The sequence below is a fragment of the Dipodomys ordii genome, unplaced genomic scaffold (assembly GCF_000151885.1).
Source record: "Dipodomys ordii isolate 6190 unplaced genomic scaffold, Dord_2.0 Scaffold205, whole genome shotgun sequence".
Lineage (NCBI taxonomy): Eukaryota > Metazoa > Chordata > Mammalia > Rodentia > Heteromyidae > Dipodomys > Dipodomys ordii.
Window position 1 is genome coordinate 719,879 of NW_012267421.1, and position 70,667 is coordinate 790,545.

General features: G+C 49.2%; 1 protein-coding gene across 4 annotated transcripts; it reads left to right on the forward strand.

Annotated features, from left to right (window-relative positions):
• Nucleotides 1-6,375: 6,375 nt before the first annotated feature.
• On the forward strand, nucleotides 6,376-41,254 carry Adcyap1r1 (adenylate cyclase activating polypeptide 1 (pituitary) receptor type I). Of its 4 annotated transcripts, none has more exons than XM_013035138.1 (16): nucleotides 6,376-6,426; nucleotides 7,694-7,799; nucleotides 18,413-18,520; nucleotides 20,502-20,561; nucleotides 22,085-22,087; nucleotides 23,755-23,864; nucleotides 24,393-24,490; nucleotides 24,910-25,042; nucleotides 25,911-26,064; nucleotides 26,391-26,451; nucleotides 26,968-27,037; nucleotides 30,064-30,155; nucleotides 35,213-35,296; nucleotides 38,159-38,288; nucleotides 39,601-39,642; nucleotides 41,066-41,254. In XM_013035138.1, exons 1-16 carry the CDS (start codon nucleotides 6,376-6,378, stop codon nucleotides 41,252-41,254), a joined length of 1,491 nt encoding a protein of 496 aa, XP_012890592.1. The 4 variants fall into 4 exon arrangements, with proteins under 4 accessions (XP_012890592.1, XP_012890593.1, XP_012890594.1 ...); XM_013035139.1 differs by having other exon boundaries at nucleotides 35,216-35,296; XM_013035140.1 differs by lacking the exon at nucleotides 35,213-35,296.
• The last annotated feature ends 29,413 nt before the right edge of the window (nucleotides 41,255-70,667 follow it).

Below are 70,667 nucleotides of genomic sequence, written 5' to 3' on the forward strand. Positions count from 1 at the left end.
GTGTGTGTGTGTGTGTGTGTGTGTGTGTGTGTGTTTACTCAGGAGACTCCTCTCTGAGTTTGGTACTGGAAAGGGGCAGGCTGTTAGAACCCCCAGCCTCAGGCTTACTCTTCTCAGTGACCTTGGACAGGGCAGGCAGAAGTCCCAGTGCAGACACAAGCTGAAATTGAACATAGGAATTAGAGACAGGATGATCTGCCATCCAGTACATCAACAAGTGTGTGTGGTGTGGTGGGCCTTCCCTCTTCCACCCTCAGCCACATCTCTCTGGTTGGGGAGTGTCTGGGGCAATACCGTAGGGTTCTGCCCTCTATGCAGCGAGGCGGGGGATTTCCAGGGGAGCTGAGGGGAGCTGGAAGGGCTGTACTCTGGGGACTAGTTGAGGCTAGAGGCCCTGCTGTGTTAAGGTTCAGGGTGGCGAGGGCTGATTGAAGAAGCATTTTGGGATCCATCCTTCTTCCTAGGCCCCTGTCTCTGCCATGTTCCTTCTTTAAGTGTATGTTGAATACCTGGATATGTATAAATCAGTACCTCTGGTGAGATGCTAGGAAAGACAAGACACAAGGCCACATGGGGGCTTTCCTTTGTCTCTAAATGGCTGGTTTCTGAGGGACAAGCATTTCATTGAGTGGGACTGGCATTGATGAAGTGGAGGACACCTTGTGCTGTCTGTCAGACGACAAAAGCTGCGTATGCCAAGTGCACCCTATGAGCTCAGATCAGTGCCAGGATGGCCTTGTTCACCTGAGAGAGGTTCATTGGGGAGCTGCTGGGGGCCATCTGGTGACAGAGCTTGTGCATCTTAGGGAAGGAGCTAAGTAGGGGTACGACCTATATAGGGGAAGATTAGGGTTTTCCTTCCTGGGAGGGCAAGAGGCTTCAAGAAACCACAGCCCTTCCTGAACTAGAGAATCTGCAGCCGCTGGGGCTGATGCATTGGGCCTGGTGGTCCAGCCACCTGGTAACGAGGCTGTAAAATCCTCAGTGGTGTTTGTGCTGAGCTCTGGATGCCGTCAGAGGCACAGTGACAGCCTCCCCCACAGTGACACAGAGAGGGAGTGACACACAGCTGGGAAGCATGCAGGCTTCCGGTGACACCTGCTGAGGAGCTAGGACACAATGGAGATGTATACCAGAAAGATAAGCACCTCTTACCCAAATCTGGGCACAACTAGGGACTTAAGGATAAGCTTGAAGTCAGCAAAACCCTTCCTTAACAAAGGTGCAGATATATGGGGTTGAATGGGAGTGAGTGTGTGTGTGTGTGTGTGTGTGTGCACAGGCGCATGTACAGGCATGGGCATGCATTTGAGTGTGCATGTGCACACTGTATGAGCCTAGAACAAGGATCGGCAGCCTTTTTCTGCAAATCCAGTCAATTTTTTTAGCCTCTGTGGCCATTAGACTGCTTGACAGTGATTTTCTTCTGCGGCTGTCACTCAGAAGCAACCACAGATGCCCATAGAGAGGTACAGGCAGACTTTACTTATGGATGCTGGATATTTGAATTCAAGGTGATTTGCATATACCTGAAATAAAGGGTTAAAATAGTTATTCTCCACCATTTAGAAACAGACAAGCCATTCTTGGCTGCTGTACTAAAATAGGGAGTTAACTGGAAAAGCTTGACAACTCCTGGTCTATAAGGTTAAGAAAAAGGCTAGGAAGTAGGAGGCTTGGTGCTGGGGGCTGCAGGTTCCTGAGGATAGCCTGGATGCTTCCTTCCCCACTGGAGCTTAGGTCTCCTGTCTGGTGTGTTTGTCCCAGAGGGGCCTAGCATTCTGTCCAGGCCAGTTTCCATTGTGTGTCTGGGCCAAGGGCTCCTACTTGGCTTTTCCTTCTGCTTCTTTCCCAAAGGAGGTTTTAGAACTTTCCCACCTTTCCATGAGGCAATGCATATCCTTTATCCTTCTCAAAGTGCTTGAGGAAGGGTAAGAAGAAGTGGGGTGGGTCCTGCCCTGGTTCAATTAGTAAAAGCCTCAGGTGGGAACAGAGGAGATGATGACCTTTTCCTGCATGTTCTCTCTGCCATTGCTTGGGTCTACTCAGAGAGAGATGGTGGGAAGCAGCCAGTAGACCCCAGCAGAGGGGCTGGGATAAGCACTCAGGGCCAGGAGAGAGAGAGAAGGGCTATCCTTGCCCCTAGTGGAGGTTTTCCCAGGTCAGAGGGACCTGTGCAGCCCAGAGCCACTCCAGGGGAGGGATGCAGAGAAATCCCAAGGTCTCATGGAGGCGCTGGTGGGTCCTGGCTACGGGGGGCCTCTCTGGACAGGGCAGTGGCCATGGGGTACGCACTCTCTGGGAAGGGCTGGAGGGTCTGCAGTTTTTCCCTCCTCCAACATGGGGCTGGTGAGTCACCGCTGGCTCCATCCGCTGACTGCTGACTGAGGATGCACCCGTCACTGCTCACTGTTGGTGGGGGCACCCCTGCCTGCCAGGATCATAGGACCATCTCCTGCCCTATCCTGAGCTGGGTTGCCCTGTTGGAGAGGAGGGTATGCCATTGTTCTGCCTGCCAAACTCTCCTCCATTTCAGGCATCTGTTACATACCCCATTCCTGCCAGGGCCTATGCTGTGACCTGCTCCACTCTGATCTCAGTTTCCCCACCTGTCCCATTGGAGGTGGTCTTTAAAGTTGATTTCAGGATATAGATGTCTGCATCTATACAGGCACAGGATGGAGTAGGAGGGCCACAGCAGGCCTGGGGATAGGGGTGTGATGAGACATCCGTGGGCTCTGAGCTGGCCTTCATTTTACCCATGTCAGAGAGCAACCATCTAAGCATCACAGCCATAGGACTTGGGAACCCTGTCCAGCCCTGCTATGTGCTTGCTGTGGGGCCTTCAGGCAGTCTCTTGGCCTGTCTGTGCCTCAGTCTCTCTTATTTTAGAACAAGGACAGTGCCAGAAACTACCTTGTAGGTTTCAGGAGCTAATGTACATTTATTGCCTGGAAGAATGCCTGCATGTACTAAGAGTACTTAGTGAACACCCCATTGCGAAGAACCTGCCTGTACCGAGTATGAGCACTTAGTAAACACAGCTGGCAAGTGCCTGCCTGTACTGAGTATGGGTATTTAATAAATACACCTAATGGCAAGTGCCTGCCTATACTGAGTATGAATACTTAGTAAATACACCCTTGGGCAAGTCAAGATGCAGCAGCCCTGCCATTCTCCCCATGTGAGACAGTGAAACAGGTCTGGGCAGGAAGTGCTGAGGTTAGAGCCATAGCCCTCATTTCCTATGGCCTTGAACTCACATGTGTGAGATGGGAATTACTATCCTTCCTCATCTACAGGTAAGCCTAGAAAGGTTGAACAGCCTGCTTAGGGCCTGAGGCCAAACAATCTAGCTAAGTGGGGAGTGGTTCCCACATCTATCATGCTAAACACTCAGTGATAGAGTTCAGTTGTCCTCAAAGTCAACTACCAAGTGGAACCTGGACCCACGGGGTGGCACGTGGGGATATATGGAGCCGTCAGGTCATCCATCCAAGCCCAGTGTCTGTCCTCACGTGTGCTGTCTAACCCTAGTTGTGGTTGCCTGGCTCATCTCCTAACAGAGCTGTGGCTGTGGTCACCCAGTTCATCTCCTGATGGGGCTCTGGCTACGATTACCCGGTTTATCTCCTGGTAGGGCCCTGGCAATGGTTGCCCGGCTCATCTCCTGGTGGGAAACCTGGCACCTTGGGAGACGACGGAGGAGGAGACAGCCAGGACGGAGTTGAGCAGCTGGCAAGTGGGCACAGACCCAGGGCACACATCTCTGAAAGCTGACCTTGGCAAGAGGAGACAGGCCTGTGCCTTGAAGAGCCTGGACGAGTGTGTTTGGGCAGGTGGTCTGGGACAGAGTTGTCCACCAGGCACTGTGCAGGGTGGGAGGGAACAGAGCCCCCAGACATTCTTGTGGGCACAGGGAGCCAAGGTGGGGTACCCTAGAGACTGTCTCCTCTCTTTGGTGGGGGCTCTGTGCTGCTGGGTGGAGGTGGACTGCAGTGCAGGGGGCAGGCCTTGGTTCTTGGGCTAGTGCACTTCTTCTGTGCACATAGGTGGTGAGGTGGTGTGACAGGCTGGTGGAGCTCCAGTAGAGCTGTGGTGGTAGATGGTGGTGAGCATCCTGCCTGTGTGCCCATGGGTGCACGTGTGTGTTTACTACTGCACATGCTGCTGAGTGCATCTGCAGTGTGTCTCAGGGCTGTGATTTTTAAGGGTGCCTCTGCTCGCCACCTGAGGTGTGCATCATGGCCCATAGGCTGGCCAGTACATAGGGACATGCAGCTGCCCTGCATTGGCATCTGCACATATCTGCCTGTCCCTGGTGGAGTCTTGTGTCCTCATCATGGATGTTTGCAGCGAGTGTTCCTGTGTGTATGAGGGGTGTGCTCATCTATATGCTCATCTCTATGGATTTGGGTGTGTGTATGTGAGGATAAAGAGTATGTGAGAGCAAGCAAGCGAGCGAGAGAGAGAGAAAGAGAGAGAAAGAGAGAGAGAGAAACTTCAGAATGCAGCCAGCCTTCTCTCACCTGCCCCTGCTCCCCCTCCAGCCCTTCCTGCTTTCACTCTGTATTTCCCCCATGGTCCTAACAAAGCTTAATATAAAACCTTTATGACCCCAACCCTCCTGATGCTGCCTGGAGATGGAGAACTGGGGCAGATGGGCAGAGGGCTCTGCTTCCCTGAGCATGGGGATCCAGTGGGCAGCCAGGCCACAAGTGGCCAGGAGATCCAGCTAGGGATAGGCAGTGCTGGTGTCACTGGAGACCAGTAGCTCAACTTTCCTGTGTGTGACCTGATGTTGTCCAAGGGGTCCAGGAGGCACCCTGATCTCAGATGATCTCCACCTTTCCAGCAACTTTCACCCCTGGCTGCCATTCAGCCATTGCTGGGGTACAGGGACCAGGCACTGCTCCACCCCAGCCAGGCAGAGCCCAGGATGATGGAGATGGCTGAGCCCTCTGGTGCCCACCAGTGCCAAGCTGGAGGCACTTCCCATGTGCCTGACATAGCTGGGTGTTCAGAGGAATAAATCCTTCTGCCTTCCCAGCCCTCTGGCTACAGGAAACAGCCAGGTACTTGGCCACCATGCCCAGGATTCCCTGAGCACCATCCTCAGCATCTGCATAGCCCTGTACAGTCCTTCTGCCTCTGTCTTTGTTTCTTCTTTGGGTGCTTGCTTATTGGCAGCCTGGGGAGGCCAGGAGTTGGAGGGAGGCAGGCCTGTTTAGGGTGAGAGCCAGGGCCCACAGTAATATTAGGACTGCCTGCTGGGCACGTGTACAAGGCCTCCTGGTCGTTGTGCTAGAGAAGACTCTCTCCAGTTGTGTGTGGCCTCCTAAATCACACTCTGTGGGTTAGCAGTGCTCCCAATGTTAACCCTTTCTCGAGCAATTTAATAATTTAATAGCAACTTGGGCTGTTACGTTCTTATTGGTCGAACAAGCACTGTCCAGCAGTGCATGTAAGATGGCTTCTGTGCTGGCCCCTTTGTCCTAGATCTTGTTTTGTTATTTGTTTTTGTGCGGGTCCAGGCCTGGGTACTGCCACTGAGCTTTTTACTCAAAACTGGAGCTCTACCATTTGAGTCACAGCTCTGTATTGCACCTTGTTGGTGGTTAATTGGAAGTAAGACTCTCACAGACTTCCTTGTCTGGTTTTGAACCATGATGGTCAGATCATAGCCTCCTGAGTAGCTAGGATTACAGGTGTGAGCTACAGACACTAGGCTTGTGTGCTATTTTAAATGATGCTGCAGGAATAGCTTCACATCCCTCCACCCTCCACCCCCTTTCTTTAGCACTGAGATTTTAACTCAGGGTCTCATTCTTGCTAGGCAGGCACTCTATCCCTGAGCCACACCCTCAGCCTGTTTTCACTAGTCATTTTTTCAGATAAGGTCTCTCATTGTCCATCACAGACCTCACTGCTCTTACCCCCATTGCTGAGATGACAAGCAGCTGCCACCATGCCCAGTTTATATGTTGATGTGGGGTCTTGCTAAATTTTTACTGGGGCTAGACTGGTACTGTGAACCTACTGATCTCCATGTCCCCAGTAGCTTAGACGGAGGCACAGGCCACCATGCCCAGCCCTGTGCATATGCTTCTTTCTGTGTCAGTGTGAATATTTTCAGATATTGGAATGAGCTGGCTTGTCTGCTGGAGTAAGCACTCAATGCTGGCACCTGCTTGTGGGTTGGGGGAGTCAAGAACTGGGCATGCAGGTCCCAGAAGGAGACCCCTGGGGGCTGGGAGTATGTTGCAGGTGTCTGGTGCCACCCCAGGACTCAACACCTTTCCTTCCCTGCAGCCTGTGCGTGTGGGGCTGAGCTGAGGCTGCTGGGAGCCAAGTTCACTGTCCTAGCTGATCATCATGGCTGGTGTCCTGCAGGTAGTCCTGGCCACTCTTCTCCTACTGCCTGTGGTAAGAACCTACAACCTCCCTCCATAATTCTTCCGGATCCCAGAGACCCTGTATTTGTGTGCCCACAGTTATGCTCATCCCAGCACCTTCTGGGGACCCCCAGCATCTTGGAGTTAGAGATGGACCCCCACCTCTAGAGAGAGGCCCACATTTTCAAATCTATGGATGGCCACCCTTTCCATGTTGTTCAGCATGGCATGTAGAGGCCCTGGGTGGGGTGCAGAGGCTCTGTTAGCTTCCTCTTCTCAGCCATCGGCACTGCTAGCTCTGGACTCTAGAGAAGTACTCTGCTGATGGCCCTCTGGCAAGGAGCAAGTGGGAAGTGAAGGCTCCCTACTATGAGCCCCACCACCCTGCCTAGGAGTCTGGGTGCCTGTTGTGTTGCTGTCCTGTGTGACTGGCAAACTCAGAGCCTTCAGGGAGCTGCCTATACACCTGTGAGCTTCCAGGACTGGAGCAGCCTGAGAGCATGGCCCTCAGCAGCTCAGATGCCACAACCCCCTCCACACGCATGCACATTCTTGATGGAGCCATCCTGGCCCTTGATTCAAATGACAGCATCATCGAGTGCAGTGGCCATCATCGCGATGTGTGCTGTGAAGTCCCCTGTTCTGAGCTAGAGTTGTTGGGCATGAAAGAGCTATGTAACCTGGGCTGTGGTGTTTTAACTTCTCTGAGATCATTTCTCCTCCTCTGTAAATGAGAGGAGGATCCTGAATGCCTCCTCCTTCTGCAACCCCAAAGGACAGGAGAGGCATGCTCTCAGCCTAGCCCCTGCTTGCTTGCCTGATCCTGGGGGCCCCAGGCTGCCTAGAATCACACCCTGGCTCCAGTCCTCTAAGCCGTGAGGCCTGGTAAGTTCCTATCTCTGTCTGTTTCCATGTCTGTAAAATGGACAATGATACAAACTATCTCACATACACCTACACATATGCACACACATGTGCATGCTCGTGTATGTGTGTGTGCATACATACACACACACACTCATGACATTCAGAATAGTTGCCTGCCCTGCTGGAGTACTTCATGGGTGTTTGCCAAGGTTATCGATGTGGAAGAGTGGGGTCCATGCTGGCCTCACCGTGTTGGTGACCAAGAGGAACCCCATAGTAATTATGAGAGTGGATGCCCTGGCCCTAGAACAAGTTCTCTGCTCTACTTTTCCTGTTTCTTCCCAGTACCCTCTGGTTTCTGCCCTGGGTTAGGAGCCTTATGGGTGGTCACCCTGCCCACCAGTCTTACAGTCCATCTGTGTGTCCCACAGGCCACCACCATGCACTCTGACTGCATCTTCAAGAAGGAGCAAGCTGTGTGCCTGGAGAAGATCCAGAGGGCCAACCGCCTGCTGGACTTCAATGATTCCTCCCCAGGTGAGTGAGGTCGCAGAGCAGCTCACTATCCCTGCATGGAGGTGACCTTTCCCAGTATCTTCTGTACTCTGCAGCATGACAGAGGGCACTGCTCTGGGGCTGTTGCATCCTGCCTCTGGATGTGGCAGTCCTGTCTCCCCAAGGGGCTAAGACGCAGCTGGAGCCTGGCCTGGCCAGCAGCTGGCCAGGGAGCTTGCTGGGTTGCCACCTGGGCCGGTGGCAGCTGAAATGCAGCTGCTGTGGTGGCTGGGCTGTGAGAGCATTGGTCAGTGTCAGGTGGAACTGTCTCCTCCAAGTGCCGGGGCAGAGGTCAGAGCAGAGAGCAGCAGGTGTCCTGGTCACCAGGACTGTGTACCACAGGGCTCCCGGGGGGCTGAGTGCCTGTGGTGGACATGGCCACAGTCTTGGGGTGTTGTCATCCTCAGCCTCTTCCAGGGGGCCCATGGCACCCCAGACCCAGGCATTAAAGGATGCCCTTGAATGATTCCTATTGCCAAGGGAGAAGTGCTGCATCTGTGAAGCCCAGAGGCTCTAGATCACCTCTGCTTCTAACTCCCTGCTTCAGGCGGGTCCTTGGGACCCATGGAAGCAATGCATCCTCTGCTCCCATCTGAGAGGACATGGAGGCCTGGTGGCTCTGCCCCCCTCTCCTGTGTGGTCACTGGAGGGTGGGCTCTCTTCCCCGGTCAGGAGCTATATGATTTCCTTAGAGCCCTCACAGCTTTTCTGAGCACCCAGTGTCCGAAGGCTTCACTGATCTGTAGCCCAGTTAGATGTAGCAGTTTAAGTTGCCTGTCCTGTGCCTCAGTGAAGACAGCCAGGAGAGAGGTGCCCCAGTCAGGGCTGCCTTGCCAGCCTGCCCAGCAAAGGCTCAGCCCTGACCCAGCCCACCCAGCATAGGCTCAGCCCTGTGGACTCTGTATAGGTCTGTCCACCTACTAGGGAAACAGAGGCAGGGGCCCAGATGGGTGCAGATCTGGAGGAGACTCAAAGACTACCCAAAAATTATCTGGTCCAAGTGTCTTGTTTAGGAGATACAAAGTGAAGTGCTAGAGGGGAATGCCTGCTCAGATCACATGGCTGGGTCTAGATCTTAGATATCTGCCTCCAAGCTCTGTTGTTCCTGAATGTCAGGTCTCTGGGTAGAGCCACTGCTATCCTTATGTCTAGGAGGAGAAAGGTGAGGTAGGGTGGGGCAGGATGGCAGGAGCTGTGTGCCTTTTAATAGTGCCCCATCTTTTGAGCCCTGGGCTGCAGCAGGACAACAGAGACTTGCTCCATGAGTGTCCTGGCTAAAGTGGAGGATTGCAAGGCAGTGCTGGCAGGAGCCTTTTACTGGTGTGCTGGAGGGCTGGGGTGAGTCTGTTGTTAGAGGACTGGAGACATGACCTGCTAGAGAGTCAGATAATATAGAAACGGATGGAGGATCAAATGATGCAGGAGCTGCTAGAGGGTCAGGCAATGCAGGAACTGCATTGTCTTTGGGGACTTTGAGAAGAATGTACTCCAGCCACCATCCATGCTGATTAAATCAGAACCAAAGGTGGCCACAGCCACTGATGTCTGAAGACTCCAGGTGGTTCTCAGGGCTGGATGGAGTAACAGGGCCCTGTGGTAGGCCAAGGGCATAGGTAGGCATTGAGCAGCAGAGAAGAATGAAAGATGACCCAGAGAGATGACTCCAAACTAGAGGCCACATCTACAAGAGGCCTGGGGTGGGAGCTGGCCAACTCAGGACTCCGACAACCTGTGTCAGAGCCCTGGGCCAGCTCTGAGGGTGCGTATACATTCCAAGTCCACTTCTAGGGGAGCTCTGGATTCTTGTGGCCACTCATGAAGGCTAGACTTAGCTGGGGGCTGAAAGCCTGCCTGCCCTCAACCCTCCTTTGCTTACTGGATACACAGTGGCCAGGGTACCATGAGGGCCGGAAAGGGCTGGGTCTCAGAGAGATGCACTGCCCAGAGCTGCTGTGGGCAGTGGGAAGGAGACAGGGAGAAGGCACTTCCTGTTGGCTGGTATAGTGGCAGAGAACCCCACAGCATGGAGGAGGGCATGGGATGAGGGTTCCTCAGAGGTGAGGCTGGCAATAACCTTCCTCTAGTCCTGAGCACCTGGAGGAGAGAGGGAGCTTCACCTTCCAGTGACCTGCCTAAAGAGAGGGTCTCACCCCTGTGTTCTTCCCTCCCATGACCTTGAGGCCAGGCCTCAGAGCTAATATAACAGAAGCTTTACACAGTCTGCAGCGGGGGAAAGAGGAGACTAATGGCCAGGCTGGGCCACGAACTCCATGGCTCTTTCCTGCTCTAGGACCGTTGTACAAGGAGGGGGTGAGATGATCATGTGCATGGCCAATGTGGATTAGACTCGCTGAGTGCCAGGCACAGTGCTGGCAGACCACTAGAGAAACCTAGAGTTCTGTTACTCCTGTTTATTAGGAAACTGAGGCATAAGGAGGTTCTGCACCTTAACAGGTGTTATGAGCAGACATGGAACTTGAACTTGAACTCAAGGTGTCTGGGCCTCAGCCACTGTGTGTAAGCCTCAGGAGATGACACTGTGTCCTAAAGCTCTCCCTAGCTCCAGCTTGAACAGTATAAGCTAGGGTTACTGTGTTGAATGAGAAACGCATGGAGAAGTGCACAGGGTAGTGGGCAATGTTTGCTAAGTACCTAATAGAGATGCTATGCTTATGAGTATGACTGCCTCAGTTTGGAGGGCTGTGGGGTTGTCTATATTCTTCTAGGTCTGTGCTAGGAATCAGGCCAGTGCTGTTTGGAACATCTAGAAAGAATCCTGAGAGGAGAAGGATAGGTCTGAGGGCTGTACTTGTGCTTAGGAGAGTGGATGGAGATTCAGGGAAGGGAGAGGCATAGAGGGACAGGCATAGAGGTAAAGATGTGAGCAGGGAAGGGGGTGAGGAGAGCAAGGTTGTCCTAGCTAGGTCTTATGAGCTTGTTTCCTGGGCTAGCCTTGAAACGATGACCTTCTCATATGAGCCTGCTAGGATTCCAGACACGAGCCGCCACATCCAGACACACCTACTGTTCTCTCATACTACTGGTGGCAAAGTAGGATTCGTTTCTACTAGCACTCTTGATAGTGTGTTGAGTTATCACCAAGCAGTAGGAATTTCCTACTGCTGCTGTAAGGTTATCAGTGACCATGGTGCTCTTGGTCTGCTCTTAGTGTCATTATGCGGCAGATGAATGCATTGCCTGTTTATGTTTCTCCCTGTGTATCTTTTGTGGGTCTTCTTATAATCCTTGTAATCTAGTAAGGTCGTAAGGTAGGTTGGTGGAATAGGAACTATTGGTGTGTTGAGGGGGTGTGGTGGTTTGTGTGGGTTGAGGTGGGGGCTTGGAGGGGTTGCGTTCCCTCCTCCCACTGCTGGTCCTCATTGGTCCTGGGGCCCGAGATGGCAATGTGAGGGAGACAGTGGGAGTGGGAGCAGTGCGGCAAGGAAACGTTTGGCAGCCGGAGGCGTGTTCTCACCGAGTTGTTCGGTTTGCAGCATCCTTGGCTTGTGTCACGGGTGTTTCTTACACAGGAGGTCTGGGGGTGGTTTTGTCCCTCACTCTAGCCCTTATGCTGAATGGAGTTTGAGCCAACCCCAGCCTGGCTCTGTCATGTGACCCAAGGAACAGCCAAGGCCAGAGGTGGCACATGGAGGGTGAGAGCCAGTCCAGCTGGTGCCCAGGTCTGCTGCCCAGAGGGAAAGCCCTTTTCTGCTGCAGTGCCCTTGGGGCCAGAGCAGGAGGAGGGCCGTTGTGCGTGGGAACGGCTGCTCTGCTGGCTGCAATGGGCCAAGCAGTCCCCAGGCACAGTCTGCTGGGCTTGGTTCCTGGGGCCCAGCTCAGGGCCTGCCTGTCCAGAACCAGGCCAGCCAGTGCCTCCTCTTTGCAGGCCCATCGGCATCCATCAGCCTGGAAGCCTTCCAGCTGAGGGAGGGCTGGCCAGCCTGGATGCTACCCTCTAGAGGATGTGGATGAGGCCGGCTATGGCAGTATAGGACAGAAAAGATCTGCGGGTTATTAGTCTGTCCTGGGTGCCTTGCCCCAGCCCCCTCTATACTCACCTGGAGGTAGGAATGGCACTCTGGGTTCATTTTCTATCCAGCTGTAGCTTTTCTATTGCTTGGTTGTCATAGACAGGAGAACACATCCTGCTCCTAGACGGCTTATAAAAACGTAGATTGCTGGGTCCCACCTACAGGTTTCCTCATTCTTAGGCCTGGGAGACACGGAGCTCCTGCATTCTGGCAGGTTCCCAGGTGTGTTGTTGGCCTGGGGTCCAAGTTTTGAGATCGGTTCATTCCTAAAGGGAAGGGCTATGTCTTGGATTCTCTCCTACCCCTTCAACATTTACTTCATGGGTGAGTAGGGGACCTCAATTTATGAAAAGAAGAAACCTTTGGCTGTAAAGTAAGTTTCAGTAAATTGAATATTTTTCACCTTTGAATTGTATGCTCAGATGGAGGCCTTGATCTAACAATACTGGAGCATATCCACAGAAAGACAGTGGCTTTGTCTGTCATTCTGGTGTTCCTGGTCTCAGGAGTTTTGAACATTGTGTGGAACTGGACAGAATTATCACCATGACAACCTGAGATTAGCTCTCCTCATCCGGTTCCAGGCGAGAGCTAATAGCCCTGCATTCCCTCTCAGTTCGGCCTGCCTAAGTGGAATCCGTCCCTCCCACTGTCACGATTCACTGCCACCCCCTGGCTACTTTGTGTTCAAGGTCCTAGGTGGGCACAGCTCAGAGAGCATGCAGTGCTGCTGCCGTCATGGTGCCCACCTTCCTCTGCCCACAGTGAGGCCTTTGCAGGCTAAGCCAGGAAGGTTCAGGAGGGCTGGTGTAGAATTGGGGGCAGGGAGAGGTGAAGAGGGAGGTTTAGGTGAGGAGCCAGAAGTGGAGAGGGCTCTCAAGAGATCAAGACCTCTTCTGATTTTTGGCTTTCTCTGGAAGAGGAAAGGGAAGTGGGAACTTGGTGTTGGCCTCACTTGACCGTCACCCTCCTGAAACTCATTTCTGGCTGCAGTGTTGCTGGCCTGTCCTGGTTTTCCTCTTCGTCTCTTTTGTCAGCCCCGCTTCTAAATGTTGGCATTCTTTCTTCTGGAGTTAGGCCTATTTTTTGCCTTTTTTTTGTGAGCTCCACCTCTGGTTGGATGCCCAGGGACTAAACAGAGTCCCTACAGATCATGCCTACTTCCTTTCTCTAGCTTTAGCTTGAGCTCTGGGTCCTGGATTTTTGTCCAATTGCTGTTTGGGACAATTGTCTCCTCTTGGCTCTTATCACTACCTCAAATCAAATAATATGGAGACAGAACTCTTGATTTCCAACTTGTCATTGCTTCTCACTCAGCCATCCCCACTGTGATAAATAGAACATCTGTCTATCATCCATTCTTCCATCCATCCACCCATCACTCATCTATACATCTGTCCATCCACTCACCCACCCACTCACCCACACATCCACCTCTCCAACCATCCACCTATCCACCCATCCATCTACCCTTCCACCCACTCATCCACCCATCCATCCAACCTCTCACCTACCCATCCACCTATCCACCCATCCATCCACCCACTCACCTACCCATCCACCTTCCCACCTAACCATCCACCCATCCATCCACCCACCCACCCAACCACCCATTCACCCTCCTACCTACCCATCTACCCATCCATCCACCCACCCACCCACCCATCTACCCACCAACTCATCCACCCACTCACCCATCTACCCACCCATCCATTCATCCACCACCTCCACTCACCTAAGCATTCATATATCCACTCATCTACTCACCCACCCATCCACCCACTTACTTAGCACTCACTAATCCACTCACCACTCCCACAAATACTTATCCATCTACCTTTCCTACCACTATCCATCTATCCATCCAAGCTGGAAATCAGGGTGACATCTGTAAGGTACCTCTCTGTCTCTGCTGTATGAGTCAGGACAGCCTATACTATGCTCTAGGGACAAGTCAATTTTAAAATCCAAAGACTTAGGACAATGACATTTCTTGTTTGTACATGTCATAGGCCACTGCGGTCATCAGAGGAGGGAGTGGAACTTGGCTTCTCACAGCCATCCAGAGACCCAGGATGTTTCCATTTTGGAACACAACTATGTTTATATATGGCCTGTGCATGTGATTCTGAAAGAACTGTGAGGGAAGAGAGAGGAAGGCAATAGAGGTTTTGGAGACTAATTTCTTCATCTACTTGGAATATAAGTCACATTATGAGTGAGCACTAAGCATGTCTGTCACCAATCCCCATCACTGGCATCTAGACTTCCCCACACATCTCTTTCCATCTCTTCTGCCATTGATCCACATTCAACTCTTTCATCCTCTTCTGGACCACAATAGGTCTTTTCAGGTCTTCTTTTCTGCTTTCAAAATTAGACTATGTGATTCTTGAATTCCCTTTGTGGTAGGCAGAATAAGTCCCTCTCTCATACCCTGAGGCTGCTTAGAGACAGAGTCACACCTAGTTCTCCATACCTGTGAACAACATGTGACTGTACATAGCAAAAGTGACTGAATATGCCATAAGGTCAGAACCTTGAGATGGGGAGATTATCCTGACTTAATTAGGTGGACTAACCCCCTCATACATGTCCTTACATGTGAAAGAATCATGAGATCCAGACAGGGGAGAGAAGCTTGCTGATGCTGAGCTACTGGGCTTGATGGAGAATGAGGTGGCTAGTTGACTCTGGAAAGGTGCAGTGAAGGGTTTTTTCCCTCCCGGAGCTTCCAGAATGGCAGCCCTGTCAGCACCTTGATTCTAGCCCAGTGAAGACCTTCCCAGGCCCCTGGCCTCCAGAGCTGCATGACAATAACTTGCAGCATGTGGAGACACTCACTTTGTGTATAAATCTCCAGCAGCAGCAAGAACCTAGCACAGCATCCAGCAGCCTCTCAACATTTAGCATCACATCCTTCCATGTTTCTCCAGACCCTAGGCTTGGTGAGGTCCAGACTGGGTACTTTCCTTCTCTCCTGTGTGATTCTGCAGTATGGTACAGTCTGACACATTTTTCTTAGTGTTCCTTCAGTGAACAAGGGGGAGGAAAAGGAGAAGGAAAAGGGTGAGAAGAGGAGGGAAGGAAGAAAGATGTCTTGAGATTTCCCAGCCACAACAAAACAGAGCTATGTTTTGTCTGGCATGCAGAATTGTTAGGGATGTAGATGCTGTGTGCGTTCTGTTTGGAAGGCAGGAAAATGAGTTTCTTCTCCAGTTAGAGAAACCCAAGGCTGTGTTGAGAGCCCACTGTTTGTCCTCCAGAACCAGGAGGCTGTGAACTCCTCCTGGGTCAAGGGCATGTCTTAGGACTTAGGCCCTCGGTCATGGATCTTGTTCTGGGTGTTTCTGCTGTCTGGCTGCACGGACATAAGACACAGACAGAGGGGACAGGAAGAGGTGCCAGAGTTGTGGCAGCTGGATCATTAGGGTTTCCAGGCCATGGGCTGGAGATCTTGATAGATATTCTTAGCAAATCCTAGGGGGATCTTCTCTATACTCTGGTCACTCAAACTTGGGAGTACACATAGACATCTGACCCTCCTCAATGAGAATTGTGGTAGAGGAAACAAAAAGCATGTCACAGGGTGCTGGTACAGATGCTGAGGGCTGGCCCCACCCTTTCCCTCACTTCCCTCACTTGAAAATTACAGACCTTTGTATATACCCTGTATACCTGGTGCCTAGATGGTCCCTGGCATATAAAAGGCACTTGGAAAGTTATGAGCATGCAACCCCTGCCCTGTCTACACCTCTGCTTCCAGCCCAAGATCTTTCCTTCAAGTATCCTGCCTGGCCCTGGATTCCTCCTTGCCCCTTAGCTCTGCTCACTGGATCTTAAGTCATTCCTGATCTCAGCAACATCTGCTGGCCATGGCAGATGGCTGTGCCAGGGCTTAATGTTCTGTATTACAGAAACATCTGCTGGGCAGGGCTCCTGGGGTGTGGGCTCAAGGCCATGCTCCACAGCCTTCCCAGAGTAGGCACGGGCCATGGTGGCAAAGATTTGCTTTTGGGTGTATTTCAAGGACATGGTGTCACAGCCACATGTGAGTTGGTGAAACAGTGGTGAGCAGGAATCATCCTCAGTGTCCCGACCTGGCTTTGTCTGGCTCCCAGTGTCCCTGCCCTCTCCATGCGCAGTACTCAAGAGTTCCTGCAGCATTCCCAGTACTATGAGCCATCTCGCACAGGCCAGTGCTACTGGGAGTTCCCAGGCCTGAGAGATGGAGCTTTCTGTACCCAAGCTGTGGGCATCTTCTGGTCTCAGCAACACCTAACAGTCATGACCTTGACAGAGGGACTGCAACCTCAGGAGAGCCCTCTCTAGCCTGGTGTTGGCCATATGTCCTCCAGGCCTGTCAGCAGCTGGCCACCAAGATGTCATTTCCCCTTGCAAGTCTCTAGTTCCTCCTCCTGCCTGGATTGGTCTTCCCAGGGTAGTGACTCCCAGGGGTGCTTATGAAAGTGATGGAGTTAGTGCTGACGACCCAGGGAACTTGTGCTGGGCGAACCCTAGAACTTTCTATGTATGAACTCAATTCCTGGGATGGGGCCACAGGGGTCCTGTGCTTCCCTGGCATAGAGCCCACTGCAGATTGGCTCCCTGTCTTGATATCTGACTTCTCACTCTACCTCCTCTGCTGTGCCTTCCCCCTCCCCTCATTGGCATTGCTTACCTCACAAGCATGGGGTCCCCAGGGTCTCCTCCTCCTTGCTCTTCTCACTTGATCATCTTCTTCCCCTGGGTGACTTCTCTTACCACTACCCCTACAACAGAGAAGGAGAGCTTGATGGGACTGGGTGAAGGGCAGGAGCTGAGGATACCATGTTGAGAAAATGGGATGCTCAGAGCATGGGAAGCTTTTAATTATTGGTGGTGAAGTGTGTCCATGCAGATACCGACTGTAGAGCTTATGATCCGTGGTGCAGGGCTGAGAGGACACCTTACAGAGGCATGGTTGAGGTCCTGGTAGAGGGCCCCTGACTCTTAAGCTCTGGAGGGTATGGTCCATAGGGCTCTTGGAGAAGGTGCTGGAGCTGGTGGTGGGTTGGTGGGGCAGCTTCTAGCCAGGCTGAAGTGCGAGGTAAGGGTTAGGGGGGTGTTGCGCAGTCACAGACTGCTGTGTCCAGGTTGTCTTTGGTGTGAAGAGGGACATCTCTGCAGGTAGTTGATTGTGGACTGATGGGTAACAGGGACTGGGCATAGCTGAGTGCTGCTCTCGTGTCCCTGGGCAGGGTGAGCTCCTCCAGTGTTGGCCAGGATGTCACCAGCATGTGCCATCGGTTGTAGGCAGAACATGATCCAGCCAGGGCTGATTTGTTCTTAGGAGTTTGCATCAAAGAATTCACTGTTACTGTGCTGAGAATCAGTACAAGGTGAGGAAGATGATCAGACGGGAAAACAGCAGTGGTAAGAGAGAGAGGGAACAGTAAGCAGAAGGGGTCAGAGACTCCTGTACCCCAGATCTGAAAATCCAGTCCTCAAGATTTCCCACACCCCCAGATCTGAAAATCCAGTCCTCAAGACCTCTGTGCCTTCAGATCTAAAAATCCAGTCCTCAATCAAGATCAAGCTCTTCCTCTTCTTCACAGCCCACGTCCAGCTAGCCACCAAGCCTTATACCTCCCTAACGCCCTTCAGTGTGTACTTCCCTTCCTCTCCCTCAGTCTGCCCCTGTGACATTGTGCTGGCCTTCCTCATCTCTTCCCACTCCATGCCCTTCCACAGTTCCAGCCTTGGCATACAGGCTGCTGCCTGAATGGCTTTCTCCTCCTGTCAGCTCCTCTTCCAAGAGCCAGCTCTGTGCCAGCTCCTGGCTCCAGGCCTTGTGGTAGGCAGGTGGGGGTGTGGGGCACAGCCTCAGGCTGGTTCTGGGTCTCCCTGTAGGTGGGGAGGACCTATTGAGGAAGAGCTGAGGCCAGACACAGAGAGAGGGCAGGATGGGAGGCTAAAGAGGAGCAGGGGCAGGAAGATGAGGTTCCAGATATGGCCTCTCACCCTCAGAGATCTAGTACTAGCCTGGCACTTCCCTGTCTCCAGGAGTATGAGACCAGCCTGCTACCTCCTGGTCCCAGAACTGTGGGGCTGGGACCTGTGGAGGCAGAGAATCAGATGAGCTCCTGGGGTCTGTATTTCTCCTCTTCTCTGAGAAGTCTTCCAGGTCCATCTCTGAGCCTCCTTCAGATAGGAAATCTGGCTTTCCTTCAAGCTATTAACTGCCAGGACCTTGCAGCGTCTGGCTTGTGCGTGGTGCTCACAAACTGATGTGTATGTGTGCGTGTGCAAAGGGTGCATGTGTGAGTGTACATGCATGGTATGTGTAAAGCACATATATAAGCATATGTGTGTGGGGTGCATAGGATGCAGGCATGAAGCACATGTGATGCATGTAGGGTATATGGTAAGTATGTGCATGCATAGTACATGCATGAACACAAATGCAGTGTGTATGGATGCCTACATCTGTGGACATGTGTGTCACATACCAATGACTGGGCATGGCATATGTGTGTATATGGGCATATGGTATATGTGTGTACCATGATTGTCTCCCTGTAGGCTGCCCTGGCATGTGGGACAACATCACGTGTTGGAAGCCTGCCCACGTAGGAGAGATTGTCCTGGTCACCTGCCCTGATCTCTTTCGAATCTTCAACCCAGACCAAGGTAGGTAGCCGAGTGTCTCTCTGGTTGCTCTGGGCCAACCTGGACTCAGATTTGGCCCAGGCCCTAGGATGAGCTACTCACCAATCCGATCCTGGGGATCGGACCCTCCTGAGACAGATGGTCAGGAGCCCCTGCTCCAGAGGGAGTGTGCTGGAGATGGGAGGTGGAGCCCCTGCTCCAGAGCATGTGTGCTAGAGATGGGACGTAACTTAGGCTCATGTGAGCATTGCTATGATCCTCTGAGCTACACCCTCAGGCATGGAATGGGGGCCAGATCTCCTGTTCACTCTTGTACCCCAAGTCCCTGGTCTAGTCTACCAGATGGGAATGTGGCATGGTGGCTTCCTCCCAGAGGTCTCTGGATAGAATGATGTCCACATGTGGACTCTCAACCTAGGACTAGACTCATGTTGCATAGTTAGTGTTAGCTGCCATTAGAGGACACACAAATGACAGGCACACATACTCAGACATCCTCAGATGAATAAGATTGTGGACAGATAACAGGAACACATGATCAGATGTCCTCGGATACATAGGAGTGTGGCTGGCCAACATACTTGTTGGCAAACAAAGCATTTTCTTGATCACTGACGGCTGTGAGGTGTCTGTAAGGGCCCAAGATAGGAGGCACTGGTGGTTTTGTTCTCCAGGGACTCCTAGCTGTAGTTTGTGACCCTGGATGCTGGCTTGGCAACAGATTTACAACAATGACATCTTCTTGTGAGAATCCTGGTGGGGGTAGCCCTTGAGGAGCTGACTTTGAGCATGTCTGCCTTTGGGGTCTCCAGATGCTACTGAAATGATGAAGGGAGGAGGTCCAGAGAAAGATTTAGGAGCCTGTGGGGTAGGCACAGAGCTGAGCTGCATGGTGGATGCAAGATGCTCTGCCCAAAGGCAGGGATCACTGATGGTTCCAGACCCATGAGCGGGTCATCCTGTCAGAGTCTAAGAAGCACTGGGAGCAAATTCACATCGACACCTCATACTCCAGCCTCTAGGGAAAGGGACCTGAAGGAAGCATGGGGAAAGACAGTGGCAGGTGTTGGGTCACAGGCTTCTGTCTCTGTTCTTCCATCTCAAGACCTTACCCTGCTTTGCTACCCACTACTGCTACTTCTCAGACCTCCTGCCAGCCCAGAAGGTGGGTGACTTCCTAGCTCTCTCAGCCCCAGGGCATGGGGACTGAGCAATTTTGGAAGAGATTGGTAGGGAAGTGCTGGAGAGAGGCCCCATGAATGGAGGTACTGTGGCCCAGTAGCTGCCTGTCATTCAGCTCTTTCCTAAAGCAGTCTTTTACACACTAACTTAATCACTTCTGTGTGAGTTGCTTTCATTCAGCCATTTATTTAAGATTTGTTGAGCATCTACTCTTGGTCAGATTCCCTGCCAAGATTGCTTCTTTTCAACCACAGCCACCACAAAAGACAAAATGAATTCACAGTAAAGTAAGATTTCCTTTACAGGCCCTTCCTCTGCCCCTCCTTCCGCCAGTGCCAGAAATGTTATTTACACCTGTTCCTAATGGCTCATTAAGGCAGAGTCTTTAGCACCTCTGTTCACAGGCTGACTGGAGAGAGTTGCCCTCCTCCTGGAAGGGAGGGAGGGAGTGCGACTTCCCATTTGCTTTCTCAGTTCCCAGGAAGTCAGGCAGCAGTGTTGGCTCTGTGGGGTTTTGGAGATGCTGGCGAAGTGGGGACTTTCTTCCCCTTACCCCTCTTCTCCCTTTCCCTCCTCCCCATTCTCTCCCTTTCCCCCTTCTCCTTCCTCTTCCTTCTCCCTTTTCTCCCCTCTTCCCCCTCCTCCTGGAACACAGCTCTGTGCTCTGGAAGTGGAGGTAGAGGTCTGCTCTGCCTGATGGGCCCAGCAGGGCTCTCCTCAGAGTTTTGGGATGGGGAGGGGGAAGAAGTGGTAACTAAGAACAGACCCCAACTCCAACCTCTGCTCACCTCTACATTCTGTCTCTTTTTCTCTGCTGCAGTCTGGGAGACGGAAGCCTTCGGTAAGAGGAACCTTGGTGAGGACAGATTACTGTCCATTTGTCCATCCAGCAGGAGCTCAGCCTCAGGAGGCCCCAGGGGCGGGTGGAGTAGCTGGCCAGGTTCCTCAGGGGTCCTATCTGTCCCTCCTCCCTTTCTTCAAACCAACTTAATACTCCTGGCAGCGGGGCTTAGGAAGAGGGACACAGCCCTTGACTTATTCAGAGATCGAAAGTCACTGGTACAGGGTTAGAACATGTGTCTGCTTGTCTGCAGAGTGCATGTGCATGCACACATGTAGGTCTTCACTGGGCATAGACATCAATGGCTGAGAAGCTAGACTGTGTATTCAGTGAGCAAGAGAACGGAGGGACCTGGTGGCATGGTGCACAGCTGAACTCTGAAGAGGCCAGGGCATGGAGGTGGTGGAAACAAGATTTTAGGTTGAGAGGAAATGTGGGTTTGTTGCCAGAGAAGCATGGACTTGGTGTGAATGGGAATAGAGATTGGTCTTGGATAGGAAGGGGGTATCCAGAGTGACATGGACAGGGAATAAATGGGAATGGAGAGTAGAGAGAGAGAGGAGGGAATTGGGGATAGACTTTGGTATCCTGGGTTCCCTTTGATGAGGAACAGGCTTAGAGCTGAGGTAGAGTGTTGAGTGCCAAAGAAATCCCAGGCCTTGGACCCACGTTGTTCTTTGTTGTTTTCTATTCCCCCTTTCCTCCTCACCTGTGGTCTCTTCCATCCTCCTGGTAGTGGCCATGGCAGCTCTCACCAGCGTGCGATGGAGTTGCAGACCATCCTGAGCACCACACACCCTCAGCCCTAGTGAGATGGTGCTGGGAGGCCCAAATGTCAGAGGGGGAGTGGCTATTTGTGGGGGGCTTCCTTTGACCCAAGTCCAGCCTCTCCATACCAAGAGAAGGCTTAGCCCTGGCAGGTAAACAAAGAGCAAGGCAGCAAGCCCATTAACCAAGCATTATGATACATGTCCAGTCAGTGTTTTTGCAGGTGTTGGGTTTTGCTGGCTCTGACCCCTTAGTCCTCTCAGATGTGGGAGATGGTCTGGGTGGCTGGAGGCTTCCAGACTTCCCTTGTAGGCTGGGCTCTGCCTTCTGCAGCTGTGTGCTCCCTGATAGAGCTACAGGTTATGTCCATGAAAAACATACTTGAATGCACAGGTAGAACGACGTCAGAAAAGCTGAGTATTTAGGAAATCCCTTGCAGACCCCTAGTAAGGGGTCCCTGAGTTCTGTGGTCCCTGATGAATCTGAACCCCCAGAGGTAGAACACACCTGTTGCCTGTGCCACAGAGCCCCATAGGCTTGCTAGCACACAGAGGCTGGGCCTCACCGTGGGCTCTGATTCAGTGAGTCTGGGTAGGGTCTGAGTGTGCCCAGCTAGCCAGGCTCCCAGAGTGGGTGGGGGGGCCCGCTCTGGGGAGGATGCCCACTTTGGGGACCACTACCCTGAAATTCTATGCTCCTCAGAGTTGCCAGGACAAAACTGTCTCCTGAAGCCAGGGCTTCACTTGAGGGTTTTGACAGCCTGATGATTTCTGTCAGAGCAACATTCTATAGAGCAGGTCTGGGAACAAAACGTTTATACTTTCCTGAGCCCACACTGGGTTATAAAAAGAAAAAAAGAAAGGAGAAAATAAAAGAAAGGAAATGGCTTTTCTCTGTAGGACACTTAAAAAAAATGTTTTCAAAGCAGCATTTCTTTTCTCTTCCAGCTGGCTTCGTGGGTAGGGCAGAGAGGAAATGAGGGGTAGGAGGGGCGGGGAGAGGGGAGAGGGGGGAACTCAGCCGAGGTGCAGGCTCCTAGGACTTCCGGAGGACTGGGACAGAGGTTGCCAGTGGCAGCCCCCCGGGGGCAGATTCCCTGGAAAGAGGGCCAACCTGGCATGAAGCTGTGGGAGGGCAGCAGCGAGCTCCTTCCTTATTCCTGGGCCTGCTCACTGCCTCCCCAGTCTGTGCCCTGGTAGAAGCAATGGGAACCAGGCTCTCCTCTCCTGCAGAACTCTCTTGCCTGGCAGGGTCTCTCCTCTTCCTGCTTGCCCCAGGAAGTCTGTTTGCGACTCTCTTGGATGAGGACATCTGGCCTTCAATCTTCTGTCTCAGCGAAGAGAGGAGGCAGATTGGAAAGGCAGAGAGTCTTCCCCTCCCCTCCTATCCTATGTCCCCCAACCCCCTGCCTGCCTTGTGTTTTGTCTCTTCCATGAGCTCCCCAGAAGCATCCTCTGTCACTGAGGGGACAGGTTGTTCAGTAGCATGTGTGCAAGCTCCTCCTCCCGCTTTAGGCATGCGTCTCCTGTTCAACTCAATTTCTTGTGAGAAGATGAGCCTCCCCTGAGTGGAGAGGTGGGAAGTGCCTGGAAGCTAGATGTCTATCAGGGCCTGTCTACCCTCTCCTTTGGATATGAGAGACGTTCCCTTTTAAAGGCCCATTGAAGGAGAATGGCATAGCAATCTTCAGAGGCTAAAACTGCCCCTCGAACAGCAAGAACCAGCCTGAACTATGGGGCAGCAGTGCCTGCCTTTTAGTGGCCCATAGTTACCCTCCTCTCGTTTCCACAAAATGGGCTGGAACGCAAAAGAAAATTAAGACATATTAGTGACAGGAAAAAGACCACCAAACTCTGAAAGGCAAAACTTAAGAAAACCTGAACATGCATGTCAACAATGTTGCACTGGGTGGGTGAGTGGGAGTCTGCGCCTGTCAATCCAACAGGCCAGCCACATGACTCACAGGTTTTCTGATGGGAAATCTTGTCTGCAGTGGCTGGGCTCAAGAGCTGCCAGGGACCCAGCCTTGCTGTAACCTTCATGGTTTGTGGGCTCACCCTGGATCCCAGAGCCCTGGTGAAAGTCTCTGGCCTGGGGGGTGAGGGTCAGCAGTCTGCAGTCATGGTTAGCACAGAGGTTGGTCTGCACACTGCATGATGTGCTGAGCTAGGGCTTGGGAGGCCTCTCTCTCTTTCTTGGTGAACATTTGGGAATTTTCTAGAAGGGATGCAGGCATGTTAGAAGCACAGGCTCAGAACTTTGCCCTGGTTAAGGGCTACGCCTGCCCTTTGCTCCTCTACCTCTAGAACCTTAGTGAAGGTTGAGCTCCAGGTTCAGAATCACTGACCCTTGAGCCTCCCAGCAGGGCCCTAGGCTACTTATGAAGGTGTTTTGCAAATGAGTTTCAGGGTTCTCTTTAGTCTTTCAAACCTAGTGCCTTACTGGAGTTTTCCTGTCGACACAGATGCAGGAGTGGTGAGCCGGAACTGCACAGAGGATGGCTGGTCTGAGCCCTTCCCACATTACTTTGATGCTTGTGGGTTTGATGACTATGAGCCTGAGACTGGGGACCAGGTAAATGTCAACACCTGTCCTCCATAAGTTCCTGCTGTATATAGACAGTGGTCTGGAGTTCCTGCTGTATACCAAGCCAGAAAGAGTAGGATGTTTATCTACCCCACTGGGGCTGAGAAGCCCTGAGGTGCCACCAACTATGGGTTCCCCACACCTTGGCTGCTGTCATTGGCTTTCCCAGAAATTGAGGGATTAATTCTGGGGTATGGGGCTTCCTGAACCCTTCCCCAGGCTCAGCTACTCTCTATTCTCACTAATCAGCACACTTTCCTTCAACATGCTCAGTATGTACTGAGCATGCACAGAATGCCAGACCACAGGCCCTATGCAGAGGAGACTAAGCAGCTCTACCAGCTGCCAGTAGAAGGGGCTTTGGGAGGCAGGGCTGAGGGAGGGGGACCTGGGCCTGGAGATGGGCAAGCCTGGCTTGGAGGCTGGGTACAGGTCCTGGGGGCCCATGTCTGTCCCCATGTGGTGGCTGGTGGCCTACAGCAGGCCCTGCACAGAACCTTATCCTGTGTTCCCCAGGACTATTACTACCTTTCGGTGAAGGCCCTCTACACGGTCGGCTACAGCACCTCCCTTGTAACCCTTACCACTGCCATGGTCATCCTGTGCCGTTTCCGGTGAGATCCCCAAAATGTTCCAGCAAGTGTGCTTAGAACCCAGCCCCTGTGTCAGCCCTTGGAAGGTCCCCTGACCTCTAGCATGGCAGGTGGAAATCTGACTTCTGTGAGAGCAACTGACCTATCCAGGGTCACACAGCCAGGTGGAGGCTGGGCAGGACACCTGCCTTGCTTGCTTTGATCTTCCTGTTCTACATAGACAGAAGCTGCAGAAGGGAGCTGGAAGCCAATGAGGGTGGAAAGACAAGAAAGGGGTTTGTTGAGCGAGGTGGGCACCTTATTGAGATGAGCCATGAGTGGACTCCAAGCAGTTCCGAGTGGAACTTCCGGTGTGGAAGCTATGGACTTGAGGCTGAGGGGGGGCAGTGGCACCGCAGAGGCTTGGGGTCAAGTCTTCTTCCTCCCTGGCCATCACCTAGGAAGCTGCATTGCACCCGGAACTTCATCCACATGAACCTGTTTGTGTCCTTCATGCTGAGGGCCATCTCTGTCTTCATCAAGGACTGGATCCTGTATGCTGAGCAGGACAGCAATCACTGCTTCATCTCCACCGTGAGTGAGCCTGGGACCTCAGGGATGCTGCCTACACTCCCGGATCCTACACCCCCCGGGACCCCTATAGACAGGACCTCTATTCCCAGGGACTCCTGCAGACAGACCATTTACTCCCTTACCTCCCTCCCCCAGCAGCCCCAGTCTCCCTATATTTGCTGTTCCAATGATCGAGGAAGCCTGAGCAAAGTCACCAGGCAGTCATTAGTAGACCACATGTGATGTCACCCCAGACACATTCCTTCTCTCATACTAGGTCTTGTACTGGGAGCACATTCCAGGAAGGTCAGGCAGGGATTTAAGGTTCACTTCACCAAGGAGGAAACTAAGGGTCAGAGGGGTCTTAGTTGTTAGCCAGCTGTGTGGCCCCTATCATTCACCTGATCATTATCTGTGGTCTTTCCACAGACCTCGCTGTCATTCACTGGTCACTGGCTGTGGTCTTTTCCACAGAGCAGTGTGGAGTCCAGGGTCTGGCTGGGAGGGTATGCTTAAAGTCCCTCTGAGAAGAGATTTCTGGGGACCAGGGTATTTTCCCCTCTACCTGTGAGGGATCCAGCTCTTCATTTCACAAGGAGCCTTCTTTAGGGATCTCAGGCTACCCTGGTGGGGCAGAGGGGCCTGGTGCCCTGTGTCTGCTCTTTCATGCTTGTCTGTTTTGCCTCTCTGAGAAACTTCAATTCATAGGATGCTGCAGAATCAGGTCTGCCATCCAGGAGCATTGAATCCTCAGGTGTTCATGGTGTTGGTGCATGAGCAGGTGGGAAGTGAGGGGCCCCAGGCCTTGCCTCTGTCCTGCAGGGCCTGATTGCCTGGGTTTGCCTGGAGACAGGCAAGAACTTACCCCTCCTGATCTGTTGCCCTGCAGGTGGCCTGTAAGGCTGTCATGGTTTTCTTTCACTACTGCGTGGTGTCCAACTACTTCTGGCTGTTCATCGAGGGACTGTACCTCTTCACGCTGCTGGTGGAAACCTTTTTCCCAGAGAGGAGATACTTCTACTGGTACATAATCATTGGCTGGGGTAAGTTACCACTGCCCAGCATGGGTTCTGGCTTGAGGCCCATCTGAGGTGTTGGTCCTGGCTCCAGGGGGTGCAGCTGAGAACGGAGCTCTGCCTGATTTGATGGCCACCTGTCTTAGCTGCACCCCTTTGTTTCAATGCCCATGGGGGTCACCATGGGCAGAAGCTCTACCCTAGAAACTCTGCCAAGCAACGAGGCAGCACAAGTCCTGTCCCCAGCTGAGAATGGGAGGTGCACACCTTGCAGAAAGCCTGAGTGTGAGGGATAGTGAGGGCCCAGGAACTCTCAGTGCTAGGGGACCCAGGCCCTTTGCTTGTTTTCTCAGGAACTCCTACTGTGTGCGTGACGGTGTGGGCCACTCTGAGGTTCTACTTCGATGACACGGGGTGAGTGTAACCCTGGGGCCTTCCCCCAGGAGGACTGCCTGGAACTGCCTCACAGGAACTGCCTGGCCACCTCTCTAGACTCAGGTCCCCATGGAAGCTCCGTCCTGGTACCAGCTGAATCCTGGCCCCATGTGGGTCTTAGGCATCTCAGCAGGGAAGCCAGCAAGATGAACAAGATTTCTGAGATTTCTCTGACCTGGCTGTTCAGAGAATCTGTTTTTCTCTTGGGCAATGGGGAGTAAGGTTGAGGGTGGGGCCATATCTCAAGGGCTTCTGGTCCACAGGGGAGACCAAGGACCCCACGACTTCACAGAGGAGTGGAGGGAAAGGGTGACCAGATGAAAGGCTGTACAGCCAGGGCCTGGCCTCTGCAGCACACAGAGCTCACCTAGGAAAGCCAGCCCCTCCTCAGGAGCTGGATGGAAGACGGAACAGACCCCAGCTAGCTGGGCAGTGTTCTGAAGATGCCTGGGCTGACCCCTGAACATGACTCTCTTCTCTCTGCCCATCTTTCAGCTGCTGGGATATGAATGATAGCACAGCTCTGTGGTGGGTGATCAAAGGCCCTGTGGTTGGCTCTATCATGGTGAGTGTCCGTGGGTCAAAGAAGAGGGTTAGAAATGGACCTGGGCAGAAGGGCATGGAAGGAGGGAGCTGGAATGGTCAGCACAGACTGGCTTTCTTCTCCTCATGTGGCATCGTATCCTGCAACATGGATAGACAGATGGCTCAGCTCCTCCCCTATCGGGGCATAGGTACTACCTGTATGATTTTTCAGATCGAATCTCAGACTTTACATTCAGAACCAGCCTTGGATCATGATCCTTTACCCACTGCCTAGCTGGGGTTATAGGCATAAGCCATCACACTCAGCTTGCATTCTGAACTAGAGCCTGGCTAACTTTAGCGCAGGCTGGCTTTGAGCTGTAGTCTTCCCATCCCCACTTCCTGTGATGCTGGAATTAATAGAGGTACACACTTCCTCACTGAATGCCTTTGGGACATTTTTACGCTTACTTCCTTGTTCTTGTTAGGTTTACATCTAGGAAGTCCCCCAGTTTGGGCTTGTATCGGGTCTAAGGACATTCTTTCATTGTATTTTCGGATGGGTTACTGCAAATGTTTAGGTAAATTATTGGCTTTTGTTTTTTGTTCTTTGCTTCAGTATGTTCCTGAAATTTCTTACTAGTTCTTACCCCTTTTAATGTGCTTCACATGGGATTTCTCTGCAGAAAATTATATAACCCTTAAATAAAAACAGTTTTTGCCCTTCCTTTCCAACATTTGTCCCTTTTGTTCCTGTTTTGACTTTGGTGTTTGGCAGTTACTCTGCACTGTATTGGGAAAGTCTCCCTTCCTGGCTGGTTTTAGTATTTTTTAGCCCAATCATGGGCTTGAACTCAGAGTGTGGGTGCTGTCCCTGAGCTTTTGTGTTAAAGGCTAGCACTCTACTTCTTGAGCCACAGCTCTACTTCTGGCCTTTTGCTGGTTAGTTAGAGATAAGTCTCCAAGAATTTTCCTGCCTGGGCTGCTTCAATCCTGGGTCCTCAGATCTCAGTCTTCTGAATAGTCAAGATTACAGGCATGAGACACTGGTGCCTATGTTTTTTTTGTTTTGTTTTTTAAAGTCAAGCAGAAATACTGACTTTTATCAGTTGTGTCCTGGATACACTCACTGACATGGTCACACTCTTTAGTGATCAACATTTACAATATTTCAGTTATTTCACTGTGAACAGTGCCACATGGAATGCATTTGTACCTAGCCTTGAGCATGTGTGTCTATATCTTTAGAAGAAACTTTTGCAAGTGGGATTTCAGGGACAAAGATGCATGTATTTAACATTTTTGAAGATGGAAAATTGCCCTCTGTGGCCCAAGTACAGGACGCTAACTTCTAATAGTTCTGTCTTTGCTGATGTTTCTGCACCAAACTATTTGCTGCCTTCTAGGGGACAATGGAAACTTACAGTTTCAACTCATATTATGACAAATATTTGTAGTTTTTTTTGTGTGCATTCCTTGGATGAAATCTTTGTCACTATGATCTGTTTGCTCTTTTAGTACCTTGCTAAATTACTTACTAATAGGTTGCTTAAAGTTTTTGCATTGATCTTCCTAAATGCTGTGTGTGTGTGTGTGTGTGTGTGTGTGTGTGTGTGTGTGTGTGTGTGTGTGTGTGTGTGTGTGTGTGTGTGTGTGTGTGTGTGGTGTTATCCTTGCTTTTAATTTATTTTTTTTGAGACAGTGTGTAACCTGGTTCCTTCTCATGCTGGGCTTATTATAGGCATGCAGTGCTATGCCTGGCTTTTCTTGTCTGGGTTTTTTGTTTGTTAGCTGGATTTTGTTACCCTTTTAGGTAAACAGAGATTGTCTTTTGATTTGCTCTGAAACAATTAAGCAGCATCTCTTCTTTTGAAGTTCACAAAATTATTCTGGCCTGATGCCTTTTAATGCATATATCTTTGAGTACTTTTAAAATTTCCAAGGCTGTTGCTTCAACTGAGATTTTTGGTCAGCTCCACATTCTCTTACGATGTAAAACATATCTCTTGTCCTCTTTCTCACCCCTAAATTTGTTGAATCGTATTTTCTCCTTTTGGATTGAGAAGCACTTGCTGAGCTAATTGCAGACATGTAGCAGGGAACAAGAAGGACAGAGGAGGAAGTATGTGTCACCTGTCTGAAGGTCTAAAGAAACAAAGGAATGAAACCAACATTAAATATTTTCATGGATCAAGGCTCTTATTTTGTCCAATTTCTTTCTTAGGACTTTTTACCTGTGCTCATTTCCTTCTTGTATATGTTGAATTTGTGGTGAGCTTTTCCTGGGTTTGTTATTTTTCAGCAGCTATTATTTTTTTAGTTAGATTGGCTTTAGGTTCTCAGTCTTTTTCTCTAAGGATGGCTTTGGCTGCACCCCAAAGCCATCCCCGTGCAGTCTTGTGTTGTTCCTTGTTTGGTTTCTATTTATTTGCTCCCAGCCTCTGCCTCTCCTTCTCTACACACAGCTTCCCACTTTGTTGAGAAAGCCTTTGTGTCAGATCTCTGGAGCAGGCAAGTGCTGCAGCGTGCAATTAGCAAAGCCTCTGCCTGTCCCCACTGCCTCCCCCCACGTCGTGACTCTGATCTTGGAGTTTCTTTCTGTTTTTATTAGACAAAGTATGGTTGTGTAGCTCAGGCTTGCCTCAAACACATGCTTCTCCTCAAATACATGTGCACCTCAAGCTCGAAGTGCTAGGATTATAGGTGTACATGACTATGCTCAGATGAACTTGGAGAAGGTTTTCCAGAAGAGGCTGTTACCTCTGAGGTTGCCTCTTCTTCTCTTTCAAGTTTTGGCTTTTCTATCACCCCAGTCCTACTTTCTTTCTCTTTCCAGAAACTGCTCACTTGTCTGGATTATGCATGACAGTCTTTGTATTCCTGGGGACCTTTGGTCCTTTACTTCCATGGCTCTGGAGGAGCCTGAGATGGGGTATATGAGGCTGCCATCAAGATGCTGCCATCTTGAATTATAAATCTGGGTAGGATCTTGAGTGTCCTGGGGAATAAATTGCCAGGGGGAGCCTTGCCCACAGTCATTTCCACCTACTGCTCTTTGCTCTACAGGTTAATTTTGTGCTTTTCATTGGCATCATCGTCATCCTTGTGCAGAAACTTCAGTCTCCAGACATGGGTGGCAACGAATCCAGCATCTACTTGTAAGTACCACCGTGTGAAGCCATTTCTGACTGCCTTGAGGGTCCCACATGAGGCTCCCAGGCAGGATGAGGTGTGGGCCTTGCTGACTGGATGCGCTAGCTTCCTGATTAAAGTGCCTCTGAAATAGAGTTGTCCTTCCCAGACCCTCCCAAATTCCAGCCAATCCAGAAGCTTCTCATCCATTGCATGGAAGGGGAATGGCAAAGAGAAAGAGATGACAGAGCTTGTGGGACTCTTGAAAAATTAAAGTGGAAAACATCACAGTCCCTAGGGTAACTAGGGACTTGATTGTTTGGAGATGTGTTTCCTTTGGGGATACTGGTTCTGTGGGAAGCTTGTGAGCACCATTGGGTACATAGATGCCTGACAGGGCCCCACCCCGCCCATTGTGTAGATGCCCATGAGGGCCATTGACCTGTCAGTTGGGTGGTGTCCTCACTGGGGTAGGCTGGAAGAGGATTCATTCTCTCCTTCACTTTTCCTTTAGGCCAGCTTCACCTCCCACTTCCTTAGCTCCCTCCTCCTCAGACTGAGGGATGTCTGCTTCATTTGTGGATATTGGGTTTAAGGACATCTCTTACCATGAGGCGTTCTCCACTTCAACAGCCATTAGATTCATAAATAGTATGTTTGGAGTTGACTCTAGAAGCTTGTTCCCACAGGATGTGCCCCTCCCTTCCCATCTTGAAATCAGACAGAGTACGTCCCCTCATGTTGCTGTCCTCCAAAATTGGAGCCTCCCCTCATCTTGCTGGCCTTTAGAACTGGAGCTTGCTCTTCACTTTACTGTTCTCCAGAACTAGAGCATCCCCAGCCAGGATGCTGAGGGGGAAGGCTGGTGGCTCCATGTGGCTGGCTGGAGATGTACCACAGGTGGCTCTTGCAGCTTGACAGGAGCTGTGGGATTCTCACAGAATACTTAGTGCCTGGTTCTGTCTTCATCAGACACCCTAACATCTTGATGTCTGTCCAGGAAGAATGAGTTGGGTGGCAGTGAGGCCCTGGAAGAGCCTTCCCTAGTCCCCTAGCCACTCTCTGGGGATAGGTGGGAGGAGGGTTGGATCGTTTAGTGATGAAGACCCTGGTCCTTCCTTGGGCTCCTTAGGGAACCCTGGGGGAAGTGGAGCTTGCTCTTGGCCTGCCTGGCCAGCCTGGCCAGCCTGGATACCTCTCCAATCCCAAGGGGGCTGGAGGTGAGTAGTGATGGGGACAGTTAGCCTAGCATCTGGGCAGTTTACCACATTTTCTCTGCCTTTACAGTCATACATTGGAAATGATGGATTTCTTTTTCTCAATATACTGTCCATTTTCCTATGCTTTTGTAAGTTTTTACCATCCTTCTTTTCTATGTGTCTATTCCATGGTAGGAAATTGTTACATTAATGAAAATCAGGATGTGTTGGTTGGGACAGCCCTCTGCCACTACCTGCCCTGCCCTACAGAGATGGAGTCTCTTTCCACATCTCAGAGAATCACAAAAGAGGGCCCAGCTCTCCCTCAGTTCACTGCCCAGTGAACTATGAACCTATATCTTTGTGTCCAGATTCAGTTTCTCCTGTTGATTTTGGTCTGGTTCTTCACTGACAGTCTCCTCTGGTATTTGGTCCTGGGGGCAGCTCAGACAGACTGGAACCCTGGAACTCTCTGGAACTCTTCTGGCTTCAGTCTCCTCTCCTTCTAGGGCGGGTTTGTTTTGTCTTCTGAAGACCCCAGGACTTCTTCCCTGGCTGGGGTCTTCTAACTCGCTTTCTACCCCCCTCCCAGCATTTCCAAGGACACACATATAGGGACTCAGCCTTGGTCAAAACAAAGCTGGTTACATTTAGTCAGCTTGGACATCCTATTCTGGGTAGTATAGTCTGTTATATACAGAAAGCCAAATGTCTGCTGGTCTTAAGTTCCAGAGATGAAAAATTCAGATGTATAAGTATGTAAGCAAGGTGGAGGCTGAGGTTAGATAAGAGACCAGCTTGATTTGTTGAATTTAGCCACATGCCTGGGTGTTTCCAGGGATTGGGAGACCCTGTTGGCAAATAATCCAGTAATGCTAGCAACCAAGAACCCTTGATAGGGACCTACAACACTTCATAGAAGCCGACAACACTTGATAGAGGCCCAGAATACTTGACAGAAACTGAGAACATTTGATAGGAACCAAGAACACTGGATAGGGACTGAGAACATTTGATACAAGTGAGAACACTTGATAGGGACCCAGAACACTTGATAGGGACCAAGAACACTTGATAAGGATCCAGAACAGTTGATGGGAACCAAGAATACTTGATTGACACTGAGAATACCTGATAGGGACAGGGAACATTAGGTAGGAACCAGGAACACCTGGAAGCACTCTCCACTGATTGGTGCCTATCCATACCCACCAACACCCAGTGAGTCTGGATTGCTGAGTGAGGTGTTGTGAGATAGACCCCGCCCCCCAGCCTGCAGGAGGGAGGGAACTATAGCTGTGGTGTGGGTAGCCATGTGCCCAGACTTGCTCACAACTCCCTCTCTGGCCTCAAGTTCTCCATGCTGAAAGCTGGGACTGACCTAGCACATGACTTAGGCCTCCTGGAAGAAGAGACCCTAGTGGCCTTCAGCCCTATGTGGAAGTGTTGAAGTGCCAGTGCAGGGGAGTTGGCCTGAGGAGGGAGGGGCTGCATCTGCATGGGGAGGAGGGCAGAGCCTGGGGGTGGGAGGCTGGAGATGGCAGATGTGGTGGGAAAGGGAGACCCCAGGGCCGTGCATGGGCTCCCAGGTTGTCCCACAACAGTTCTCTGGTTTTTTCCTCTGTTTCCAGAACAAACTTAAGCCTGGGAGTCCCCAAGAAAGCCCGAGAGGACCCCCTGCCTGTGCCCTCAGACCAGCATTCACCCCCTTTCCTGTAGGTTGGTTCCAGCTGCTCAGATAATAAGGGCTTGTCTTCTTTCCATAGACCACCATGACTCAGAAGCACCCACTGGGGTGTTGGGCCCTGCAGGGGCCAGCGGTGCCCAGCTTGCCCTCATCGCACCTGCCTGACACTCTTGGTAGAATGACTGGCCAGCCGTGGGTTCAGGGGCTGTATCAGGGCTCAGGGAGACTTGAATGTGGGCAGAAGTTAGCAGGGAAATTTCAGCCTGGGGCAGCAGGGCTGACTTCTGGTACAGGCAGGGCAGGGCGGGGCAGCCACTGCTTGAGGACCAAGGTTTCCCTATGCACTGCCATGAAGCCCTCCAATTATGAAATGGGAGGATGGAGGTTTTTAGGTGATGGACCTGTGCAGCCCCACCTTGCAGACTTTCTCTGGGAGATAAGCACTGGCAGCCACCTCTTAAGCCTGGAAAATTAAGCTTCAGGGGAATGGAGCCAGGGCCTCTGCCCACAGTCCAACTGTTCATCTTCTATCTTCCATTGCACCTGCCACAAGCCATCCCTGCAGGTCCTGTCAGGGGAGGTGGTAGGTGTCATCACCCTCATTTTGAAGATGGAGAAACTGAAGCCCAGCTCGGGGCAATGACATCACCTAAGATCACATAGCAAGTCAGTGGCCTGGCTCCCCATGGTAAGAGAACACAGAGCTACTGGTCCAGAGCTCCCTGAGGCAGACTTGGGGGTGGGCAGGGAAGCTCACAGGATCTATGGAGCCTCATGCTGCAGGTAGAGTGCTAAAGCTCCAGGGAGTACTTCCTGGGGATGGGGCGGGGCTCTGGGGTGTACAACATCCTAGCCCCTGGAGCTCCCAGTGGGATTTGTATTCTGTGGACCACCAGGGGTTCAGCCGTTTGCAGATCTCAGGATCAGAGTTGAAGGTGGTGGTGTGTGCGTGCCAAGGGCCTCCATAAGCCTCAGTCTTGCTGGGTGCTTCCTAGAGAGTGTGCCTGGCCACAGAAGTATTCATGGCATTTGGTCACTATAGAAACCTTGTGCTGGATCCCTGGGGATAGATGGGAGTGGCTAGGCTCAGCATGGCTTCGACCTTCCCCAGGCACACAGCACAGTTGTCCCAGAGCTGGGCCTGGAAGCCAAGGCTCTGTGATTTGCAGAGAGAGGCTTCAAGGGGAGCAGGGGGCTCCTGCCTCTGATTTAGACTGCTTTTTAGGCAGCTGCACCCGACCCCCTTGTCTGAGGTTCTTGTCTTCCCTCAGAACCAGCTCAGAGCTGACCTCCGCAGCCCCAGGCCCCTCTCTTCCTGTGGATGGAGCCTCCTTTCCCTTTCTCTAATTGTCCTGAGACTCTCGCATCTTGGTCTTTCTCACGCTCCTGGGTTCCTGGCTCTGCTGCTCTGCCACCGGCTGGTTGATTGCTTTGCAGCTTGTCTCCCTTTGGGTCACAGGGAGGCCTGGGGAGTGGTGGTGGTGTTGTGGGGGCTGCTTTTCTTTTTTCCCTGGATTCACTTTCCCTGAGAACTCTCCCTTGACTCTTGCTCCCCTGCTCACCCTTCCAGGCAAACTTGTCACTTACAGGTCTTACGAACACTTCTAAGAAGTCTTTTACAAAGTCAGAGGCACCTGCGTTTACTGTAGAAATGTCTCAGGTCCAGGAAGGGCAGGCACACTTTGGAGCTAAAGAAAGAGGAGGAATCTCAGGATATAGAGTTCAGGTTGGGTATTGGCATGCCGTCCAGGCTGCAAGCAGAGACATGTACCCTTGTATCCACCATCCATCCAGCTGGGGCTGAAGAGTCATTGGCCACCTCTTAAAATATGGGAATGGAGATGATGGACTAACCAGCCATTCCTGTAAACCCAACCACATTCTTTTAATCAGTGAGCAAAGCATCCTTAATTGCCTCTATCTCTGTGTGCATACAAAAACGACCTTTTGGCTTGATGCCTAAACTCATGCCTATTATCCTAGCTACTCAAAGAGGCTAAGCTCCGGAGGATCACAGTTCAAAGTAAGCCTGGACAGAAATTCTTAGAGACTCCATTTCCAAGATAACCATGACTGTCCTGGCCCTCTCTCCATCCCTTCAGCTTCTCTGCCCACCCTGGGTCTCCCCAAATCCCTCCTTGGTTTTGTTTCTGCCCAATGGCCCAGCTGACAGAAGTGCTAATCTTGTCACACCCAGCAGCTGCGTGCAGAAATGCTACTGCAAGCCACAGCGGGCTCAGCAGCACTCTTGCAAGATGTCAGAACTGTCCACCATTACTCTGTAAGTGTGCGTGGCCATGGCTGTGGCCGGGAGTTGTGGCCGGGAGGGGGACGCATGCTGCTGCTGCCTCAAGCTTGCGTCCTGCCAGGCTGGAGGAGCATGGAGGCCACTCTGCCTCTGAACCCGCCCTGTCCCACTGTTGCATGTGGATGTTGTGTGTTTTGTGAGTCCTCTGCAGTCTTGTGTATGGGGGGTGGGGTGGGCAGGGGATGGGGACAGGCCTTGGCATTGCAGGAGCATCTGGGGCCTGCCTGGACCAACAGGGAGAAGAGGCAGGGTGTCTGCCGCCTCTTACATGGCCTTCTCAGATTCCTTGCTTCCCTGGACTTCAGTTTTTGTAGCTACAAACTATCTCTCAGAGCTTGAATCTGTAGAAGCAGCCCTTCGTACCCCCTGCAGAAGTCAGGGGCCTCCTTCCTTCCTTCCTGCAGGGGGCAGCACACAGAACACTTTGTGTGGGACTTTACCAGGGTCCTATGAGGTGGGGCCTTTGTCTCTATTTTACAAGGGAGGTGAAGTGACTCACTCAAGGCCACCCAACTGCCAGGATTTGAGGCCAGGGGTCCTAAGCCCTGTGCTCCAGATCATCTCTGACTAGAGTATTGGCTTCTGCCTGATTCACATCCTGGTGAGGCCTGCTTTAATTGCTCAGCCCCCACCACTGGAAGCTCTTTGTGGCATTTTAAGGCTGTCTTCCTCGTGCTGGCTCCTTAGGGGAGAAGGTCCTTGTGTCACTTTCTTTGGACCCATGAGACCAAGTGTAAAGCTCACAGTCTGTGTTCCCAGGTGCTGGGGTCACCAGCTGGCATCCCTGCCTGTGTGGGGTCACTGCAGGTCTGGTGGGGGCTCAGGAGCAGCCTCTGGGCCATACCGTGGGGTATCTGGGTACACTCATCACCTGCCTCCTAGGAGGAGGACGAGCTGTGCCTGGAAGGCCCCAGCTTCTCCCTCTGAACCTGGCTTAATGCCCCTGAGGATGCTGGAGAGGTCTGGCATCTTCATTGCCAAGGACCCTCTTCAGATTGCAGGAATAAGGACCCAGATCTGAAGGAGAAGAAGATGGGAGGGAGGGCTTGGACGGTCTCAGAGCTGTACCCCTTCCTGATCTCCTCCTCTGTAAGCCTCTGCTTTAAAGTTGCCTTTAGGCCAGACCTGCAGAGCCCTAGCACCTAGGCACCATCACTTCCAGCCCTTCCCCTCTGCTCTTCCAACTCTCATTCTGTTCACAGATCCTCTTCTGCCTTCTGTGCCTGGCCCTGGTGCCCAGCGGTCCAGGTGCCCAGAAGATGTTCAGTTTTAAGGACTCTATATTCTCATGTCCATGTGGCTCACTGACTCCTCCATGGAGCAGACATTCCTGGTGTCTGCCCTGTGCTTGGCTGTGCTGGCCACAGATAAGCAGGCATCTCCCTGCCTTTAGGGCCTCGTCAGGGAGGGCAGAGGAGAGAAAGGCCAGGAGCAGACGCTGCTCCAAGGAGGTGCACGTGGGCTCCCAGCAGGGACTGCTCAGATCCTGTTGGGACCTATAGAACCTGTTGCTTTGAGCAGAATAAGGCAGGGGTGGCCAGCATGCAGGCCCTCCTTCTGGGCTGAGCCTCCTTCTGAAGGCCACCTTCCCCTTTCTGTCTCTTTCCACCTCCTTAGAAGCCAGAACACCGAGTGCCATGCCACCTGGAGCACACCGGGGTGTGTCACAGACTCCAAGGCTTTGACATTTCTAGAAATCTAGAACCCCACATTTATAGAATAGTCTCCCACAGGAAGGCTTGGTGGGAGAGACACACAATGTTGCCCCCAATCAAATGGACACCAATGACCCACCGTCCATTGCCAAGGGCTAAGCTATGCCAGCAGTGGGTGAGACTGGCAGTTCAGAGGAGACAGGCTGGGCACAGCAGAGGAGTGATATCAGAAGTGCAGTGCAGGGAACAACCAAAGGGCAATGTCTGCAGGACCGGGCATAGCCAAGGGGCGATGTCTGCAGTTCAGGGAAGGGCACAGCAGAGGGGTGATGTCAGCAGTGCAGGGCAGGGTAGAGCTGAGAGGCAATGTCTGCAGTGCAGGGCTGGACCACTCTGGAAGGCGCACGGGGAGCCAGAGTGCTAGGGTGGGTAATAACATCCTTCTCTGGAAAGCCCAGGGAGCACTTGCTCCCTGCAGAGCAGGCCCAGAATGTGTGTTCTCCAATGCTCTCACTGTGGCTTCTATGTGCTGAGCCCTTAGAATAGGGCTGTACCCCACTCTTGCTAGCCTGGGGAATGAGGCCTGCCCCACTTCAGAGCAAATGCCTTCTCTTCTTCTGGCCAGGTGCCTGGGTAGCAGCTTCACCTGTCCAGGTAGAGCTAGGCTGTGTCCAGAGACAGTTCTGTCCAGAGCCCTTCCCAAGTCTGTCTCTGAGGCCCACCCATATCCCCTCTCTGTCATCAGCACAGCCTACCATTGGCAGCCAGTGTCCCCAGCTAGCATTGGACTCAGAAAACCTCTGATTCTGGCTCTCAAGGGCAGTCATATACAGGGCTTCCTTCCAGGGTGAGAAGTTTGGCTTGGAGACTCCAGCCTCATCCTATGCTTTCCCTGCCTTCATTTCCCAGTGTATTGTGCACACTGTCCAAGAGAGCCTTATAGATCCTGCCTCTGTTTCTAAGTGGCTCTGCAGGACACTGGCCCTGAAGCCTTGCTTTGGTCAGTGACTTCTCTGGTCAGTGAACTGCTCTTTGAAGCTTCTTGCACTATACTGGGAGAGCAGATCTGGGAACGGGAACTAGGGAAAGCCAGGGGTTGATGCTGGGCTCTCTGCCCTCCACACCTCTGGCCCTCAACTCTGGCAGCACCCAGAGCAGATGCCTTGCTTTCTCCTAACAGGCGGCTGGCCCGGTCTACCCTGTTGCTCATCCCTCTGTTTGGAATACACTACACGGTCTTCGCCTTCTCTCCAGAGAATGTCAGCAAGAGGGAAAGACTTGTGTTCGAGTTGGGCTTGGGTTCCTTTCAGGTAGGCATGATGCCCTGGAGGCACAATCTTTGGAGCTGACTGGGCCTGAGGCCTGAGCTTGGGCCTGCAGCTGGTTGGGGGAACTGTGAGCACTGTGCCTAAGGGCTTTGGTGCTTCTGTTCTGAAATGAATCCTAGACTACGAGTGCACTGGGGCAGCCCTGTCTGACACTAATGTCAGGCTGTTACTGTGTCTGGATCCTGAGGTCTAAGGAGACACTAATGTCAGGCTGTCACCATATCTGAGGCCTGAGGCAGGCTTCTTGGAGTGATGGAGGTTGCAACTCTGCAGCAACCTGGGACGATGGATGGGGTGGTTTTGAGAGCCCTGGTGTCCACATCCTGGCTTTGGCCTGCTGGACTGTACCCCATGGAGGATGGACTTTGGCTTTACCCCAGTTGGGGTTCCTGGTTCCTCAGAGATCCTGCTTAGGGCCTGGCCACATAGAGTTGAAAGAGCTGGACAGATGCACAGGCTAGCAGGTGAGTGGTGAGGGGGCGAGGAGGTGAGTGATGGACAGAGACAGAGAGAAGGGGGTGGACCAGAGGGACAGATCCCCTTGGTGTCTTCTGAGCTTCCTGTGTGAATGACCTGTACATCTGCCCCTATTTTTATTCAAGACCATTTTACTTGGCACTTAGCTTCGTGAGGCTCAGAGTTGTATAGGTGAAGTTCTGACCCCTGAATCAGAACCCAAGTCTCCCATCTTTCAGGCTGAGAAGGAAGGGACCAGGGAATGTGGGGAGCAGACCAGAGGCATCAGGAAAGTCTTAGTGCTACCTCTGCTGTAGAGGGGGAGTAGCTGAGGTCTTACTGGGTGCGTGGTCCTTGCTCTGCTACATACAGAAGTGTCTGGTCAGGGAGAGCCGAGGAGGAAGGGCTGAGGGGGAAGGGCAGGGGACAAGGGCAATGGTGCTGAACAAATACAATTCAGGTGTCTCCATCCTGCGTGGTCTTCTCCCCCTCAGGAGCCTGGGCACTAGTTGAGAGTCTGTTCTGGGTGTTTAAAGTGCACTTCCTGTCAGCAATGGGAAAGACCAAAGGTGGGCATAATGCTTGCAGGAATGGTTTGACTAAGGAGATTTGTGATGCAAGGCCTTGGGGCACCAGTGGGGACTAGATTGATCTGGTTCCCTGGGTATACTCTTTAGGGTGGGCAGATGTCCCCTATACAGCACAGGACTCTAGATCCCTGCTGTCCCCTACCCGGCGTGTAGTTTTCTGTATCCAGGTGTCCCCCCACCCTCCTAGCATTGCGGGTGAACACTGCATTGCAGAAGGGCCTCTCAGGTGTACTATCCTCTTTCCCCAGGGCTTCGTGGTGGCCGTGCTGTACTGCTTCCTGAATGGGGAGGTAAGGTACTGGCATTTAGCAGGGAGGTGGGACTCATCAGGGAGCAGCTGGGATAAATGCTCTGTCTGCAGTGCTCTGCAAGGCTCCCTGCACTGGGGAGGGGAGGCTGGTTGCACAATTGCCATGCGGCCCCTGGTCTTCATCCGGGTGGGGAATCTCTCCATCTTTGCCACTGAGGCCCAATCTGCAGAGTGTTTCTGCTCCCCAAGGGCATCTGTGCTGCTGGCACAGAGCTGCCCAGAACCTCTTTGCCATCAGACATTCAGTAAGGAGAGGAGTTGTCAGTAAGCAGTGGGCAGGCTGGTGGTGGCTGGGGCTGGGCCAGGAGGCTGTGCTGGCTAGAACTGGTAGTCACCCTCAGCAGACCAGCTTGTCTGATCCAGACCTGCCCCCTGTGGAAGTAGGGGTGGTGGTGAGGGCTTGAAACAGACCCTAGGGAAACACTTGGACCCATCCTAGAGCGCTCCATCTCTAGGGCAATGGCTTGGGGCTTCTTCTCTGGCTTTTTGGAGCCCAGAGCAGAGGTGTGGGGGTGGGGCAGATGGGATGGGAAGGTACTTGAGGAGTGAGCAGCTGTCTGCCCAGAGCTCCCATCTAACTGCATGGTCCTGACCCAGCAGACTTTCCCCTTATTTTGTAACTGAGGCTAGAATGAATATTGGGTTCAGTGATTGCCATGTCAGCCTACAGCAAGGGTCAGATTAGGACAGATGAGGAGAGGCGGAGATGGTCTTGTGGAAGGTGTCTGGGTGAGTTTGGGTAGCTGGGCAGGGCCTGCAGAGGAGGTGGGAGGCAGAAGTGGAGAGGTTAGTGCTGCTGGATCCAGCCGTGCAGTTTGCACACAGCACAAAGCTATACGGCAGGAGGAGTGTATGGAGGGAGAGATTCCCTGGGCGTGGCCCCACTCACTGTACCAGCAGCTGTGTGGGCCTGTGTTTGCTCAGGGGCGGATGACACCACTTAGTGGCTGTCAGCCCTGACTGCTGTTGGTGTCACTTGGGAAGTCGCAGAGGCTGTGTCTGCCAGGAGGAGCTGATGTCACTGTTCATAAGGGCTGGATATCTGGGACACATAAACTGGCTCTGTGAGGGCTGGGACCATCCTGGTGATGGTGGTCAGCAAGGGCTGGGACTATCCCAGTGCTAGTCAGCCAAGGCCAAGACCCTTGCCTTGATCTCTCCGCTCAAGGAGAATGCTTGGTAGAGCCCTGTGAGCCCCAGGACTGCTCTCTGGCAGGCACAGGCAGGCAGGTATCTAGAAGCCTCTCAGAGGCTGTGTGAAGCAGGGGAGCAGGAAGGGCTGGAGGTGGTGGGGGCAGTGGGAAGACCCCAGGTCAGACAGGGACAATGGGTAGACTCCAAGCCAGGGCAGGCTAGCAGTTGGGGAGGGTGTCTAGGAAGTCACAGGAAATTACCCCTTGCAGGTGCAGGCGGAGATCAAGAGGAAATGGCGGAGCTGGAAGGTGAACCGCTACTTCACCATGGACTTCAAGCAGCGGCACCCATCTCTGGCCAGCAGCGGGGTGAACGGGGGCACCCAGCTCTCCATCTTGAGCAAGAGCAGCTCCCAGCTCCGCATGTCCGGCCTCCCGGCTGACAATCCAGCCACCTGAACCTCCCTTCCTGAGCCTCCCCTCTCCCTCTTCCTGCACAGGCTGGGGTTGTGGGCAGAGGCCTGCACAGGTGTGTGCCTCTCCCCCTCCTTGGGCAGGTCTTGGATGGGAAGCAGGGCTCCTCTCCAAGGGGGAGAGGGAGGCCCCTTGTTTGGGTATAGGCCCTTCCCCATTGTGGTCCCCTGGGTCCTGATTTGACATGTAAATATTCCTCAAATTTGGATAATTGCCCTATCCATCCCCTACCCCATATCCTGCTCACCTTTTCCCACCTCCGGCTCTGCGACACCCTGCATTCTGGCCTGCCTGGGTGATGGCCTGACCCCAGGCATGGCCTTATGAACTGAGGCTGAAGAGAGACCCTGCTTTGGGGAGGTGGGCTGGTGCTCACCCTTGCCCGTCAGTGTGTGACATGGGCCTTTCTCAGCCTGGGCTCAGCCCTTACCAGAGGTCCTGTTCGGGAGGCCCATTGTCCTTCAGTGCAGGCTAGCCCCAGGCCTCCTCATGCTCACCTGGTGTCTTGATGTCCAGATGCCCAGCTACTGGGTACCAGAACATCGGTTAGGGAGATGGGGCTGATGGTCAGAAAAGTTCTGGTGCTTTTCACTTGATCCAAGAAGAACTGAGAGCCAGAAATGCAACTGGGATGGAGATGGGGAGGTTTGGGGACCCATGGCAGACCTTTGCCATCTCCGTTGTGTTCCAGACTCAAGTGGGGCTGGGCTCTTCTGGTGGCTTCCTTGCTGTCCCTCTTGTCCCTGGTGGTGGCCCAGAGTAGCTGCTCCCACTTCCCCAGAGTCTCCAGTTACTCCTTGTCCCCTCTGAAGTCAAAGCCATGACTAGGATGACCCAGCTGTCTTCCTGAGAGTCTGTGAGTCTGAAGCACTGCTCATCTCCACGTGCCCGAGGCAAGGGCCCAAGGACCGTCTCCCTGCCTCTGTAGATGGCAAAGAGCCCCAGACACCTGGGCTCCAGTACCAGACTCTGAAATAGATGCAAAGACTTCCCTGTGTGCCCTGGACACTGGGCCACTGCAGATAGCTGCCAGGGTGTTTGGGGGGGTGCTATGCCCCCCACTGTTAGCAGAGGCTGTGGATGGATAGAGTGGGCCCCCCATTGTCCATCCTGACCCCCCCCAACAGTGGTAAGTTGTATGGCCACAGCCTAAGAATTGAAAGTCAGGCCAGACCAGGCTGGTTGAAGGTAGAGGAAGGTGCTGGAGAGCCAGGGGCTCATGTGGCCCAGTTCATTTTGTGTCTGCTCTTGCTCTTGTTCCTGTCTGTGTTTGTGGACCTGCATCATGGCAGTGTTCTGGAATGCTTGGGGTGCAGGGACTGTTGCTTCACTGGGTTTCATAAAGGGACACGGGGCAGTGCTTCTGGGAGAGGTCTGAGTGGCTGGTGGGAGAAAGCACTCGTTGCTCTAATTTAGTGATGAGTCCTGTGTCCTTGGCTGGCTAGGTAAGTTCTTGGGTCTTTGGCAAAGCTAGAGGAAGATCTTCCCTAACTTTTCCCAGGCCTGCTCAGTGACTTCTTCTGGCTGAGGGTGTTGGGTGTGCAGTGGCCTTTGCCCTGCCCCTATCCCCATGATCGCCTCCCTTGCTCTGGAGGTCAGGTTGTATCAGCCAACCACGTGTCTGCTGTCGCCTTGATTTCAGACACTACTAGGGGACCTGAGATGTTTGGAAGGGGCCTGGATTCAGAAACCTGGGCTCTGTACCAGGTAGGCTCAGACGGCTGGGACTATGGACACAATGCTCCTTGTTCTGAGCCTCAGTTTCCCCATTTGTGAAATAATGTGGCCTCTAATGCTTCTCCAGGCTCTGTACTTTAGTAACTTTCCAGTTCAAAACTTAGGCAGGTAAAATGGCAAGTGTCACTCCCTGTGTGTGTCATGTAAGATTGTGTGTGTGTGTCTGTGTTTGTGTCTGTGTCTGTGCCTGTTTGTGTAGGAGTGGGAGGACGATGTTTATTTTCCCTTTCTTAGAAACCAAACTCCTTTCACTCATTTGGCCAACCACAGTGGAAGCTGTCTGAGCAGAGGAAAGGCCAAGGCCATGGACCTTGGGAGTAGCACAGAGACCCAGCCTTCTACCTCTGGTGGGGTCAGATGTCCTGACTGCATGACACCTCAGATCCAAGAAGCAATCCCTAAGGTGTGGGCCCCGTTATTTGCAGTCATCCCCATGAGCAGATTTGCTTCACATGGAAGAAACAGTGATGGTCAGACCCATTATCAGGAAAAAGTAAAGTCCACCTGGACCCACTGCTCTCAGTGCCCAGGCCTGAGGTATCCCAGAGATTCTAGGGTCCTATGGGGGGTTCTGTCTAAATGAGTTTGTGCCAATGTGATATATTTGGAATATTCCAGGAGGTTCTGGCTCTAGGTCACAGGCAGTAGGTGCACAGCACAATGCCTGGTAAAGCCCTTTCCTTTGGCCTCTTTACAGTTCTGTAGAAGGGGCACAAGGACTGCATGGTTTGCCTAGCCTGGGGAGCCCCTGGGTTCTGTCTAACACCAGCCATCAGCCTCAGGGGGATTGAAGGAAGCGTAGTTGACAGATGAGGATGGCCCGTCTTGGGGCAGGGCTCTTGTTCTGTGCAGTCTGAGAGGCTGAATACCCCCCCCCCCCACATGAGGTCTTCTTGATGGGAGGATATCTCTTGTCTTCTTTCATGAACATGCATCCATGGGACAGGCTGAGCAGACTCAGGAGATGGTATATAGATCTGCAGAATACCGAGTAACAGGAAAGCTGGGGGGGAGGGCGGGTTCAGATGGTTGTGGGTGTTGCAGCTTTGCGTGGCTCCCTGCACTGTGAGCTCGGAACTTTCACATGCTTCAGGCAAGACCCCATTTTCCATTTCCGTGGGAAGCTGATGAGGAGCCCTCAGTGATTCCCCTCAAATCTGGTCATTTCTGTCCTGGATTGTGTGGGGATTAGGGTCAGGGAGTTCCCGCCTACCCAAAACTAGAAACACCCCGCATCCATCACCACTCACTTGGTCTCAAAGCCTTGACCTGCCCTCCTGAGGGAGAGCCAGAAGGATCATCTTCTTAGTTCTTTGAAGACCATGGCCCCTTCAGGGCCCCCCTCCCAAAGAAGAGAGAGGGGCCAGGAAGCTAGAGGGAGCGGGTAATGGGGCATCTCAACGGTGCCGTTAACCTGCTTGACCTTGATTCGGTCCCCAGCCATCACAAGGTACTAGTGCTGGGAGGAGCTTGGAGGTCTGCTGGTCAAACCTCCAGTGGGCTGACAAGGACACACAGAAGGCCCTGCACACACCCGAATAAGGAAATGGCCCCAGCTATGTGTGCAGCCCTGTGAGAGGGCAGGAATGTGACCCTCACCCAGCCCTCCAGTAACAAGCTACCTTCTGCAGGACAGAGACCCTGGCCATGGGTCTCTGGGCTCCATAAGCAGTTGGAGTCATCAGAGTGTGATGTCTACTCTAACCTGGTTTCTTCTATGATTCCTAGCCCCAGGCTTGCCCTCTGCCTCTGGTCAATGAGGAGGGCATGACAGCCCCAAAGCCAGAGCTGGGGGAGTGGGGTGAGACACCCATGGTGCATGAAGGATCTTTGGAAATAACAGATTGGGAGCCATTCCTGAGAAGGCCCCCAAAGAACTGACTGGCTGTCTCCTGTTTCGAACCTTCCTGGGTTGGCTTTTACCTAGTTTGTAAAACCACCAGCACTGGGAATATGGCCTTGGGGTTCTGGTGGGCACAGAGGTCCAGGTTTGTCTTCATCAGCTGGCTAGGTTTGCTCTTGAATTCCATGTGCTTGCTGTGAGCATGTCTGTGATACCATCTGCAATCCTTCAAGGACTTGGTGTACTCATCTGGCCCCCACTTGTTCCTGATCTCCAGGTCCTGGGGTGTGCTTGCACTCAGCCATGTGTCTTGTCTGATGTCTGTCTTCTGTAGCTTTGTGCTGCCAGGGCTGCAGTGGTACAGCCCCTGGCATTCCAGATGTGGCTCCAGGCTCTCATCAGAGCTGGACCAGCCTGGGTTCCACCATCCGCCAGAGAGAGAAAACCCGACACACCATAGAACTACTCTGCCTCCATTAATGCTGTGCTTACACCCTTGTCTGGGATTTTAAAGTTGTCAACCTGCTGTAGACAGCTCAATAAATGTCTTCTCATTTTTGCTGGTGGCTGTAAATTGGTGGAGGTTGAGGGCAGGGAGCAGAGGACACTGAAACCCCATTGCTACAGAACAACCCCGTCTACAAGGCTCTGTGGCCTTGTGATTCCAAAGTAGAGGTATTCAAATGGGCTTGAGTGAACTGAGAGCAGACTTGGAAGAGTAAAAACAAAGTCTGGCTCTCAAAAGATCTTCCTTTAACTTGTGTGGGACCAGGATTACTGGAAGAGTTTGGGTTCGGGAAATGTAAGCAGCTTGTTGAATAATCTTTGGTTCTTCACGATGCTCCACAGTCTTGCGTTTTGTCCCATGGAGACACAGCACATCCTTGGCTGCCAGAACACCAGCCCCTCACCCAGTGGATAGTCAGAGCTGTTGGATCAGCCTGGACATCACCATTACCACTACCTCCAGGCCTCAGTGCACGGGGTAACTGGACCCCCAAAATATAATCAAGGAAACTTTGCCAGTCTGGGGTACAGCTTGAAAAGGGCACCCAACTTTGCTCCTAACAAAGGAGGATGTGCACACAGCTTTGTCATGGGACAAGCCCTGTAACCATGAGACTGCCAAAAGATTTGGGGGATCAAGATGATGGCTTGGACCACTGTTGGTCAGCAGGTGTTCCTCTCCTCCAGTGTCACGCGTGTGACAAGGCCTCTTACAGGCAGGGTGGACATCAGCCTGTAAGATGTAGCAGATCAAAGCATGAAGAGATACTGGAAAAAGCCAGAGACATTTTGCTTTCTCCCATTTCACTCTGAATCTGGTGCCATCTAGAACGCTAGGCATCATCGTGGACCATGAGGCAGTTCTTGGCAAGGACTGATACCTGCATGCTAACGACAGAGGGCTAGAAAGAAGCTGGAGTCCCTAGAGAGACATCAAAGACATAATGTTAGTTCTCAGTTGTCTACCTGAGTTTAATGAGACAAAGCTCTGTCTTACTAGGAATGGTTTGCCTCATGTCTGGCTCTCCATTCTTTGGGCTCCTCCTCATGGTTGCATCTCTCTCTCTCTCTCTCTCTGTATAGATATGATAGACATTGTGTAGACATGCATAGCCAGCTCTTCAATCAGATTAACCACCTCCATTGCTCTGTCTCTCTCTTCTTCATCCTCCCTATCTTTAAACAGTTTTTAGTGTCAGATCTGAATTTAGTGCTCTGGGAACTTTGACATTAATGAATTTTTAATTAGGAGAGAGACAGTTCTTTGGTGGAGGAAGAGAACAAGGGCCATGGTTATGCCTTAGTGAAGGCAGTTTCCTCAGGTTAACTCTGCAGAATGCTGAGCCTCTGCCTTGGCTCCGCTGCCCCCTGGTGGACAGTGCAGCTCAGTGGCTCTGCTATGAACATAGATGGTTCCTAGATGTAGTCCTGGACCCAAGATTGTGAGTTCCCCAGGTAAACCATCACCAGATGTTCTTCTGGACTCTTTCTAGATTAGGGAGCAGTCCTTATTAGCAGACAACAGCCTGGTTTGGAGTCCAAGAATGACCTTCAAGCTGCTTAGGTTTGTACTGTAGGCACTCAGAAGAGATATCCACAAGATGAGCCTTAGCCACGTCAGTCTTTTTAGAAGGACAGTGGGTCTTATTCAGCAGCTTTTTGTTGAGTACACACTCCTCATTAAATGACTCTTGCATGTGCAATTTGTTCTGAGAGCTGTGATCAAGCTAGTGCTGGAGAAGCTCTCCCCACATCATGAGTTCCATTCTGCTGGGGAGAGGCAGCCGATGATGTGGTTCCAGGGAGAAGGTTTAGACTGGGCAGCTGGAGAGGCCCTGGCACACAGGAATGTCAGCATCTGAGCCTCCCATATTGATGACATCTCTGCAAATTTGTGGCAAGAGAATGTGAGGTGGAGAAGCTGTCAGGAGCAAAGGCATTGGGGTGTGAAATGAGGGAGGGTGCATGCATTTCTTCAGGCTATCCTAACAAATCACTACAAACCGTAGAGTCTGAAATAACTCACTTTCATTCTTTCATGGTTATGGAGGCCACAAGTCTGCAGTCGGGTTGCTGTGAGCTCCTGCCCTCTCGTGGCTCCAGAGGGGAAATGGTAAATTCTTTCCTGTCCTTGCTCTCCAATCAACCCCAACCTTCCAAGGAGTTGAAGGCCTGTTTCAAAGTGAGAATGAGTTAGCTAATAGTCTTATGATCAATTGGCCATAGCAGTCTTTGAAGCCAGAGAACCTGAACAATCATCATGTGGTTCTCACACACACCCCACAAAAGGGGAGTTAGGGGAGGTCTCGGCTTTAGTGAGTTCATCTTCCACCACTAGGACAAGGTGTCTTTGTCCCCAGGGCTTGCTTTGAGCTGACCCTCTCAGCCCCCCTCCTCTCTCTTCCATGTTCAGATGGTTTCCCACCCTCACCTCATGGTCTTCTTACAACATTCTGAACCTTGCCAAAGATCCCACCTCATCTGTGCTGCTCACTTAGTCTCAGGTGCAGCATCATGCCCAGGGTTTCCTTGAGCTGACACCTGTGGCTACGTGGGAGTCACTGTGAGTTTTTCATAAACCTGACACTCTCTTCATGGGCAAAAGCATCCTTACAATGACACTGGTCTTGGCCTCTGTGGATCCACCTGACCCTTCATGTCCAGGCATAGTATGAGATTGACTCGCACAAGGTTCTGCTGTAAGCACCATGGAGAGAGGCATGTGACTGGGTCCAGCACCACAGACAGTTCCAAGATGGGAGCCCATGAAATCCACTGGCATTCTAAAAAGACTGATCCTCCTAAAGCTATTCTTTGTTTACAAATCAACGTGTGACATGCAACAAATTTGTCTCAGAGACAGACACCCAGGTGGGCACCTGACCACAGAGATGAATACAATTCCACACCTGACTCAAACATTACAGGTGGATTGGTAACCCACTGAAATAGTTATTTCCCCTCCCTGCTTCCTTTCAGCATCGGCCATGGAAAGAATGGAGTCCACACCGTTCCGGATCATGTTTCTGAAGTCCTTTCCTAGATCGGTGTAGTCTGGGGAAGTCTTGAGCTGTGGAGTGTTGTGTTGCTTCTCAAGATGCTTCTGGCTGTTGGGTGGAGATGAGTTGGGGGCCCAGACAGGACAATGACCTCAGCATGGAGCTGGATTTGGAGTACCTGGAGTCAGAACCAGGTGAAGCTGGTGAGGGAAATAACATGGCCAAGTTCAGGTGCTGAAGCTTTCTAATAGAGGGGCCAGGAGGTGGGGAGGGGCAGGGAAAGTCCTGTCCCTGACTAGAAGTGTCATCTTGCAGCAGTTTGGATAGGGTCTAGGAAGGCCATTTCTGGTCTGTCAAACATAAATCTCATTCTAGAACACAGGAAGGATGAGGGAAACACCCTTACCCTCCTCCAACTCTTGGCACCAAAGTGGATGGGTTCTGAGCACTCACATGGAACTGAGTCTGAAAGTCACATGACTTGTGGATGCATTTGTGTAGGGCCACCCACAACTTGTGGATGCATTTGATGTGGAAGTTGCCCCCACGGGGCAGCAGGGATACGGTGCTCAGGAAGCAGCTGAGTCCTCTGGGTCTTGGTAAAGATGCGTGCTTTCTCAGGAGCTACTCAGCAAGCCTGGGATGTCCACTCTCTTCCCCAATGCCCAGCTGCTTCTCTGCTGCCCAGCCCTTTATTGGTCTGCCCTGGCCTCCTGTCTGCAGCCCTCTGAGCTTTCCAGGGTCTCCTGGTGGCAGTTCTAATGCCTGCCTCACATGGAGGTGTGTCCTGAGAAGGTGGGGTTTCTATGTGATGGAAGAGAGCACTGGGGGAGGCCAGTGGGGTGGATGATGACAGAAAAGCCATTTGGGCTCTAAGGAGAAGGATCTGGGCAGGGGACCCAAGGCTGGTGCTGGCTTATGAAGACTGGGACAGCAGTCAGCTGGGTTTCAAGTCATCCATGTCATCCCTGGCCAGTCTGGATGGTGATCTTCAGTCCAAGTGTACCCTCACAGAGCCTGGCCTCGTCCTTGGCTCCCCAGGGTGACCGCGCAGTACAGAGAGCTACTGGAAGGAGAGTGGTTATTTTCCATTTATTGAAGCTACTAAGAACAGGTCCCAGAACATTTAGGAGCCATGTTCCTCTCTCACCAAAGTTCAAGCCTCCTCTGGCCTTCTTCAGGGCTGAGAATCAGGCTGCAGATGGCCAGCAGGGAAGGGCAGGCTCTCAGGAGTCTCTGGCCTCCAGGGCTTTCAAGGACCAGCCCCAGGTCTGCCAGAAACCACATCAATCCTCCCCGCTGGGAGGGGGAAGTCCTCATTAGTCCTGGAGAAAGGAGATGCCAGTGTAGAAAGACTCTGTTGAGAGAGAGGGAGACAGAGATAGACAGAGAGAGGAAGAGAGAGAGAGGGAGAGGGAACACTGCCATTTCCCTGACCCGCATGCTCCCAGGAAAGAAATTTCTGGACAGAAGCCCTTCCACCAAAGAAAGACCAGAAAAGGAACCAAGGCCAGAGATGGAGTGATTTCTGCCCTTCAGAACCAATGCGAGGGCACAGTGCCCTCTGTGGCCCAGGCAACAACCATACAGCATGATGGTCCTATTCTGGGCCTCTTGGACCCCACACGTAGGCCTTGGGACAGACAGGAAAAGCAGAGGCACCCCTGGGTCCCCAGAGGCAGTGTGGTCTCTGCAAGTGGCCTGATACGGGAGCTGTATCACCAGCGATTATTCCTTTTCATCAACTCTGAGAAACACAGGTCAGAGCTAACCACAGTCATTAACCTGAAGAAAGGGAGATAGCAGTGGCCAACAGGCTGTGGCCGGGAGGGAGCTGAGAGTGGGTTCTTCCCCCAGGGTTTTCTTCCCAGAATCGGCTTGTGGATTTGCACTGCCCTCTGCTGGTCTGTCATTTGGTTGATGGCAGAGCACCGAGCCTAATTCAGGCAGTCATGGCTAGCAGCACACATGGACTGGGGAGGAGCAAGCCAAGTGTTTGTTGGTTATTTCCAGGGGAGGAGAACTGCCTACAGAAAGAAGGCAATATTCAGAACATTTTGTTAATTCATTGGCTTTTCTGTTGATAAAATACACGTTTGTTTGTTTGTTTTGTCTAATCTTATAAAGACCACAAATACAAATGTTCTTTTGTGTTATGGAGGAACTGAGCTTGTGTGAAAAAGTCACACTTAATTGTGGACACTAATATACTCATCCGTTCCTCAAATTTTCATGGAGATTTTTATTATGTCCCCATACTGAGATTTCAGAAGATACTAGAGGTCAGGCACTAGAGACTCACAGTGTAGCTACTCAAGAGGCTGAGACCTGAGGATTGTGGTTCAAAGCCAGTCAGGGAAGAGACACCTGAGAGACTTTAGTCTCAAATAACCAGCAAAAACCAGAAGTGGGGCTGTGGCTCAAGTGGTTGAGCACCAGGCTTGAATGCAAAAGCTAAATTGAGAGCACAAAGCCCTGAGTTCTAGCCCCAGTACTAACCCTTCCTTCCACCAGAAAAAAGAAGAAGAAGAAGAAGATACTAGAATGAGAGACATCAGGCTCTCTCAAGGAGTTCACTGTTCTAGGGAAGTTAATAAGAAATCATGTCTCTGTATCTGTGGATTCAACCAACTGCAGATGCACAGTATTCTGAGAAAAATTTTCATCTGTCCTGAATATGTACACACTTTTCTTATCATCATTCCCCAAACAATCCAGAACAAAACCATGGATGCAAGCATCATATTGTTTTAGTTGCCTGGAGACTGTACTGGATTAGACGCGAAGGTTAAAGGCACATTCCACACTGCTGTACATGCAAGATTGAGCATGGAGAGGTTGGAGTCTGTATTTGAAGCCAATGCTCTGAGGTGGATTTGCAGACACTGAGGGAAGATGGTCAACAATAAGAAGGTATAAAAGAAACATACCCAGGAGGTGCTGTGGACCCTGCCTAAAGCATAAATATGAGCTGCTTTGACTTTCAGAGTTGCTAATGGATGCTCCATGGGTTAACACCTCCCCTCCCACACTCTCTACCCTGTGTGCCCTGTAGTCAGTCGTTGGAGGCTATGTAGCCCGTGTGGGCCTATAATTCCCTGTGTATTCCAAGCTGGTCTGGAATGTACCTCCTGAGAGCTGAGGCCTGCACCATCACGCCCAGTGGCAAAAGGTCAGCCTTACAATGGATCTCCCAGGATGTATGTGAACTCATTCCCCTTGAAAGATGCCCATGAGTCTATAATACATGACTCAGCAAGCCCAGGGGGTTTAAAAAATTATTACTGTGTGCTTGATGTTTTTGTTGCTGTTGTCTGCTATGTTATTATATTTTGAAAACATTCAGTGGTTTCCATAACAATAGCAGAGGTGTTACTTTCTGTGGCCCACTGGGGCATGCTGGGTTTGATGAGATCATTTCTCCCTCACCCCCTGCTGTGATTTGGATGTGGTTTGTGCCCCCACATCTCACTCTGGAAGCTTGGTTCCCACTGTGAGCCCGAGGACCTTGAAGAGGGAAGTCACAGGGCCCTGCCTTCAGGAGGTATTATGTTGTGTTCCTAGAAACCCCAAGTTAGCTCCCTTGGCAGAGGGGAGGGTTCTTACAGAAGTCAGGCTGGCTCCTCATCTTTAGCTTCCACCCTTGTCAGCTGACCTCTGTCTCACATGTACATCAGCCATGAGGATAGGGCAGAGTTCTCACAGAATCAGCTCTGTAGGCTTTCAGACTACCACATGGTAAGCTAAATACATCCCTGTACTTATAAATAAGATACTCTAACCCAGGTACTTGGCTGCAGCAAAAGAAAAATGATGGATACACTTTTCTAAGGTGAATTTGATGGTATATATGCGCCTGCCTATGAATCTGTATATGTGAAAAGTGGAAGCCGGGGAAATTCTAGTTTGAAGCTGGGATTACATATATGGTGAGTTTCAAGCCAGCATGGACTGCCTAAAAACCAAACCAAGACAAGAAGAGACAAAACAAAACCCCCCACAGAGTTTCTATATGTATATGCATAGATGTTGACTTATTTCTTTTTAAAGGAGACATAATGGTCTACTACAGCAAGAGCAGATACACTCTTCTCAAGAGTGCATGCACCATTCTCCAGGATAGGTCGCATGTTAGGCCACCAAAGAAAATCTCAATAAATTGGAAAGGGCAGCAAAAATACAAAGTATCCTCTGCAATACAGTACTGGAATCCTTAGCCAGAGTAATAAGACAAGATAAAGAAAGAAAAGACATCCAAATAGGGAAGGAGAAAGCCAAATGGTCATTCTTTTTTTTTTTTTTGTAAAGATACTATACAGAGGGTTACAGTTACATGAGTGAGGTAATGAGTACACTTCCTCTTGAACATTGTTACCCCTTCCATTGTTTTCCCCCTACCATCCCCTCCCTCCCTCCCTTCCCCGAGGTTCTTTTTTTTTTTTTTATTGTGATTAAGTGATTACATAATTTCCGGAATTTCACAGTATTGTGGAATAATGATGCTCATTTAAAGTCACAAGTTCATTCTAACTTTCCTGGAGAAAATTGTCTATCACAGTCTGTAACATATAACGGTGTTCACATGTTATATACCATATATGTGATCAGCAGCATGGGGATATTTAGTAGTGGTTCAACCAGATGAGTGGGAGTTCTTTGTTTCTTAAGTCCTGTTAGTTTTGTCATATCACCTAACATTTTGGATTTAGCATCCACTTATCAGGGAGACCATGTACCGTTTGTCTGTTTGTTCTTGGCTTACCTCGCTCAACATGATTCCTTCTAGCTCCATCCATTATTATTTTGTCATTTCTAATGGCTGCATAATATTCCATTGTGTATAGATACCACAATTTTTGGATCCATTCATCTGTGGTGGGGCATCTGGGTTGTTTCCATATCCTAGCTATTGTGACAGTGCTGCAATTAACCAAATGGTCATTCTTTACAGATGATTTAATCCTATATCTAAAGGGTCCTAAAGATCCCATCCTACACTTTTATATCTGATAAATACCTTTGACAATGTAGCAGGATCCAAAAGCAACACAGAAAGTAGCCAAAAGCTCTTCTGTACACCAACAGGCTGAAAAAGAAATCCAAACCTATTCACAATGACCTGAAAAACACAACAAAACTTACGTGAAACAGCTCTAAGATGCAAACTGTAAAATTTAGGAAAAGAAAATGGAGGAAGACACCAGAAAATAGAAAGACTTTCCATGCTCATTGAGTGGAAGAATCAATATTGTGAAAATGGCCATACTCAAGAAACAGTTTCGATGCAATCTCCATCAAAATCCCAATGTCATTCTCCACAGAAATAGAAAGGTCAATTCTTAAATTCATATAGAAACACGACAGACCCCACATGGCCAAAGCAATCTTGAGCAAAAAGAAGCAATGCTAGAAGTATCCCAATTCCAGACATCAAACTATATACTATAGAGCCACAGTAACAAAACCAGTATGTTACTGAGATAAAACAGATATGAAAACCAATGAAAGTAGAAGATGCAGAAATAGACCCCATAGATACAGCCAGCTGATTTTTGATAAAAAGAGGCCCCCAAATACATCAGAGAAAGGGTAATCTCAACTGGTGGTGGGAAAATTGGATCTCCACATGCTGAAAACTGAAACTAGATCCCATCTCTCTCTCTCTCTCTCTCTCTCTTTTTTTGTATTTTTATTGTAAAAATACTGTACAGAGGGGTTACAGTTACATGAGCAAGGTAATGAATAAATTTCCTATCAAGCATTGTTACCTCCTCCTTTGTTTTTCCCCTACCATCCCTTCCCTCCCACCTCCACAACTATACCCCCACCACCAAAGTTGTAAAGTTCATTTTCAACATAGTGTCTTGTCCATCTCATTGTTACAATGGGTCAACCTGTATCCCTATTTAAGCATTTTGTTTTTTCCCTTCCCCTCCCCAAATTAGAGAAGTGTATATACAAGATGCAGGACACCCACATCAAATACAGTGAAAACAAGGGTTATACCAGGGGGAAGGAACATACAAAGAAAAAAAATCAATCACATGGTACATTATAAATATGTTAGAAACAATAGCAAGAAGAAAAAAATTGTGTCCCTATCTTGGGGTTCATTTCGCTTAACATCATCTTTCATGGTCATTTGTACATAGCTTTTGTCCTTTTCTGCTTGTCCTAGACATGTATTAGTTATTGCAAATAAGGGAAACCATGGGACCTATGTTTCTTTGGGCCTGGCTTACTTCATTTAATATATTTTTCCAAATCTTTCCATTTCCTAACAAATGGGACAATGTCATTTTTTTCTGATGGAGGCATAGAATTCCATTGTGTGTGTGTGTGTGTATGTGTTTGTGTGTGTGTGTATACACACACTTACCACATTTTCCTGACCTATTCATCTACTGAGGGGCATCTGGGTTGGTTCCATATCTTAGCTATGGTAAATAATGCTGCGATAAACATAATTGTGCTGGTAGCCTTAGTTTACTCCATGTCAGTAGCAACTCCAAGTGGAGCAAGGATCTTAATGGAAAATCCAAAATTTTGAAACTGCAACAGGAAAGAATAGAACATGTTGACATAGGCAGTTACTCCCTGAATGGAACTTCAATAGCTCAACAAATAAAAGCACGGATTGACCAATATGTTCACGTTAAACTAGAGATCTTCTGCACAGTGAAGGAAATAGTAGACTGAAAACATGCCCTGAAGAATGGGAGAAAAACATTTTTTTTAACCAGCTACACATATGATGGGATTAATAAGCAGAATATAAAGAGAACTCAAAACATTGAATTTCCAACCAACAACCCAATTAATATCTGTGTGGATCAATTTAATAGACACTTCTCAAAAGAAGAAATAGAAATAGCCAATAAACAAATGAAAAAAATGCTCAACATTCTGGCCATAATAGCAATGGAAATCAAAAGGACATTGAATCAGAATGCAGTTATCAAGAACACAAGTGACAAATGCTGGTAAGTATTTTTTGGCATAAAAGAATCTTACAACATGATGGGAATGAAAACTCATGCAATCACTATGGATATCAGTATGGGGGTTCCTCTAAAACCTAAATATCAATCTATAACATGATTGAGTGGCCTCACTCTTGAATATATATCCAAAGGAATGTAAGTTAGGATACAAAAAGGTGTCTGCATACCCACAGCACTGTTCACCAAGCTATGGAGCGGCCTTGATGTGTGATGAGTGGTTAAGAAAATGTATATACATAGACACAATATATATTATATATATATATATAATATATATATATATATATATATATATATATAATTCAGCCATGAAGCAGAATGAAATCAGGTCTTTTTCAGGGAAATAAATGGAATTGGAAAACACATTAAGTAAAGTCAAGTGAGGTTCAGGACAAAGGTCACTGATTTCTCTCATATGTGGATGTTAGACCTAAAGAATAAACATATACATAAACATACCAGCATCATATACATACATGTGTTTGAAGTCATTTTCACAGGATTTGGGGTCTCTAAAATGAACTAGAACTCATATCAAAAGCAGAAATGTTGACTCTAGTATTTACTTCGTACGAGAGTAAGAGTGAGTAGTGTTATTTCATGCTGTGCTTCCCTACAAATATTAACCAACAGTCACTGACCCTCTCTGGGGTTTTCCACTTAGTTCTTTCCTGGAAGCTATTTCTGTCATTTTCAACAGTGCTGTTATCGATGAGATTAGCTTTCTTTTAGCTGTGCTGGGCTTTCAGACGCATTAATATAGCTTAATATCTCTTCCTGTTGCTTCTCTAATTAAAAGCTTGCTGGATTTCCAAATAAGAAATAACATATCCAAGCACTGGTAATAAAGCCTACAAATACTCAGGAGAAAAATAGAAAGGCCAGCATAAAGCAGACGTGAGACCTGATCAGGAAGAGAGAAGGGCTGTGTCCAGGGAGACCCCGGGGCAGAGATCTAGCCATGAGAGGCTGGCCTTCCTCAGGGGCCACCATTGTGTGCCCTGTCCAGGCTGGACTGTGGTTCTTGGGTCTCAGGAGAAGAGTTTGGGACTGTTTCCCATCATTACCTCTCCTGTCCTCCCTCATTTCCTGCTTGCCTTTGTCTCTTTTGAGCCTCACAGCAAGTGACCTGTCCACTAGTTCTGAGGATCAGCCACTAGATGGCGGCAGATGCCTGTGCTAAGTGCTTTCCTGGACTCGGGCTGAGGCCAGCAGCTCTGAAGTCAGGTTTTCGGCACTGGCTCAGTTGTCTTTCCAAATTCTTACCCTGTTCAAGAATGAGAGTCCTTATAGTAGCATTTTCTGCATGGTTTGAAGGGAGAGGAGGTGATGTGTGTGTGCATGCGTGCATGTATGTACACGTTCATGTGTGTTTGTGCATGTGTGCGTGCACACACATGTGGTACAGGGGTGGTGGTAGGAATAGAAAAGAAGGAGGGAGTGGGTGTGCAATATTTTTTAGGAAGCCCCGCTGGGGCCAGGATTGGCCTTTGGTAAGAAAGCACAGCACTGCTTTGTAGGCACCCCCATCCAACGGGGCTACTCTGGGCTGCCTAGTTGGCTGGTCTTGAGCATCATCCTTGTTGGCTTGCAAATCTGTGCTTGTTTCCTTCTCCCCTGGCCTTCCTGTTCTTTTTGTTTTGTCAGACATGGGGTTGGAACTCAGGGTCTGAGTACTGTCCCTAAGCTTCTACAGAAGCTCAAGGTTAGTGTTCTACCATTTGAGCCATAACTCCACTTCTGGTTTTCTGGTGGTTTATTGGAGATAAGAGCCTCACGGATTTTCCTGCCTGGGCTGGCTTTAAACCATGATCCTCAGATCTCAGCCTTCTGAGTAGCTAGGATTATAGGTGTGAGCCACTGGTGCCCGGCTCTTTTCTTCTTTTTATATGATGGTATCATTGCCAACCTGTTGCCATACTGTTGCTAGTTCCTGTCTGCGTTCCACACTGCCCCCACCTCCCACCATTGCTCACTGATTACACAGCCACCAAAGTGACAGCCATACTGATCCCTTGAGAATAACTTGGCATCGGCCAGACAAAAGGCAATGGGATGATTTTGCCTGCCAGGAGACATTTGTCTATAGACCTTTTGGTGGGAACTGGGATTTGCTGTTGGCATCTATGGAAGAAAGGCCGAGGTCCCTGGTAAATGTTCTATAGTGCTCAGAGCTCATCCAGCCCCACATGGAGGTTTCTGATGCTGAGGATGCTGCAGTAGCAGAAGCAGCATGGTGGGCCTGGCTCCATGAAGGCCTGGAGTCTCACTGCAGGAAGATGCTATGCTGGGAGAGGGGACCTGGGTAGCATTCTTCGCCCATTTCCCCTTGGACCATGATTATCCACAGGCTTTAGTTTTGTTATGTAGTATGTGTCTGCTACTCCATCCTGTCTTCTTTCTAGGCTTCACTTGATGTTTCCTTCAGGGTTCTGGAGGGTCTGGATCTTCTATATCTACAGTTAGGTCTGTATTCTTATCTATGGAATGTCATTAAACATATCTATTGAGAGTCCCCCCTCCCCACTCCAGTTTTCTATTTTAAACATCGTTATAAAATTCTACAATTTACATTTCTCTACTGAAATGACCATCTTGTCATCTGATTTCTGGAACTATATAATCCTACATTTTAAAGGCTATCAGTATGGAGCCACTGTGGCTTGTGTCTCATATTTTGTGTCTCATCTTATTTAAACCACCTAAGTAATATTTTTTGATTTAACATTTTTAGAAACTAAACCTTATTTCATTTCATTTTGTTTTTTGCTCTCGGTTGTGGGCCTGACTCTGGGCCTGAGCACTGACTTTGAGCTCTTTAGCTCAAGGCTATTGCTCTACCACTTGTGCCACAGCACCACTTCCAGTTTTTTCTGCTTATGTGCTGCTGAGGAATTGAACCCAGGGCCTCATGTATGCAAGGCAAGCACTCTACCACTGAGCCACGTTCCCAGCTCCTAAACATTTTAAATGCTCTGAATAGTATTATCTATGCCTACATTTGTTAGGAAGTAAAGGTAGGATGCCATAATTTTAATGCCATTATCAAGGTAATGAGTTTATTTGAAGTTGATTTTGAGTCATTGTAAGGGATGGTGCATTTCTGGTTCATCTTGAATCCTGAAGTATACATTTTTCAGGGGGTCTCACTTGAAACACTGGGGTGTCCTACTCTTCCTCCAGTTACTTATTTTTTCAGTACTGGGGACTAGATCTGTGCATACAAGGCTGTCACTTAAGCTACAGCTCTGTCCACTTGCTTGCTTTGGTTTTGAGATATCTTGGCAACCTTGCCTGGCTGGCTCTGAAATGTATGACTCCCCTACTGCCACTCCCCTTATCTGGGACTATAGTTGTGTGCTACCATGCTGTTCCTTCAAGTCTGGCAAGGATGTAAGAAATCCTCTCACCCATCACCTACAACTTATCAGATTCTCTCATTAGGAAAGCCAGGTAAAGCTACTGCCAAGTTCACCTCTGTTAATTCCTTCTCTCTAGGAGCTTAGATTCTCTCATTAGGAAAGCCAGGTAAAGCTACTGCCAAGTTCACCTCCGTTAATTCCTTCTCTCTAGGAGCTTAGTTCAAGTCCTCCTTGCCTCTTTAGCTCTCGAATATTATGAAATATAGATTTTAAAAATCCCCAAGTATTTCTAGTTGTTTTTAGTGTGGAAGTTGATTTAGAACTGGCCATAAATAATTTGTTTATTAATCTTTGCAGTGTCTGGACATTTTCTTTCTTTCTTTCTTTTTTTTTTTTTTTGGTCGGTTGTGGGGCTTGAACTCTGGGTCTGGGCGCTGTCCCTCAGCTCTTCAGCTCAAGGGAAGCACCTACCGCTTGAGCCACAGCGCCACTTCCGGTTTTTTAGTGGCTTATTAGAGATAAAAGAGTCTCATGGACTTTCCTGCCCGAGCTGGCTTTGAACCGTGATCCTCAGATCTCAGCCTCCTGAGTAGCTAAGATTACAGGCATGAGCCACCGGTGCCTGGCTGTCTGGACCTCTTTTATGCCAGCAAAGCTCTGCATCAATGTAGGTAATTGTTTGGACCCAGGGCTGAGTATATGAGTTCATCTAACTTTTATTTCTTTTCTGTGGGCTGGATGGACATTTATGTGGCATTTCTTTTTCCGCACTGCTACAAAAATAGTGTGCTTGTGATTCCCATATTTATGTGGTCCATTCTTGATTTTACTCTATGTAGACATACAAGAAGCTCAATGGAGAAATCTCAGCTCTGTGAGGCTGCTTTGAGGTCAGAAGTCTCATCTTGTTCTCACGAGTGGAGATTACTCTGGCTTTTGAGCATTATTTCAAATAGCAAAAGACTGGAATAAATCTAAATGTACACCAATACAGATTGGTTACATAAATGATGATGAATTTACTTAACAAAGCACCACAGCAATTAGAAAAGGTTAGGCAGCTTTCTATGTAATGAGACAGAGCAATTCCAAGAGTCAGTGGGAAGAGAAAGGGGCAGAGCAAGGCATGCATCTTGCTATAATGGCTGGTGTGAAGGAAGGACAAGTGCATGGACCATATATAGACTGAGGTATAAACACTAACCATAATGAGATGAAAGATTCCTCTCCAAGGACAGATCAAGGTCACTCGTGGGCAGGCCCAAGGTGAACATTAGCTTTTCATTTCATTCTGTAACTTTTGGATGTTATATAGTAGCCTTGTATGAATTACCTAGTCAAAAGTAAAGAAAAAATATTTCTTGTGCTGGTTCTGGGGCTTGAACGCAGGGCCTAGGTACCATACCTAAGCTTTAGTGTTCAAAGGAGTACTCTACTACTTGAGCCACAGCTCCACTTCCAGCTTTTTGTTGGTTAATTGGACATAGTCTCATAGACTTTCCTACCCAGCTGGCTTTGAACTTCAATCCCCAGCTCTCAGCCACCTAAGTAGCTAGGATTACAGGGCAGGAGCCACTGGCATCTATCTAGTAAGAAAATATATTTTTAAAAGAAACTATGAAACTGGAGGTAGCTCAGCGGTAGGTCATTTGTCTGGTGTGCACAGCCTTGTGCTTGAAAAGTTGAACATTAATTAAAAAGAGAAGAAAATGAATTCTGCTGCCTTCTAGTAAAATAAGTTTCATTTATGGATGTTGCTAGGCTACTGGTTTCTTTTCATTTTTCTATTTACTAAAATACGTATTTATGATCATTTTAATCAGAAACGGTTGTGTTTTCATGGTACCTGTTAGCCGCCTTCTGTCAATGTAACAAAAGAGCAGAGGCAATCAACTTGCAAACAGGAGAGGTTAACTCAGAGTTTTGAGGTTTCAGTCCATGGTTTTGGGGCTTGTTGGGAGATGACATATCACAGAGGGAGTCCGAGCAGGGAGAAGCCACACATCAGAGAGGGAGCATGCGCAAAGCCACACATCACCAAGGGAGCATGTGTAAGGCCACACATTACAGAGGAAGCACATACAGGGCTAGGCCACACATCACCCAGAGACCATGTGCGGGGCAAAGACACACATCACAGAGGGACTATGTGCAGAGCAAAGACACACTTGCATGGCCAGGGAGGCAAAGAAGGAGGAAGAAGAAGGGCCTAGCATCCCACAGTCCTCTCAAGGGCCTACCTCCAGTTCCCTAGAACAAGTATCCAGGAAGCTCCTCCTCTTAAGGTCTTGCAGCCTCCTCATGCCTATTCTGGAGACAAAGCCTTGAATGCATTAACCTTGGGGGCCAAGTTATGACAATAAGAAAAAATTAGCCTCCTTTTTAATGTTGTTTTTGAAGCCATGGCTTACACTTTTGCATGACATCTTGTGTATTTCAGACACTGTAACTTGCTTACTTTTTCTGCCAGGTCAATAATTTATATAATTTTTCTTTGTGTATAATGTACTATGATCCTTTTTGTGAGTAAAAACACATTTACCTCTTGCAATTAGCCCCAATGTTTTATGATTATTTGATAGAGCAGAAGGAAAAGAAATCAGGCACGATATAAAAGGGAGAAAAGACAGACCAGCAGTGACTGTAGATGAGCCTGTGAAATACTCACAAAGGCCAGCAAGTTCCATTCATTCTAACCAATGGCAGAAACAAATAGAATTGTTGCTCTTTAAATACACACACAGTGAAAATGAACTCACAGGAAATAGCCGACTTAAAGAATCATTAATTATTACCTAATTGCTTGCACTACGGTGGCATGGACAGGAAAGTGCTCTCTGATGATGAAGTTGTCAATTATAGTTGATAATTAAGGGGCCAGGTGCATGTTTAACTTAACAAGATAAATATCTGCCCAGATGTTGTTTGTCTGCTACTTCATTACCAGGTAGGTTAGGCGAGTTTCATAAACCAGAACGACCATGATAGGTGTAACTGGCACAAACCAGAATGACCACAAAAGGTGTCATCTTGCTTCACAAAGACACCGTTCACCAACCTGACTCTACAGCTGGTGCTCATTAAGAAATCTGCACATCACGTCTTCTAGAGGGTCGGGGACTGAGCGCACAATACCGCCTTTGCAGGTCTTGGAAGGGACCATGCACATCAGTGTAGATAAAAGTGCAAGTCAGAAGAGAAATGGCAGAAGTGGTCTCATGTTTCATGCAAGATTTTAAGTGCCAATTTAACAAAGAATCCAAGTGTATCTTGACTCTTCCAAGGAATCCAAGATTCTTAGATGCGAGAGATGAGAGTTCTAGCAGAACTCTAGTAAGATTTTCTATGTGGAAGGGAGGGTTGAGGCTGGGAAGAAAAGACTAGCTGAGTGAAAGATGGAGGTCTGGCCATTTACTTCCTTGTGCTGGTTTACTATGGCTGCTATAGCATATCACTCCCTCAGAGGCTTGAGCAATGGAACTTCATCTTTGCACAGTCCTGGAGGCTGGAAGCCTCAGCTCAAGGTCTCCGCAGCATTGGTTTCTCCTGAGACCTCCCTGTTTGGCTTGCACATGGCCGCCTCCCGCCATGTTTGGAAGTGGGGTTTGGAAGTGTGCAGATACCCATGTACCATTTTGTCTTCTAAGGACAGCAGCCATATTGGATTAGCAACCTGCTCTAATGACCTCTCTTGATTCTAATTGTGTCTTATAGGCCCTGTCTGAGAGCAAAGTGCTTCCATGGGTGAATACCATTGTAATCAATCACTGTAGTTTAATGCTGTCTCTGCCTGCCTCTGGGTATTCACTGCTCTCCCCACAGCTCTGACACAGACCTACGCACACCCCAGAGCCTTTGAAGTGGCCTTTTCTTTACTCTGGATCTCCCACCTTTAGACAGCTACAGAGGATCCCCAAGGTCTTGAGGAGGCTCCTGTTCAAAGGCCACCTCCTTAGTGATGTCTTTTTCAGTGTTCCCATTGTACAACACAGCTTAGCGGCATTTTCTTTGCCTTCTCAGCCAGCTTCATTATTTTGCAACATACTTCTTAAATCTTGTGACATAAATTTGTTTTCATCTTATTGATACATTCCTAGTAGATTTAGTCAGTATTCTTTTAACTGTGATAGCAGTTAGAAAGAGAAGACACGGTTTATAAGGAAAAGAGAATATGACTGCCAGTAGATAGCAGCAGCAATAGTAGAAAACAGCAGACAAAGTGATATTTTTGATTTGTAGGAAAAAAAATTGCCAACCTAGAAAGTTATCCTGCAAGGTTCAAATAAACCAAAGAAATAGTGCTTTACCCTTAAAAGACAGTCATTACAAGAATATTGGTTGAGAGCTGGGCCCCAGGGGCTTGCACCTGTAATCCTATCTACTTGGGAGGCTGAGAATGGGAGGATGGCAGTTTGAGGCCAGACTAGGCTGAAATGTCCACAAGGATCTATCTCAATGGAGGCAGATGGGTATGGTGGTACATACCTCTCATCCCAGCTATGATGGGAAGTGTAAATAGGAGGATCAAGGTCCTACTACACACTTGGGAAGGAGGCAAGATGCAATCTTAAAAATAAGTAGTGTACAAAAGGACTGGAGGCATGGCTCAGTGTTAGAGCACCTAACTAGCCAGTACAAGGCCCTGAGTTCAAATGTTAGTACTTACCCTCCCACAACCCCCCACCTCCCCCTCCCAAAAAAAGAGAGAATGCTGTTGTTTTAGGCAGAAAGAAGACTATCCCTGAAGGCTATTAGTGTAACACAAAGAAGGAAAGGCAAGAAAAACAACAAACAAAAACTTATACATCTAGGCAGGTATTACTTAAGCAATAGGGACTAGTATGTAAAGTTAAAAAAAGCAAGAATAAACATGAGTGTGAAATTCTCTCTCTCTCTTTTTTTTTTCTGGGTCCGGTCATGGGGCCTGGGCGCTGTTCCTCAGCTCTTCAGCTCAAGGCTAGCGCTCTACCACTTGAGCCACACTGCCACATCAGGCTTTTTTCTTTTTGCTTATGTGATGCTGAGGAATCAAACCCAGGGCCTCATGCATGTGAAGCAAGCACTCTACCACTGAGCCACCTTCCCAGCCCCCAGGAGTGTGAAATTCTGAGTTGGAGAAGTAGGAAATGAGTTTAGAGAAGAATGAGCAAACATTTGTCAATTATAAAAAATAAAAAGGCAAAATAAAGAGTGGTAAGTAAAGGCAATAGGAATTTGGATAAATTAAGATTAGTCAAGATTTTAAGAAATTGGTCAACCTGCATGATCAATCACAAAATATGTAGACTAAACTCACCAGTTAAAAGATGAAGTTGTTTCTTTGAGGATTTGTTGTTGGGGGATTTAATTTTTTGAGTTCTAAGTATATTTTAGATATGAGACCCCTGTCCGTTGTATGACTAGTGAAGATCTTCTCCCAGTCCATGAGCTTTCTATTGATCTTGCTAGCTATGTCCTTTGCCATGCAGAAGCTCTGCAGTTTCATGCAATCCACTTGTCCAAACTTTCTTTGGTTTGTTGTGTTTCTGGGTCTCTATTAAGAAAATTTAGGCCTGTGCTAAGGAGCCCTAGTGTTTCTCCTATTCCTTCCTGTAATGTTTTCAGGGTGTCTACTTTTATTTTGAGGACTTTGATCCATTTGGAGTTGATTCTGGTGCAGGGTGATATATAAGGATCTAGCTTTAGTTTTCTACAAGTGTTTAACTGATTTTTCCAGCACCATTTACTGAAAAGGCTGTCTTTCTTCCATTCTATTTTTTTTAGCTCCCTTGTCAAAGATTAGGTGGCTATAGGTCTGTGGGTTCATTTCTGGATCTTCATTCCTATTCCATTGGTCCTCAAGTCTGTTCTTGTGCCAGTACCAAGCTGTTTTTATTACTATGGCTTTGTAGTAGAGCTTGAAATTTGGTATTGATATTCCTCCAGCACTGTTCTTTCTGTTAAGGATTGTTTTTGCTATTTGGAGTCTTTTATTGTTCCATATGAATTTTTGGATTGCTTCTTCTATTTCATTGAAGAATGAGGTTGGGATATTGATAGGTATCACATTAAATTTGTAGATAACCTTTGGTAGTATTGCCATTTTCATGATGTTAATCCTCCCAATCCAGGAGCATGGGAGGTTTTCCCCCTTCCTTAGTTCTGCTTTATTTCCTTTAAGGTTTTTCAAAGTTTTCATCATAGAGGTCCTTCACCTCTTTAGTTAAATCCTAGGTATTTTATTTTTTGTGGGGCTATTATAAAAGGGGTTGCTTTCCTAATTTCAGCTGCTTTCTTCTCATTATTGGCATACAGGAAAGCCATTGGTTTCTGAGGGTTAATTTTATACCCTGCTATTTTGCCAAAGTTTCCGATCAGCTTGAGTAACTTGGGAGTGGAGATCCTCAAAGAAAAAACTGCCTGATTAATAAGTGAGCTAAAGGCTTAAAGAGAGAATTTTATGAAGAGGAAATAAGAATGGCCAATAGACACATGAAGAAATGCTCAACTTTGATAGCCATTAAAAGAAATGCAAATCAAAACAACATTGAGATTCCACCTCACCCCAGTTGGAATGGTTACAATCAAGAAATCTAGTAACAACAGATGCTGGAGGGGATGTGGCCAAAGGGAATCTTACTGCATTGTTGGTGGGAGTGTAAACTTGTTCAAACACTTTGGAAAGCAGTATGGAGGTTCTTCAAAAGACTCCACATAGAGCTCCCCTATGACCAGCAATTCCACTTTTGGGTATTTACCCAAATGATCACAAACAAGACCATACTAAAGCTACCAGCACAACTATGTTTATTGCAGCATTATTCACCATGGCTAAGATATGGAACCAACCCAGATGCCCCTCAGAAGATGAATGGATCAAGAAAATGTGGTATGCATATATATATATATATATATATATATATATATATATATGAATTCTATGCCTCCATTAGAAAGAATGACATTTCCCCATTTGTTAGGAAATTGAAAGACTTGGAAAAAATTATATTAAGTGAAATAAGCCAAGCCCCAAGAAGCATAGGTCCCATGGTTTTCCTTATTTGCAATAACTAGTACATGTCTAGGACAAGCAGAAAAGGTAAAAAACTATGTACATATGACCATGTAAGATGATGTTAAGTGAAATAAACCCCAACATAGGGACACAAGTTTTTTTTTTTCCTTTCTTGCTATTGTATTTAATGTACTTATAATGTACTATGTGATTTTTTTTGTTTCTTTTATATGTTCCTCCCCCATGGTATAACCCCTGTTTTCCTTTTAGTTTTTTTTTTTATGTGTGTGTGAAAATACTGTACAGAGGGGTTACAATTACATGGACAAGATAATGAGTACATTTCTTATCAAGCATTGTAGCCTCCTTCTTTGTTTCCCTTTCCCATCCCTTTCCATCCTCCCCCCCCCCAATAACCCCTGTTTTTATTGTATTTGATTCCGGTGTCCTGCATCTTGTATATACATTTTTCTAATTTGGGGAGGGGAAGGGAAATAAAAAATGCTTAAATAAGAATAGAGATTGACCCATTGTAACAGTAAGATGTAGAAGACACTATGTTGAAAACAAACTTTACAATTTCCAGTGGTGTTGGGGGTGGGCGGGGGGAGAGTTGGGGAGGGGAGGGAAGGGATGGTAGGGGGAAAAGAAAGGAGGGGGTAACAATGCTTGATACCCTACTCATGTAACGGTAGCCCTTTTATACAGTATTTTTACAATTAAAAATATATAAAAGATGAAGTTGTTAGACTGGGTTAAACATTTAAAATATAGTCACATGTCTTAGTCACAATTTCATATGGGCTCCATGGCTCCTCACACAGCTCTCCCAGGTTATATTAGATCAATCCAGGCCTGGTGTCCATGTATGCCGACCCTCCTTCTCCAGGCCAGCACCCCACCTTCCCCAGCATCAGTCACCATCTTCCCAAGGTCAGCTCCCCGTCTTCTCTATGTTATCACCTCCTTCCACCGCACCAACCCCTTCCCTGGGAAGGATAGGGGAAATGACAGCAGAGGCCTCTTGGGTTTCCACTCAAGTCCCCTAGAGCTGAGCCCCAGCTTTCCTGGCCTTTCTCTTTTTGCTCTGGGAAAATATGTCAGTGGGAAAAAGAGGCCAAGAAGCTAGAGGATGTGGATGGCTTCCTCCCAAGCAGCATCCAAACACCTTTGAAGAGGTGGTGCTAGAGGCAACTTGAACCTCTGCTGGGCCTCTGTTCGGCTGGGCCTCTGTTCTGCTGGGCCTCTGTTCGGCTGGGCCTCTGTTCGGCTGGCATTTGCCTCCAAATGGTCTTTTACCATCACAAAAGCCACAAAGAAATATTTAGTCTTGGATTGTCCAATACTGATCATTCTGCAGGTGTTAGCCCAGAAAAAGTAGTAAAATACATTATAAAATTTGAAGACATTGTATGAAAAAAAGACAAAATATCTCAAAATTTTTAATGTTGACCTATGTTGAACTTTTTGATATAGTGGGTTAAATACAACGTGTTAAAACTAATCTCATCTGCCTCTTCTTACTTTACTAATGTGGTTACTAGAATATTCAATTTTACAATTCTGATTGTACTATTTACTTATTGGGGCCTCGATAGCTATGATGGTTCTCAGGCCTCCACAGCCACCAAGCCTATGCCTCCCAGGCCTCCATTCAGGCCTCCACAGCCACTGTGGCCTTTCAAACCTCCACAGTAGTGATGACTTCTTGAGACTTCACATCAACCATGCCTCCTGGGCTTCCACTTGGGCCTCCACAGCCACCTGGACATCCAGTGGCTTCTATCTTCATTCATGCACATAGGTCTGACCTCAGCCTCCCATTTCACTCTACCTCAGGCACAGCCTGGTTCTAGCTCCATCACTAGCAAGTGCTTTGATGTTGAAGAACTTGGTAGATCTTGTTTGACCTACTTTAGAAGGGAAATGAGTAGATTGAGGGTTGTGGAATTGTAAATCTTTGAAGAAAACCCAACAAACCCACAAGCAAACTAAGTGAATGATGCCACGCTTTCTCCACTCATTTTAAGATAAGAGCTTCCATATCGCTGCCTATCAATCTGATCACCCAGATAAAAGGCTGTGTGTTGTCTGGGAGCCAGTACAAGTATTTAGTAGGGGACACACTCCTGTTCTGCTGTATCATGGATTTACAGGAGAGAGTTATCCAGGACTTCTTCCTTCCAGGATTGTGTTAAAATTAAATCTGTTGACTGTTCTTTGGGAGGAAAGTTTCAGACTCTTTTATAGCTTACTTGCCTGCAGATGTACTTTTGTTTTTTTTAAATCTCTGCTCACCAAACATTTCATCTTTTGTTTTACTGGCCCAGGTGGGTGATGAAGGCTGAGTTGCTCTGGAGATGGCTGACACATTGTTTCTGAACCACATAGTATGAGTGAAGAAGAGATGTCAGGTGTCACCGAATGATGGGAAAATGGGAAAGAAGCTGTGGGGGAAGAAATGGAAAACTTTGCAATTGTGAGACAGAGGAAGAAAATAAAACTTTCTCCTTTAAAAAGTATTTTGGGAGAAAAATGAGGGTACATCTAGAATAGTAAAAACTGTTTCCAAAGTGAGGGACAGAAAATGATTCCATGGTCCATGCAAGCTGGAATCAGTACTGGTGCCTATTTACAAAGCCATGGCGTGGCTGTGACTCCCCCTTGCAGAGAAGCTAACCATTATTCAACAGCCAAGATTGCCAGGCTGTGTTCCAACTAAATAGAATTCTAATTTTGGGATCTCCAACACTTTTCTAGGAACAAGCATCCCGCTTGTGAGCAAACATTCACGAGGTTCCACTTGTTGAATGAATTAGTGAGTAAATGAATGAAGAGAGAGCAGAACAAGACACCCATTAGGTCTGTGCAGTCTGCTCTAGAATGCTGGATTCCAACGGAAGGGACCTGTAACACAAACAATCTGGAAACCATGCTGTATGAGAATTTTGAGGCAATAGAGGAAAATGGCCTTTGTCAGAGTACATTAATTGTGCAAAGGGATTTCACAATGTGTATATTGTACATTGGTCAGATAAACTCTCTCTCTTGCTCAGCCCTCCAGACTGTGCTGTTTTGGTCACCTGCACCTTGCTTTTATATATTTTTTTCTTTCGGAACTGGGGTTTGAACTGAGGGCCCCAGGCTTCCCATGCAGATGCTCTTGAGTCACATCCCAAGCCAAAAGTGTAGCCCAGGCTAGCCTTGAATTTATGACTTTCCTGCTTTATTGCTTTTGTTTTGCTGATTACCAACGTAAGCCAGTTCTGGGACTTCAACTCAGGGCCTCCACTTATTAGTCAGGTGCTCTACCATTTGAGCCATGTACCCCCGCCCCCGTGTTTCTTAACCTAGAGTTGTTATCTGTTGGTGTACATCCTGGGAATTACACCAGCAAGGAAGTTTGGGGTGGCTTTTAGTTGTATTACCACTTGTGTTTGCTCATGTGGGCGTGTGCTCTATGTTTTTAAAAGGAGGGAACCAGTGTTGCTGTGGTAAATCATGTAGGGTCAAAGCTTTGGAGGTTTGGTTGTCCTGTGCTCTGAGTGTGCTGTGTGGAGCGGTTCCCCTGTAAGAGAGCTTTGGGTATTCAATTTGGTGCTGTAGCCTCACAAAAGTGTAAGAAGTGATGATTTCAGGTTTCTCACAGTTCCCGAGTGATAAGGAGGGACTGCCCACTCACAAACAAAAGACAGCTAGTTTCAAACAAAGCGCACAAAACTTCCAGCAACTGAGGTTATTAAAGCAATTCATTTGAATGTGGGAGCCTTCTAGATTTAACCTGCTGGGACTCACTTTGTGGGGTGTATGCAATCTCCCCACATAAGGGGGCATCTGAGGGATGTTTCCTCTTCCCAAAGGAAGCTAGAGTCACAGGCAGAGCCTGGATCCACTGGTTGGGAGGCAAATGAAGATTGCTCTCTGGCTTTCCTCTCCTCCTCCTCTTCCTCATACTCCTCCTCTTCCTCCATCTCTCCCCCCAGGCCCTTGCAATATTAAACAGCAGAGTCTCTGGCTGATCATTTCCTTCCCACAGCACTGCATTTTCCCCGCCTGTGGTCCCAGCCTAACATCACCAACCATGGCATGCCAGCAGAAACATAGGCAGCAAGATGGAAAGTGGATAGATCAAAAGCAGTGGGTTTTCCAAGCAAAAAAATTGCTCACCATGTCTGAGCATCAGAGGACACTGTTACTATCCTTGCTGGGAGCTCTGGATGCCAGCACGCAGCAGGAGAGCAGAGTCCTGCTCTTAGGCTTGTGCTGTAGGAGGAGGCTGGCTTTTGGCAAGAAAACTTCAGCAGAAGCTGAAGGGAAAGGGGAGGGGGCAGTATTTAGTTTTATATTAAACATTTCATGATTACTTTTCCTGATTCCTATTACTATGACATAAAATATCAATAGCATGTTGCCATTTTATTAATAGTTCATTCTCTTGTTGAGAGAAAGGAAGGAAAACCAAGTATGCTAAGGGGTATAAAAGATCAAGTCTGAGAATTCTGACAGCCTCTTTGGGAGAGTGGCTTTATTGCCTTCAGACTCATCTCCACCCACATCTCCCTTATACCTTATATAGCTTGCCCCAGCTTTCCTGGATGATGTCTGCAAGTCCCGATCTCTTGCTTCTTGTCAGCAATAATTCTTGACTTCATTGCAAGGCTGTTGGTCAATATAGGCGAATTTCATAATCAATTTTATCAAGATAGAATTTCTTTAGTTCCTCTCTCCTTCCTCCCTCTCTCTTTTCTTTCCTTCTTTCATCCCTCCCTTTCTTTTATATTCATGCTTCTTCTGATCCCATAAAATTCAAATTTGGTCAGAATGAAGTCATTATGTCTTTATAAAGACATTGGTACAGAAAGCAATTGGACAAGTTCATACTCCCCTAGCATGTGTTTTGCCCTTGGTGTCTCTCTTAATTTGTCCCTTGATGTGCTATGGGAAAGTCAGTG

What these genes read in the sequence shown, in the direction of transcription:
- Adcyap1r1 (XM_013035138.1), top strand. Translation starts at nt 6,376, where the DNA reads ATGGCTGGTGTCCTGCAGGTAGTCCTGGCCACTCTTCTCCTACTGCCT. An exon ending in AATCTTCAACCCAGACCAAG is followed by an intron (nt 18,521 to 20,501) that starts GTAGGTAGCCGA and finishes TCTCTGCTGCAG; the next exon opens with TCTGGGAGACGGAAGCCTTC. An exon ending in ACTGCTTCCTGAATGGGGAG is followed by an intron (nt 39,643 to 41,065) that starts GTAAGGTACTGG and finishes TACCCCTTGCAG; the next exon opens with GTGCAGGCGGAGATCAAGAG.